A 68,270-nucleotide genomic window follows, 5' to 3' on the forward strand; every position below is an offset into this window, starting at 1 on the left:
ATGGAAGGAGCCCTGGTTGGGGTTTTTGGCAGTTTGCTCTGTGTACAAAACGTTTTCTGGCTTGCCTCAGGCAGAAGATGGCCTTTACAGTACGGTTAATATGGCTACGTCAACTCATACTGGAAGATGTTGCTTGAAACTTTTAGGCTGGGATTTATTCAAACGCAACCTAGTCATTTTTATTCAATATCTTTATTCATCCAATGCCCGTACGCTCTAATACTTACGTGATATCGTACCCGTTCAGGGTCATACCTTTGAAGGATCTTAGCTGAGAACGGGGTCGGTACTATTTCGATGGTTTTTGTATTGTATCCAAAACCAATCTGAATTTATTTGACTGTAGAAAAAAAGCCACTGCGTAAACACGGTGTGTGTATGGATGAATTGGCCTTATAGGTAGCACCTCCTGGAAAAACTCCCACAGCAATCCTTACATAACAGTCTCATCTTCTTTCATGTACAGCAACCCTCTGCTTCCACCAAACAGTCCTATAAGGTCTCAAAACCAGTAGGCCTACAGTATGTACGCATTCCCATATTACCATGTTTGCCTATGCATAATACATTGAGTGTTTGAGCAGGAAGGCATGCATAGGGGTGATGTATACTGTGTACTGTAGGGAGAAGGGGGAGATGGAGAGTAGAGGGAGCTTACAGAGGGGTGGGTGAGGCTGGCTGGCTGGATGGTGCTCCTCATTATGGTGCCTTACTAGCCAGGGGGGGACATAGTGACTGAGCGGTGTGGGGTCCCGTGGGCACTAGCTCTGCCTCCCTCAGCAACTTTAGAACAGTTCACAGACTGAGGAACATGCACAGGAAGAACACAGCCAGCCGCCCAGGGACCCAGCCGACGCAACCACTGAGCCCATTTTACTTTTAACAGTTTCCAAAAGAATTAAACAGACACCAAACTTTTCTCTTTACATAAGACAAGGAAATTAGCATATGGTTACAGTATTAGAAACACAGGAGACAAAGCGCAGTGAAGAAGGGTATTGTGTGCCAGGTTTTAAACAGCACTTAAGCTGATTTATAGAAGAAGGGACTTACGATAATTAACTGGAAGAGAGTTTATGCTTGGAGAATGTTTATTTCTCAGTTTGTTTGTTTTTTACTTTTAAGGGAATTAGCTATGGGAGTGTTTAAGGAGTTAGACAGTAGGGAATGTTCTTTTCTGATTGATCTGTCCTGCTTGGATTAACAAATGACTCTATTTAGGACTTTGAATAACGCAGTGTTTTAAGGTGATTCTTAAAATCTGATTTCTATCAGATCAAATTATGTTTGTGACTCAAAGTAATAATAATGAAGGGCATTCATAGAATTTACATTCTTACCATAAGAAATGCTTGGATAAAACAAGTCAAATCCTAGCTTCCTTTAATGAATATGCTACTCAAATCATGTAGTGCTCTGCTGTTCTTTCCTGGCTCAGCCAGAACAGAATGGTATAAATTTTATCTCAGCGTAAATTATTTTCTGCTTGGCCGAAACAATGAATGTTTGGGACCATTTCTCCAAATGAAATTTATCTATTTCTCTGCTTTTGTCCTCCAATGTTTACTCCTGAAATTGCAGTTTAATAAAATGTGCCATGTCAGCATTTGAAGAGAATGGTGTCTGTCATATAGCTAATGTCGTAAAAATGCCTGAAATGATTATGATTTGTGCCGTTTTCAGTGGTTAAAATCTAACTGTAATTATGGTGTGTTACTGTCTCACCTTGTTCAACCGTCTTTATTCTGTCCTAGTAATAATGACATACGCATTGCAATGTAATTACTATGGCCTATTTCTTGCTAAACAAGGATCAAGAATTTCTTATGCAGTGATTTATATCAATTTGACTGATGGATTATTCCATACTAATTACAATGAGGTAAGCATCAACAATAGTGCCATACAGTAGCTTGTGTTCTACCTCTTGGTTGTTTACCTGATCAAATAACTGCAGTATGTGTTATGTAAACCAAGTCTTGTTTTAGCTGTGGACTCCAGTGTAGATTTCTATGAACCGGGTAATGGGCAAAAAGGGCATACATACTAAGATAAGTACTTCATTTTCTTAAACCACCAAACCTCAGCCTATTTTAACCGTAGCTCAGCTAAACCATATCCTAGCTGCTTGTAATGGAAGTTGAAGTGGAGTAAAAATCAAGTAGAGCATGGCCGCTTCTCAAGCGGCACCCTATTACTATTTAGTGCTCTACATCTGAGCAGAATGCTGGTCAAAATAGGGCATTACTTAGGTAGTGGGGAGGGGGCATTTGAGGCACACAGTCACTACAGCATGGCTCATGGGGGTTGACCTCTGATCTTTGTTATAATGAGTCTGTACGTCTCTTCTAATTCCCTTCTGCCCTGCTTCTTGTGTAGCAAGAACTCTAGCCGGTTCTTGTACTGTTCGGGTACTGTTTTAGTATTGTCAAACTGGGTTCCCTTCCACATTGGTAGAACATCCTTGCTGTACACGAACGATCAAAATAAGCAGAATCAAACAAAACAACGTTTTTGCCTTTCAAGTGTGTGCCGCTTTTGCTTGATTTATTGTACATCTGGGGAAGCTGGAGCTCCTCAAGGTTTAACTCTTGTTAATACATCAGCCCAAATCTCACTGTTGTTGATGGGAAGATTGACCTGATTTGTGAATCAGCCTTTTGTAATCCCTCCACCATTCATGACGCAAAGCCCAAGAACTACAGTACTTTTACATAGCAGGCTCATCATTCAAACCTACACAGATTTATGTAGCTATAGTTAAACAGGTTGTATGTGTCTGTACATGATTTGATTGACTGCTCCGTTAATATGTTCATATGATGCCTGTCACATAATGGATTCTGCTGAAATCAATCTGTATTACGTGTTGGAAAGCAACTAAAAACACTGCCACAATTGTGTTCTCACCAGCAACAGCACCTGTTAGATGTAGAAAGCCATGTTAGTTACGAGGTAAACAACAGTTTATACCGTACACCTTACCAAACCGCTGTGCGTGCCCATTTTGCCTTGCGGCGCAGCAAGGGTTTTTCATTGCTAGTGTGAATCGAAAATTTTATTTATATATTATGTTAATGGTATTTCAATGAAATTAAATTCACAACAGTTGATGTAGTCTAAATAGGCTCCAGTTCACTACCACGTGAATGATGAAGTCCTCTCTGCATCTCTGTGTGTGAGTGCCTGTGTCTACTGTATGTCAGGCCTTGGATCTCATTCAAGTGTAGTTTAACCCTGCTAGTTTACACTTTCATTATATTTCATTTACAGCACGGCAATATGGCAAGGCTGGTTTCTTATCAAATGTGTAATGAAAAAGACCCTGTAATCTAGGGGATATGTTAAAGCTCCTTAAAAAAAAATAATAATAATTGCAAATCTGGATATTTTACATTTTAAATTAAGTTTGTGGAACAACACTGTCTGTTGGAATTATTTACTTGACCTGATATTGTATTTCCATATTGATCCATCACTCTAAACACATTCGGTATGAGCGATTTTACACTACAATCGTTTTATTTAGTTAATTTTTTTATAGTAGCCAATTTAATTTCGTTAACCAGTGGCGTCGTTAGGCCTGGGCGATTGGGGCTACAGCCCTGGATCTTTTATGAATTGCCCCAGACCTTAAATTGACCCAAAATATTGCGATCCAAAAATGTCAACTGGATTTTATATTCACCCTAGCAAAGAGTTAATCTCACTGTAAGGCAAAACACATGCACACGCAAGACTTCGGCCAGACCACTGACCAGGAAGGGGTGTAAACTCACTGACAATGTTGCTTACCTGGTAACTAACATGGCGCTCTCTGTTGAACAAGTGCTGATAAAGGTAGAGTTGTTTCAGTACCAACGGGAGATGTTTTTACTTGCTTCCCAACAACATTTATTTTCCAATTTTATTGACACATGGAGCAGATCCTGACTTCATATGTCACCACTCATTCCACTCATTCCACTCAAATACTGAATGAGACACCATCTTTAGATCTCAGTAGTCGTGGGGAATATCTCTCAGGAAAGTTTAACATGTAGGAGATAGCGTGGGACAATTAAGATTTTCACCTGTTTACACTATTATATTTGTTTTATCTTGGTATCTCCAATGCAAAATCTGGCCAGAAGTCTTGTTCGTTTAGATCAAAACTATCATGGTTTAATGACTCTCTTAGATGAATGAGAATGAAACTTGATGCCAGATATGTGTCTGAGATACATTTATGATAGTGTAAATGGGTAAAAATGTCAGTTGTTGTAAGTCATCTTCTGAGGTAATGTGGAATACTTTTTAGATAAATACTCCCTGTGGCTACAGAGGTCTGAAGATAATGTCTCGCTCAGTGTGCATTGGAGTGGAATGAGCGGTGATCTATGAATTCAGGTTTGTAGGTCCCCCCCAAAAAAATTTCAATAGGAAGTAATTACAAACATCTCACACTCGCACTGAAACACAACTATCATCAGCAGGGCTGGTTCTAGACATAAGCAACATAAAGAGTCGTTTAGGCTCCCCAACCTCTAGGCGATCCGGTAGGGAGCCCCTGACCACTGGCGGAGAGGGGGCCCCAAATCACATTTTGCTTTGGGCCCCCAAAAGGCAAGAGCTGGCACTGATCACCAGCAACAGCACTAGGTAAACAACATTGTCAGTAATTTTACATGCCTTCTAGATCAGTGGTCTGACCAAAGCACAACCCACACATAAGTTTCTTGTAGCAAGTGTTTACCAAAAATATGATTTACATATTACGTTAATCAAATTGTTTTCCAAACAACTGGCTTAATCTAAATAGGCTCTAAATCCTCAATAGGTTTGTCTGTGCTTGATTTGGGCTAGCTTTCTTGTTGTCTTTGTCAACACCTCTAATGTATTCTTTAATGTTTTATAAGGCCGTTTGTGCTAACTGGAAAGGCCCCATACATTGATTCTAACAGAAATGACTGGTGTCACTAAAACCAATTCCACTTCTCACAGGTGTTGGACCACAGCTAAAGGAATCACATCGGAGGTGTTCATTGGTATGACCATTGCTAGGTCAGAATGTTGCAGATTTTTCTCAGTGTTACTTAGTGAAGGTGGCACAGGAGTTGACGGCGCTGCATCGCAGCACTGAGTCTAAATTGGTACATAGTGCTCATGCCAACCTGTTACCATAGCTTTTTGGGTGGTACATCAACATGGCATTAATATTCCCGGCTGACAGGAGCTTTTTATCTAAAATATTAATAAAAATGTTCGCTTAGATATTTCTGTACCTGTTATTGCCTAACTATTTATTTTCTCGGGGTCTGTCAGAAAAAATAAAACTCCACTACAATACTTGCCCCACTGTCAATACATACGGTACTTACCTACTTCAAGCAACAATTTCTTGAGTCTATCTGAAAAATTGCCCATAATGGGGGACATATCATTATTATGCATAGTTGAAGTAGCATACAAGCCATCAGCTCTACCTTCAGTACGAATGTATTTTTATTAAATCTCTTGAGAATTTGGGATTATAAACTGGAGCTTCTTTACTGTACTTCCTAATCCTCCCAGCCCCCATCTAATCTGCCAATCATAATCCCATGTCTTGTATCCTGTTTACTCTTGCAGATCTGTTTTCCCCTCCATTAGCTAAGAGCTAATAATATACAACAGTTGTCATAAAAAATATTAATAACATAATATGTATATAAAATGTTCTATTCTTACTAGCACTGTCTAACAGTATGGCGAAACACATGAAATATCGGCCAGACCCCTAAACTGGAGTGCATAAACTCACTGACAATGTTGTTTTCCTGTTAACTAACATTGCTCGAATAATTGCTTTTGTTGATGATAATTGTTTCGTGCTAGTCTATGTCTTTAGTTGCTTCTCAACAGCAAAATTATATTTTTTCACCTTCTGTTTTTGGAGCTGGAATGACCTACAGAACTGCACATCCTATGTTAAGTTCATTCTACTCATTGAGCTAGACTTTTCTGTCTGTTGAAAAGTCATGCTAGCTCCTGATGTGCGACAATTGACATTTTCACACATTTACACTATAAAAAATGTAGGGCTATCTGCTATGCAAATCTGTCAAAAGGTGTTTGCATCTAAATAAAACAATCGTGGTGTAAATTGCCCATTGGCTACACTATAAAATGCTCTCGTCACTAGACAAATATACTTAGATTTACTTAACAACGTCCACTTCCAACAAGAAATATTAAATTCATGGTCAATATGTTTTATTCATGTACAATATCAAATGTATGTTATATGACTATGTCCTGGAGTGTTATACAAAGTACAATGGCAGTATTCATAAAAAATACTATTGTTCATAAACCTGACTTTTGGGACTAGCAGGTAACCCAAACTGGTCTGTACAATCCACAGGGGGGTACGGGCGGGGACCTGTTTTTGTGCCTATTGTCATCCCTGATCCTCAGTGATACGTAGCCTACTGCAGAAGTATGGTAGACGATGCAGCGTAAGCACCACACCACCGGTATTCCACTGGAATATCTGCTCGCCAGCGCCACGACCAAACCGATGTTCTTTTCTCTCTACGGACTTTTTCTGTAGAAACTTAGGCTATAGCCTACATATGGAGAGTTGTGCAGTTCTGCGTCAAAGAGAAGCCAAAAACGCGGAGGAGAAATTGATTTGTTTGGATGTGGATTTTATTTTGCGTATTCTTTCCTTTGTCTCATATTACCGAACCTGACTGTTGAGGGAGTGAACGGAGCAGAACGTGCGAGTTCCGCAATAAACTGACAGCATCATATCATATGTCTTGATTTTTAGATGCTTTTGTAAGAAATCTAAAGGAAAAAAAACGCCAAAGAGTAAGGTACAAGTAGCATTTTTTGGGATGTGGAATAATTTGTAACTAACCAAAACGTGTCAACAACAAAACCCGAGATAACGGAAAAGCGAAGGCTACCGTAGCTTATCTATCGTTAGTTTACGCTACTGCGGAGGGAACTGTCAGAGTACGGTATTGTATTATCACCACAGCTACTGAACAGAGGAAGATAGAGCTCTGGAAAAAACTAAGGTAAGTTTGCTGCAGTTATTACAACATTGTTAAAATAATTTCTGGTTTATCCTGTATGTTGGTAGATGTGTTTACTGTCTGACTTAAATAAATCCATTATTAGATGAGGAAAGCAAGGAAGAAAATGAGAAAAACAACAGATACAGAGCTCCAACTGTTGCCCAAGCTTTAAAAGTGGGCTACAGATTTTTTTCTTTTTACCGGGTTTTACAAATACTGGACACGGTTTTTAACTGAATGTAGGCTATTGTTATCTTTGCTGCAATTTCGTATATGTTTAACCCACTGTAAACATACATTGCGTTTGGGAAACACATTAATTTGAGTTTTTTCTGTACGTAAATCACATTTAAACCAGATTCAGACCGTGTCCATTCGACGCAATTAAAATAATCTGTTTTTCTTGTTTTCTGGATTCGTATCTTTCAAGCTGCTATAAGCGTGCCACGTTTGTTTGTAATGTCTGTTGCAATTGGTCCCATTCGATCCAAAAGATTATGTTGCTTACTAGTCATATTCGTGCTTTGGAACTGCAATGTTACAGCAATTTGTAAAATAGATAGCGGAACAGCCCCACCAATTAGATTAGTTCGAAAGAACATCACGTGTCTGATATGTTGTCATAAAGGGCTATTTTGGAAATGACTTTATTTGAACCATCATTTACCGTTATTACAATTATCCGGTTCACGGTGACTTAACGCATTAGCTCGTCCTGTTGTTTCGCCTGGCTTTCTTTTTAACAGTAATGAAGTAAGTGTTAGCTTCAGATAGCTGATTACAGTAATTAGCCTACAGCGTGACCAAACCGGTGTTAGCAGAACGGTTGAACTGCTCTGCGGAGCGATTGACTTACTGGACAATAGGGATTTGCATGGGTAGCCTTGTGTAGTGGGGGACTTCCTAACGAAGACTGGTCAATAAAAAATGTCATCAGTACATTTAAGAATTGCACTGTAGAAGGCAAATGTGACAAACCCAAAAATTAAATCCAAAAACCTAGTGAACCACAGTAAATGGTAAGGAATATAAGCATAGAGTGGACAACTGTAAGTATGCCAGCGTGTTGGTTGCATACGCCACCCCCATAGCAAATTACAATCCCACTGTTATGTTACAATGCCTACGGTGTCAGTGGGTGTACTGGCATTTCCAGAGAGTGGGGATATTTATTCACCACCATTCCCCAGGTTCTGTGGGTCTGTCCATTTGGAAAGCAGGGAAAATGGTGCTGGAAGCATGCACACTCTGCGCCCTCCATCCCTCTCCCACCCCAGATGTTAAAGCGTCCATTGAGGGTCTGATTTGGCTCCTGCTGGGTTGATCTCTTCATTGTTGCCACACAATGGGCCCCACATCCTGCTGCCTGCCCATTTGGTCCCTAGAACCCCCGCTCTTCCTCAGCCCCACTCAGGCAGCCTGGGGGTTGGCCTATAAAGAGCTTTTAATACTGTGGTACCGTCATGCTTTAGATTAAGCTAGCATATGTTTATGTGAAGATAAAGCCGGAACTAGTTTAGACCTGGGGTGATTGTATCTGGGGCACACTGTACACTCTCAGAAAAAAAAAAGGTTCTTCAGCTGACCTCATAGGAGAACCCTTTGATTAACCTTTTTTTTGTTCCAGGTAAAAATCCTGTTAGTTCCGGGTAGAACCTTCTTGTGATTCAATGAATCAAATGGCCAAAGGGTTTTTTCCTATGGGGACAATGGAATATCCCCTTTTGGAATCCATTTCCTAGGAGTGTAGTCTTCATGGAGCGCCAACAGCTGTTTTGTGACTGGCTGCGACAGTGCGTTCAGTCATCCCGGTGCCACTTGCGACGCGTCAACGCAACAGACCCCGGAGGGAATTACCATGTGTGGCAAACAGCCAGTCAAACACATGAATGCATGTGAATTAAACGGTTATGTCTGTATTCTCTTCCCTTCATGGCCACATAAATCATAAATGCACATGTATATGCACAAGTGATTTCAACCTGTGTTGTTGGTCTACGAGGCACTAGTTTGTTTGACCACGGTTTACTGCACAGCTCATTGAGTAGCTGTTAGATTTAACCCCTGTTCTGCTGAGGCAATTTGGGGATACGACTAGAAGAGAACCCCTCTCTTAACGCACTTCCACTTTTGATTCCTCTTTTATCCATCTGTCTTTCAGGTCTGCTTTCCCCTAATTTTGTCAGTATCTGTCTGTCCTTCTTCCACCCACTTTCTCTCTATCCTCCCATCCTCTCTCTATCCTCCCATCCTCTCTCTATCCTCCCATCCTCTCTCTATCCTCCCATCCTCTCTCTATCCTCCCATCCTCTCTCTATCCTCCCATCCTCTCTCTATCCTCCCATCCTCTCTCTATCCTCCCATCCTCTCTCTATCCTCCCATCCTTTCTCCATCCTCCCATCCGCTCTTTTTGATTACGTGTGTATTAATCAGTGTGACAGTCTTCTGTCAGCTCTATAGCAGGGCTAGAAGTGGGCTGTGGAGGAGTAGAGTGCCAGTGGCTGAGGCTCTGATGGTGTGATGCATTCAGGCCGGTTGAGAGGTCTGTGGAACAGCTGCGGATGGGTTATCTAGCTGTGTGTGTGTGTGTGTGTGTTCATTCCGCTTGGGGGGAAACAGTAGGGGTTTGGGCTGGGACTGGACTCAGCATGATTAGAGAAGTGAGGTAGAGGGGGGGCGTAGTGTTTAAAGAGCTTCGTTGGGAGAGTGAGGGTGGGTCTAGTTGGGGTTGATATAAGCCTGTGTTTTGATGGTGCTCCCAGAGGTCTCTGTGTGGACGCGTTCCGGAGGGGGCCTGTGTGCACAGCTGTGGACCAGAGAGAGAAACACTCATCAACGACGCAGGACTGTGAAGTGTGGAAACCTGGATTCCCTCTGCAGCACCCACACACACACTAACACGCGCGCACACACTGAAAAATGCAAAACATGCACACTCTTGCATACACTCACACACCACCCTGATGGAAAATAGACCCTATGGTAGGCCTCGGATCTGGTTCAGATGGGAGCAGCCCGTTGGACAGATCAAACCTGGGTCTCTGGCACCAGTTCTTGCTCCACAGTAACATTGTAGCTCCACTAATGATGAAAAGCTTCAGCCTGTCTTCTGAGTCAAATACCCAGAGGACACAAAATTCTAGTTTGAGGATTTAGGAGAAAGCTCTCCTTCTTTCTCCACTGTTCAGAGCCAGTTCAGGGTATTGCATTATGTATGTGAGAAAGAGCGGAGGTGGAGAGACATGCCCTGCCTGTTTGTTACCAGCTGACCACTACTGACCATCTGCTGTTTCGCTGTCATCCCTTAAGGCTCCCATACTGATTTTCCTAACTTGCGGCGTTGATTGTGTGTGGGGGTGTATCTGTGTCACCACTGCCTGGAATAATGGTGTTTGTTCAGTGTTCATTGTGTGTTTCTCCTTCTCATAACTGTGTTTTTTAACAGCCTGAAATGGGGTCATCTTTTTTCCTTCTATTTCTCCCATCTCAGCAGCGTTTGGCTGGTACGCTTCCCTGAAGCAGGTGGAAGCTGGATTGTATTAAAGAAAGCCTTGCCAAACAGCTCCAGCTGTATCAGGCTTACACGCTGTATAGGTTTCTCACAGATATACCCTCGTCCCCTCATGAAGTGAACTACTTTTGACCAATTCCAATAGCTTATAGGGTGCCATTTGGAATACAGACGGTTATTTACTGTGTGTTACAGCCGTTTCTGTTCTCCCTGAACAAATGTTTTCAGCTGAAAGTTCCTTTCTACAGTCCATTCTGTTTACTGAGCATCAATGTAATTGTTATCCTTTGTGCTTTAGTTTTATGGAAAAAGGCTGTTTGAATCCTTTATGTCTATAGTGTGTTTGAAGTTTATTTGTGTGTGTATGTATGTGTATGTGTGTGTGTGTGTGTGGTGCATACTGCATTATGTAGTGTTTGTGTGTGTAATTGCGTGCATGCTTGTGTGTAATATCCATGGTGGTCCTGGTATAGCTGTGTGTGTGTGAATTATGTGCATATAAAAAATTCCTGGTGTTGCCTAGTTTTTTACTGTCTGTGGGCCTCTGTTAGCAGTGTGTTGTCCATCCATGTCTTTCCTGACAGGGGCCTGTGTTAGCAGTGTGTTGTCCATCCATGTCTTTCCTGAACAGGGGCCTGTGTTAGCAGTGTGTGGTCCATCCATGTCTTTCCTGACCGGGGGCCTGTGTTAGCAGTGTGTGGTCCATCCATGTCTTTCCTGACTGGGGGCCTGTGTTAGCAGTGTGTGGTCCATCCATGTCTTTCCTGACTGGGGGCCTGTGTTAGCAGTGTGTGGTCCATCCATGTCTTTCCTGACTGGGGGCCTGTGTTAGCAGTGTGTTGTCCATCCATGTCTTTCCTGACCGGGGGCCTGTGTTAGCAGTGTGTTGTCCATCCATGTCTTTCCTGACCGGGGGCCTGTGTTAGCAGTGTGTTGTCCATCCATGTCTTTCCTGACTGGGGGCCTGTGTTAGCAGTGTGTTGTCCATCCATGTCTTTCCTGACCGGGGGCCTGTGTTAGCAGTGTGTTGTCCATCCATGTCTTTCCTGACCGGGGGCCTGTGTTAGCAGTGTGTTGTCCATCCATGTCTTTCCTGACCGGGGGCCTGTGTTAGCAGTGTGTTGTCCATCCATGTCTTTCCTGACCGGGGGCCTGTGTTAGCAGTGTGTTGTCCATCCATGTCTTTCCTGACCGGGGGCCTGTGTTAGCAGTGTGTTGTCCATCCATGTCTTTCCTGACCGGGGGCCTGTGTTAGCAGTGTGTTGTCGATCCATGCAGATGAAGAGCAGGAGACAGGCCCATTTCCACAGCATCACAGTGTGTTTTTATTAGAGCCTTTTTTGGCATTGTTCTGTTCCGATACAGCTCGCCTTGCCTTCCCGTGTGACTGCGCCACCGAGCCGTTAGCGGCAGGAAGTGCTGGGAGTGCACGTCTGTAACACACACACACACACACACATACACGCACACACACAAACTCTGGCTGGAGAAAAATAACAATAAAAAGAAGCCCTGCAGCGGGTTAGAGCAGGGGCTTAGCCAGCTGTGGTGTGTTGACGGCCTTTCTCCGGGTGCGGGTGGGGCAGGGGTATGAGCAGAGGGGGTGGAGGGTGGCTGGAGGTACATGGAGGTCAGAGTTGATGCCCTTTTCTCCAGAGAGGGTAAATCAGGAGGAGGATAGATAGAGGTCTCATCATTGTGTCCTGGCCTTTAGAGGTCCTGACCGTCTCTGGCAAAGTCATAGCTGAACTTCAGCTAAATACCGGACTTGTTTTAGCCAGAAATGTAGTCCCTATAATATCTGCGATGTGGAGAATTCAAAAACAGAACCATGGAGTCCGGACATTGGAAAAAGGAATTTGGCATTTATTTAATTTACTAAAACATTTCCCAGATTATTATTAGATATTTCTGGTAAGACCAATGATTTAATATTTTCCTGTCTAAAGAGGCACCGTAGCACATTTCTTTACCACTTAGTGCAGCCATTATTGATGATGCCAATTATAACAATTTTCCCAGTAGATGGAAGGCTTTCCTTAAAACACTCAATTTAATGTTAACTACAAAGTAGCTTATGCCTACTTTACAGAATGACATCATATTTCATGAGGCTACAAACACACTGTTATTCTGACCAGACTCTTGATATTACACACTTGAATTTAAGAGTAAGTAAATTTTTTATAGGACTGCCACATTTTTTATCTCAGGGTGTGGCGAGTTGATGACTGGGGTTAGCCTAGCCTAGCGCCTCCTGTTGGCAACTCAGTGCCAATCCAATCTATTGTCTATGCTTCCTTTACCAGCTGCGTAAACCCCAGAGCCAGAGCCAGACCTAGGTCCAATAATGGAGCTGTTGTTAGGGGTGTTGTGGCAGCCTGTGTTATTGGCTAGGGGGCCTGACAGGAGTGTGTGTGTGTGTGAGAGAGAGAGAGGGGTGTCTGGGTTTACCCCCTTGTCATCCCAGCTTGCAGCAGCCTGACCTGTGACCCTGAGCTGGCTGCACTCTGCAGACCCCCTGCTGATGTGTTCCAGCCTGCTGCGCCCTGTCTGGTTCTCTAAGATGGAGGGAGGGCAAAAGGGAGGATGGAGCAAGGGAGGGAGGGAGGGAAGGTAGTGTGAGGGAATATGAAAAGAGTGATAGGGTTTTGAAGATTGGGTGAACGAGAAAAGGGAGGTTGTAAACATTTGTTGAGAAGGGAGAGCAGTAGGGTTACGAGTGGTGAAAGAGATGGAGGGGAGGGAGGGAGAGAGGGAGGGGGAGAAGCGGGATGGACTCAGAGACCCCAGTGAGGCCAAGGCAGCAACACCAGGAGGTAGGGAGCGAGAGGGAAGACAATGAGTCGAGGAGGTGTGCCGGGGACCTGCGGAGGGTGAGAGGAGGTCAGACGGAAGGTAATGGAGTGAAGGAGGCAGGAGAACAGCCCTGCACACCTAGACATTGGTTCTGAGAGAAGAAGATAAAGCTGGACCAACAGTCAACAATTACACCATCAATCTTCCACCCTGAGCTTTCTTCTCTGCCCGTGTCCGCTTTTCTTTTTGTGTGTTTTGTAATAGACCCTTTCCACGTGTTGCCTTTTTCCTCTCGCTCCCCCTTCTCCTTACCTCGCTTGTTTCTGTCTTTCTCGCTAACACACACACACACACACACTGACTCGTGGCATATGGAACAGTTTATCTAGGAGCTTATTTTTTGCGCCTATTAAGCAAAGTCTCTTTTTCCAGAGAAAAGGGAAGAGAAAGCAAACTGTGATTTTATTATGAAATGTAACCAGCACTGAGCCCGGGCTGTAGTGGAAGGAGACCTAGCCATTGGTAGCTGAGAGGAGTGAGGGAGTTCTTTTGTGCACACCCCCTCCTGCTAAGCTCCTAAACCTGCTGCTTCTACACATCAGAAAATCAATAAAGAGTCTGTTTAAATGCGGCCTGAGAAATAATAGATTGAGACACATGGGAGAGAGGCAGAGATGTAGATGGAGAACTCCCATGGGTTACCTATTCACCTCGGCTTTACTACCTCTTTCTCTCCTCCTCTGCCTCCCCTTCCACTCCCTTCAATCCGCCCCTCTGTCCCCCCCCCCCCCCCTCCCCCCCGCTCTGTCTCCCCCTGGCTGAGAAGGAGTTATAGGAGTCGATCTGTATAGTAAATGAATTCAGTTGGTTCCTTCTTAAAATTCACAGTGTTCAGGCCTCTCCTGGGTTGATGCTCAGCTACTGATGTACCATGATTTGTGTGCCAGGATTAAATTCCCTACATTTGTCTTTTGCTCCCTCTGGGAGAGGGTCCCCTTTTTATTTAATTGATTTTTGAATTAAATGTGTGCTCTTTGTGTGTCTGTGTGTGGCACTCATTAATTTATGTGTCTGTGTGTGTGTGTGTGTGGCAGTCGCCAACCTAGTAGGGTGCCAAGGGTGCGGTGTGTGTGTGTGTGTCTGTGTGTGTCGTGACTGCAGAGGGAAGCCAACAGTGCCTTATTGACAGGTTTATGAGTCTGTTTGTGTCTTTTTCTTAGAAGACGAATTAAGATGCAGAGTCACTGATTGACTGAGTCATGGCCAGGGAGAGAGAGTGCTGATGGACATTTTCTCTTTTAATTGTCTCTCTCTCTTTAATTGCCTCTCTTCTATGCCTCAATGTCGTACACACGCACACACCAGACACACAGTGGGACCATGGTGGGATTCAATGTATCGGCCCGGCCCAGCAGCAACAGATGCATTCATTGGAACTGGTGTTGATTTATTGGCAAGCAGAAGAATGAGGTGTTAGTGTCCTCCCTCTCCACCCATTCTGTCAATGGACCTCACAGGTGGACCACGCTTAGCCTAGCCCGGGACGCTACCTTTAAACTGGAACCGTCTCTTTGGCTCTCTGTCGCCCTCTCCCCACCACGGCCACTACAGGTGTATATATTTATATCATTATATCTGATTATCATTCTAAAGTCGGATGGGTCCCTGCGTTTATGACCCAGGCAAGCTCATGATCCAGGCGTGCTTCGTACCTCATCTGTTGTCTGCCAGTTGATGAGATTTCTTTGTGTTGCTGTCAGTGTCATTTTTCCCTGTTTTCTTCTACAAAGCTACAAAGCCATCCTACAGTTTTTGTTTTTCCATTGCGGCAATAACAAAATGTCCTCTGTGTTTTTCACTTAAAGGGCCAGCTAATGTTTTTTTCTTCTAGTTTGATGCCTACCACAAACTCCTCCTTGTCTTCTGTCTCCTAGTGTCCAAGGCCTTTTGAAAGAGAATCATTCTCTGATCATTACTGAGGGCCTGTCATGGCGTCTATTGATCTCTTTGCAACTTAAACTACATTTAATAGCTGGCGTTAGACTTTAACAACATTTCACACAGTGTATTATCAAGGCATTGATTCTTTAAGCCCTCCCCCCTGTAAATGGATATGAAAGACAGGGAAAGAGAGAGAAGTGAGAGAAGAATAATAATAAGAGGAGTAGAAGGCTGGGTTGAAGGCCATTAGAAGTAGTTACAGATTAGGGTTGCACAATATTGGAAATAACTGACATTGCGATGTATTTTATTCTGCGATATACAGTATCTCACAAAAGTGAGTACATCCCTCACATTTTTGCAAATATTTGAGTAAAACACTGAAGAAATGACATTTTGCTACAATGTAAAGTAGTGAGTGTACAGCTTGTATAACAGTGTACATTTGCTGTCCCCTCAAGATAACTCAACACACAGCCATTAATGTCTAAACCGCTGGCAACAAAAGTGAGTACACCACTAAGTGAAAATGTCCAAATTGCGCCCAATTAGTTATTTTCCCTCCCCGGTGTCATGTGACTCGTTAGTGTTACAAGGTCTCAGGTGTGAATGGGGAGCAGGTGTGTTAAATTTGGTGTCATCGCTCTCACACTCCCTCATACTGGTCACTGGAAGTTCAACATGGCACCTCATGGCAAAGAACTCTCTGAGGATCTGAAAAAAGAATTGTTGCTCTACATTAAGATGGACTAGGCTATAAGAAGATTGCCAAGACCCTGAAGCTGAGCTGCAGCATGGGGTCCAAGACCATACAGCGTTTTAACAGGACAAGTATTTGATACACTGACATTTTTATCATAGGTACACTTCAACAGTGAGAGACGGAATCTAAAACAAAAATCCTTAAATAATTAATTTGCATTTTATTGCATGACATAAGTATTTGATCACCTACCAATCAGTAAGAATTCCGGCTCTCTCAGACCTGTTAGTTTTTTCTTTAAGAAGCCCTCCTGTTCTCCACTCATTACCTGTATTAACTGCACCTGTTTGAACTCGTTACCTGTATAAAAGACACCTTTCCACACACTCAATCAAACAGACTCCAACCTCTCCACAATGGCCAAGACCAGAGAGCTGTGTAAGGACATCAGGGATAAAATTGTAGACCTGCACAAGGCTGGGATGGGCTACAGGACAATAGGCAAGCAACTTGGTGAGAATGCAACAATAGTTGGCGCAATTATTAGAAAATGGAAGAAGTTCTAGATGACGGTCAATCTCCCTCGGTCTGGGGCTCCATGCAAGATCTCACCTCATGGGGCATCAATGATCTTGAGGAAGGTGAGGGATCAGCCCAGAATTACATGGCAGGACCTGGTCAATGACCTGAAGAGAGCTGGGACCACATTCTCAAAGAAAACCATTAGTAACACACTATGCCGTCATGGATTAAAATCCTGCAGCGCACGCAAGGTCCCCCTGCTGAAGCCAGCGCATGTCCAGGCCCGTCTGAAGTTTGCCAATGACCATCTGGATGATCCAGAGGAGGAATGGGAGAAGGTCATGTGGTCTGATGAGACAAAAATAGATCTTTTTGTTCTAAACTCCACTCGCTGTGTTTGGAGGAAGAAGAAGGATGAGTACAACCCCAAGAACACCATTCCAACCGTGAAACATGTAGGTGGAAACCTCATTCTTTAGGGATGCTTTTCTGCAAAGGGGACAGGACGACTACACCGTATTGAGGGGGGGATGGATGGGGCCATGTATCGCGAGATCTTGGCCAACAACCTCCTTCCCTCAGTAAGAGCATTGAAGATGAGTCGTGTCTGGGTCTTCCAGCATGACAACGACCCGAAACACACAACCAGGGCAACTAAGGAGTGGCTCCGTAAGAAGCATTTCAAGGTCCTGGCCTAGCCAGTCTCCAGACCTGAAACCAATAGAAAATCTTTGGAGGCAGCTGAAAGTCTGTATTGCCCAGCGACAGCCCTGAAACCTGAAGGATCTGGAGAAGGTCTGTATGGAGGAGTGGGCCAAAATCCCTGCTGCAGTGTGTGCAAACCTGGTCAAGAACTACAGGAAACGTATGATCTCTGTAATTGCAAACAAAGGTTTCTGTATCTATCAAATACTTATGTCATGCAATAGAATGCAAATGAATTACTTAAATATCATACAATGTGATTTCCTGGATTTTTGTTTTAGATTCCGTCTCTCACAGTTGAAGAGTACCTATGTTAAAAATTACAGACTTCTACATGCTTTGTATGTGGGAAAACCTGCAAAATCGGCAGTGTATCAAATACTTGTTCTCCCCACTGTATTAGTTTATTTCTACATAAAGAATATTTAATTAGATTGTTTTGTATGTTTAGAATGCTGTCCTTTGCATGTATGATTAGGCTGTCAGCATTGGGATGTAGCTCTCTCTTTTTTGTTAAAAATGCAATCATGGCTACACCTGATAGGGATCATTTTCCTTGCTAGTTTACCTGGTAATTATGACAAGAACCGTTTGTTTACCTGGTAGATATGACAAGAACACATTCTAATGTACAGCAACACTCCTTTAGAGAACATAAAATAAAATCTTGGGTTGATTTATCAATTATAATCTGACAGTTTAGTGTCTACCTTGTGCTTTGCCATTTTAGATTACTTTGTTTCTGATTCTTCATACAAGCCTCTCATTCAGAATAGGGGGTTATTACTGACATGTTTTAGACTTGTAAAGGTGTGGTTTAAATGAGGTACATTTACAACTACTAGGCGTAATAACAGTAGTATTCCTCATTCATTTAGAACATGGATTAGATGCAGCTTCAACAAAATTAGATTTTAGTTTTTTGCTTGACAGCTGCGAGGGTGATGAGCTTTTGCGAGGGTGATGAGCAGTTTGCAAACTGCTGACAGTTTCTAAATCTAAAGAATAATAAGACCAACACTTATAATAAGGCCACTGAGATTACCTTATGGTCTGGCTGTCTCTGATATATCTGTTTCCGTATGTAGGGGGACAAGGCAACTCCATCTTATTTGTTATATTTTCTGCTATGATGCCAATAAACCGAGCGCATCTCGTTGGATTGCGAGGATGCTGTTTTATTATGGAGAATGATCACTGATTTAAAATGTCTATTTGTCATATTATATGCAGTCTTGTGTTGTGTTTCGCTAGGATCTTGTCATCCTTACCCACTCAGTTTGCTCTCTCGTTGTGCCCCTTTTGCTGCATTTAGAATATGTTCATTGTGTGTGCAAGTAGCTGCCTACCTGTTTCACATGCCAACAGAATTGTCACAGTTACTCCCTCACCTGGAAGAGGGGTGAGTGTGAGGGGGGGAGTTGCTCATGCACGCAGCCAGACATTCAACTAGAAAAACAGAGACAAGTAGAGAGCCGGACTTGGAGGTTAAACCCACCAGGACTAGCAGGTTTAACCACCAGGATTAGGAGATTAGATCATCAGGACTAGGAGATTAGATCATCAGGACTAGGAGATTAGATCATCAGGACTAGGAGATTAGATCACCAGGACTAGGAGATTAGATTATTAGGAATAGGAGGATTCACCACCAGGATTAGGAGATTAGATAATCGGGACTAGGAGTTGAAGATTAGATCATCAGGAATAGGAGATTAGATCATCAGGAATAGGAGGTTTAACCACCAAGGTCTAGGAGATTAGATCATCAGGAATAGGTTTCACCACCAGGACTAGGAGATTACATCATCAGGAATAGGAGGTTTTACCACCAGGACTAGGAGATTTAGAGCCCCAGGTATAATTAAAAGCCTTGTGGTATGCAATGCTACTGATGTTCTCTTGTCCCTGGTTAATTAATGTAATTAATCTAAACTAATTGATTGTTGAAAATCATTGATTGGTCGAGGGACCTCTCTGTTGCTGCCCCCAGTCAGAATCTGTCCTAATTAGAGGGGATGAAACACAGGCCCTGGTTGTACACTGGACCAGACATTTTCCTAACCTAAATGACACCATTCTCTGTAGTGCACTTCGCTCAACAGAGTCCCTGTTAGAAGTAGTGAACGAATAAAAGGAATGGGCTGCTATTCAGGCCTCATACATTGTTATACATGGGGGCTTCATATTGAACTGAAGCCTGTGAGTGAGGGAGAAACAGACAGAAAAACAGACAGACAGTGACTGAGACGTAGAGAGACAGAGGCCTGGTGGACCTGGTCATGCTGTGTTATGGCTGTTGGTCAGACTCTTAACTCTTCATCATCAGACAGGAGACATGACCTAGCCATGCGTGGTGGAGAGCAACATTCTCTGTGCTCTTTACCACTGTCATACGCACACACACACACACACACTGCTGCCTGTTTGCTGCCACCCAGCAGCGAACCTAGAAGGGAACTATCCTTCTCCTCTCCTGTCAGAAGGAACAAATCTGTCCGTGTCTGTGGCCCACGCCTTGTCGGTCCTCTCTTCCACCAGCGCTCGGCCCCGCTCCGCTACCTTCTGACAGATCACCTCACACAGCTTGTGCCTGGGCTGGCCGCTCGCTCTGCGGCACTCTCTCTGCCTGTGTGTGTGTGTGTGCACGTTTGCCCACAGCCCTGTGCTCACACTGGCTTCCCATTGGGCCGGGGGAAGAAGAAGGCCGTCTCTGAAGGATTTCCAGGAGCTTCCAGAGTACGGAGGGTGTTGTTGTTAGTGATATTAATAAAGATGACCTCATCTAGGGGCCTTCGGAGTGTGTGAAGCCCTGCCTCTCCATCTCCTCACTCTGCTCCCTGGCTCATTCCTTGTCAGACTCTCTCCTTTGTTCCCTTTCCCTCTCTCTGGCTCTTCATTTTTTTTCATGTGCCCTCTTCTCAGCCGTTCTCCTTGGCACACACTCTCAGCTTCTGTCATTTTCTCCCTTTTAAGCCGTGGATGTGTACTCAAGGAGGTGTGTGTGTGTGCGTGCGTACATGTGGATGAACGATGTCTCTCAGTGTGTTGTCTTCATGGGTCTGATAATGTGTTTATTACAGCCGATCTGATGGACAGAGAGACATGGAGCTGTGTGACTAGTGTTATCTCATTAGCCTGCTGTGTTACTGCGGCCTGCTATCCTCTAGGCTCCACACTGCTGGGTCCTCGCTGGAGCCCCGGCCCAGGAGGACACTGTCTGAGAGGCAGCTAACACAACACGCAACCCTGGAGTCAGACGACCCCGCTGAGATCTGTTCACACACACACACATGGAACCAGAGTCTCACAAAACGATTCGTCTGTCTGGAGTGTGCAGTGAAGCTGAAGGATGTGGATAGGTTCACACTGGCTTGTTTGCTTTCTGAATATTTTGTGTTTGTGGCCTCATGCTAGAGATAAGAGAGAGGGACTTAAATAAAACAAGATCAGGGACTCCTGAAACAGTGTCTATCTGTGTCTTGGTGCCCGTGTCTTGGTGTCCTCCCCGTGTCTTGGTGCCCATGTCTTGGTGTCCGTGTCTTGGTGTCCGTGTCTTGTTGCCTGCCCGTGTCTTGGTGTCCGCCCATGTCTTGGTGCCCGTGTCTTGGTGCCCGTGTCTTGGTGCCCGTGTCTTGGTGCCCGTGTCTTGGTGTCCGTGTCTTGGTGTCCGTGTCTTGGTGTCCGTGTCTTGGTGCCCGTGTCTTGGTGCCCGTGTCTTGGTGCCCGTGTCTTGGTGCCTGAGTCTTGGTGCCTGACTGTGTGAGGCAGGAAGGAACCTGAGCAACCTTAAATGAGTCCGGAACTGTACACACTAGACACTAACCTCACCATGGATACATCCTTGTCCGAAGTGCACTATTTAGGGAATAGGGTGCCAGGCCTATAGAGAAGCTTTACTCTGTCTTCAGTGCTCAGGCTGTACAGGGACCTGTTTTGTTGTTCGGAGCCTTTCAGCGTGCAGCATTATAACCTCTCATTTTTATTACACCGTTGTCCTTTCAGCGTGCAGCATTATAACCTCTCATTTGTACTACACCGTTGTCCTTTCAGCGTGCAGCAGTATAACCTCTCATTTGTATACACCGTTGTCCTTTCAGCGTGCAGCATTATAACCTCTCATTTGTATTACACCGTTGTCCTTTCAGCGTGCAGCATTATAACCTCTCATTTGTATTACACCGTTGTCCTTTCAGCGTGCAGCATTATAACCTCTCATTTGTATTACACCGTTGTCCTTTCAGCGTGCAGCATTATAACCTCTCATTTGTACTACACCGTTGTCCTTTCAGCATGCAGCAGTATAACCTCTCATTTGTATACACCGTTGTCCTTTCAGCGTGCAGCATTATAACCTCTCATTTGTATTACACCGTTGTCCTTTCAGCGTGCAGCATTATAACCTCTCATTTGTATTACACCGTTGTCCTTTCAGCGTGCAGCATTATAACCTCTCATTTGTACTACACCGTTGTCCTTTCAGCGTGCAGCAGTATAACCTCTCATTTGTATACACCGTTGTCCTTTCAGCGTGCAGCATTATAACCTCTCATTTGTATTACACCGTTGTCCTTTCAGCGTGCAGCATTATAACCTCTCATTTGTATTACACCGTTGTCCTTTCAGCATGCAGCATTATAACCTCTCATTTGTATTACACCGTTGTCCTTTCAGCGTGCAGCATTATAACCTCTCATTTGTATTACACCGTTGTCCTTTCAGCGTGCAGCATTATAACCTCTCATTTGTATGACACCGTTGTCCTTTCAGCGTGCAGCATTATAACCTCTCATTTGTATTACACCGTTGTCCTTTCAGCGTGCAGCATTATAACCTCTCATTTGTATTACACCGTTGTCCTTTCAGCATGCAGCATTATAACCTCTCATTTGTATTACACCGTTGTCTTCCTCTCTTCCTCCCCCCCTTCATCACTCCCTCCCTCCAGACGACACACAGAATGGGAAGCTACCGTGGATTATTTAGTCATTATAATTTGTCTTTGTCCATTATGATTTCACTGTGTGTGCCAACGTACTGTAATGGAAATAGAAAACCGGGGACACAAATGGAGAGTGGAAGAAGGCCTGAGAGAGATGGAAGGAAGAAAGAAAGAGGCTTATAGAGATGGAAAGAAGGAGAGAGAATGCAAGGCTTATAGATATGGCAAGGAGAGAAATACGAAGCAATTCAGAGGGAGACAGAGAGGTGTACGTCCAGAGGCGACTGGGTCCATGGCATTATTAACCAAGCCCTGGGAAGGGAGCTGGTTATCGGTGGGTGTCTCTCCACCAGGATTTGTTTGGCTTTACTTTTTTTATGCAGGAAATATTCTGAAATAACTCCAGTAACCTTGGGCTTTGTTGTGAAAAGAGTAACGTTGAAGCCAAGGCATTAACATGAGATCCTCTCACTTATGTAAACACTCTCACGCAAATCTCTCTGGTACATACACTCTCACACACACCTACACACTTGAGTGCATGTACTTGTACACATAGATATGGCACAAAAAGGCAGATTAACATTCACACATGCAGATTAGCACATACAGACAAGGCTCTAGATTTATGATGTTTAATTGCTACACATTTATGCTGTCGTCCTGTTCTTCAATTCATCACACACACTCTGTCACTCTCTTTCGCTCTCTCACAGACCACCTCACTACGGAAAATGTGTGTGCGTGTGTGTGTTCCAGACTAGCCCATTTGCTGCTTTCTGAGCTTGTGCCAACCGTGACACCAGGTGCTGGTTATTTCATGCCCATGTCTTCTAACGCACGTTGGCAGCATTAGAAGAAAAATAAGCAGTGCCGCAAGCGAGCCGAGCAACGACGAACATCTCGCTTCACCAGCCAAGCCAACATCAATTCATGAAATAATGTAACTAAGCCGGCACCGTGCAGGCCACTTCCCAAATGAATAGATGCTAGCTGGAAATAAAGGACCCACTTGTCTATAATCACTAAGGCTCTGTCCCTTCATCTGAGCCAGAGGGACAACGGACTCATGTTCCCCTAATGGTAGCACATCCTGTGGCTCTGGTCAAAAGTCTATGTAGAATATATATATGATGGACAGATTGCAGTCTGGGACTTAGCTACAGAGTGCTTATATTAGCACCTTAACCATGTCTTTGTGAATAACAGAGGCACTTGGGAGCTAGAGGTGAGAGGTCTTAATACAGTTCTTTAGCACATAGGAGATCCACATCTTTGTCCTCCTGGATCGTTTAGCCGCTACGTCCCTTCTTTTTAAAGTCTTGGGATTTTGACCTTGTCCAGATGGGCCCGATATGGACCTCTCTGTGGTCAGAGACCCTTTTAGGAGGAGATGAAGAAAAGGCTAAAGGACTGGCTGGAAGACATCTTGGATGGTTTATTGCCATGTCTCTTTCAATAAAGTCCCTCACAACACCTCACGGCTGTCATTATTGGTACATTACACACTCATACTGAGAGACACACACACACACACACACATTCTAAGAAGCACACACACAAAAGCTGAGACACACATATACTGAGATAAACACACACTCTGACATGTATTTATTTGACCTCACAAATCACATTTACAATTCAAAAAGGAACAAAAGCAACATCAGAGTACTCGTTATCGTCCTCTTAGACATTATCATCCTTCTACGCGTTATCATCCACCTCGAATGTTAGAGGACGACGGCCACGGGTGAGACTTCCCACCTCAGTGGGTCTCATCACCAAGTCATGTCTAGAAATGTACCTGCCATGTAGAAACGCCAACCACTCCGAACATTTAAGACACACAAACACACAGGCTTCCGGAGTGATCCGACATCTTCAGACCAGGTACCTCCTCCAGTGACAGAAACGTGCCTCAGAGCAGTATGCTGTTGTCTACGTTTATTCGCGGATGTGACAGATGTCGTCATTGTCCATACTCACTCGGCCTGTCAGTAGATCCACACGGCGGGCGACTGACGATGCACATTGGGGCATTCATCACAGTTCTGTGGGCAATGTCCCATTAAACGAAATACTTTAACAGCATTGTGTGTGTGTGTTACTCATAGATACTTCATGCGAACCTGGCTCAGTTTCATGTTTCTGCTCAGTGCTCAGTCAGCCTGTCAAATAAGCTGGCCAGCAGCTGCAGGGCATGGTTTTGTGTGCAGGTGTTTTATGAATTCTGCTTTTTAACACCCCCCCCCCTCCTTCGCTCTCTCCTCTTTAACTCCCCCCTGCCTCCCTCCCTCTCTACTACTTAACCTTTCCCCTGCCTGTGTGTGTCATTGTGAAGTACAGCATGGTGGGGGTTAGCTGTCCTGACTTCTGAAGAGAGAGGGAATGGAGTCTGGGTTTGGATGACTTGCTCTTTGAGGAAAATGTACTAACTGTTGCCAGTGTGGTGCCGCTGTCCGTGTGTGTGCGTGTTTGTGTGTGCATGTGGACGTGTGTGTGTATGTCTGCATGCATGTGTGTGTGTGTGTGTGTGTGTATGTTCTGTGCTTCAGTCTCTGTTTATGTAAATGTACCACTAGGTAGGACAGTCATTGCTGTGTTCCACGTTTCCAGCCTGAAGTCAATGTCTATTTATTCACGTGCGGCAGAGATTTTCCAAACAGATCGTAAAGCCATTGCCCTGGTTCCAGTTAGGAGCGGCAGAGCGAAGGGTTCACTCCCAGGTGGGGCCGGGAGCTGAAGGCTTTTAATGCTTTAGCAGAAAGCGCCCTGCACGGGTTCCCAGAAAGGGAACGCTGTTGATTCACTCCTGAAATTGGGTTTAAAGGTCATTTGATTGAAGTTACTTGATCAGTAACAGTCTGCTTTTTCATAATGAGGAGATGTATCGAATGTGTTGCCTGTTTTTGTGAGGTTGTTGAATCAAGATAGATGCTTTATTTTGTGGCTCCCTAGGCTTTCGTTGTCTAGATCGCTCCAGATCTATATATGTTTATATTAGATGTATGGGGGGAATGTTTAGATATGACATGAAAACCTGCCACTAGGGGCAAATGTGAGTGCTACAGTATGTAACAGGTACAGTGTCAGTTTGCTATGTTGTTATGGACCATGTTGGTGGATGTGCAGGTAAGCAGCTGACTTTATAAAGAGAAACTGAGTGTAGGTTTATCAGTTAGGTATTATACTTAATATCTATCTGTAAACATACCTATCCCATTACCTTAACCATCCTTTTGAAAGGGCCAAGTCTATCTTCTCTTTCTTGACTTTACCTGTAGGTATATGCATTCAAAACGCCCGCAGGCGGTTATCTTTCCCGGACAAACGTTGGAAACCGACCTGAAATGGTGCGATGTTGTTGGTCTATTTACTTTCGCCCTTTTTCTGCAGATGGATTAGGATTGTGGTGTTTAAAGGTTTAGTACTCTTTTGTAGCATACTTCACAATAATTGTAAAGAGCCTGTGTGATGTTGAACCATCACCCAGTCGTATAGAGTTCTCATTATGATTATGAAGCCATTGATGTTGACATGAATCCTGCCTGTAGCACTAGACTGTCTCTGTAGCGGTTGGCAGTTATATGATATGCAGTGTAAGTCTGAGCTAAGCTCTTGAAGCTGGAGCCATGAAAGAGCATCTCACATGAATTTGGACCTAGCAGCGCTCTTCTTTTATCTGGACTACCTTTGTGTGTGTGTGTGGTGTTGATGGGGGGGTTTTAGGGTGGGTGAGCGTGTCTGTTTGGCTGCGTGTGTTTGCTTTTCATGGAGTAAGTACTGTGCGTGTGTGCGTGTGAGAGAGGGAGAGAGGGAGAGAGGGAGTGTGTTCTCTGCTCAGGCTCCACTGAAAGGGACATTAACCTGATTGAAAGCAGAACCCCCCACACACACACACACACACACTGCCCTTCCCCCGTCAATCCAAAGTGACCTTCAGTGAACAGACCTGCCACTCCCACAGGAAGTCTTAAACCTCAGAGAAGAAAAGCACTGCGTCTTTTATGGCCATGGCCACTACTTTCCGTCTGTCCCGAAACAGACCTTAACCAAGTTTCAGAGAGAGGACAGAGATGGGAGCCGAAAGAGAGGCCAAGAAAGCAGTAAGAAAACTGAGGACTGAGAAGAAGAGGGGGAAAGATGAACAGAAGGTAGCAGGCGTGGAAAAATAAGGGATAAATTGGGGAGTGAAGATGGAGGAGGGGGGGGAGCGAGGAAAAAGCAAAGAAAACAGTTAGGCAGAGGGGTTGTCAAAATGGGACATGGAAATTACAGACATGCTGGAAAGAAATTATATTTTCAGTTAGGTGGCCTTCAGTAGCCTGAAAGAGGGAGGGGCAGAGAAGGAGAGAGGGTGGTGGGAGGGAGCGAAAACGAAAGAGAGAGACGGAGGTAGAGGGAGAGTCTGGGGACAACCTCCATTGTTCAGAGTGTGTGCTTGATTATGAGATCCGGCCGTGTTTGGAGCTACGTGTTTGGGGTTCAGGGGTCGTAGTGGGAGACAGGAGCCCACTCAATTACTTCCTTGTGCCATGTCTCATTGTTGCTTTGAAAGAACACACAAGTGCTCAGATACATTCTAGAGCGCAGACTTTTGCAAATTGCTCCGGATAAGAGTGTCAGGCAAACAAGCCCAGTCATTATTCAGCACCACCTACAGAATACAGACACAAAAGAAGAGCCACAAGCTGAGGAAAAATAGCCTCGGGCTAAGTCTCTTTATCACTCCTCTCTCTCTCGTTCTTTCTCTCTTTTTCTCTGAGCCTCTTTTTTGAGTGGAGGGATATTGGTTGCTGATCATAAATAGCTGTTCAGTGACAGCATGCCTTGTGCACGCTGACAGGACTGGGGAGGAAGCATGGAAAGCAGGCTGAGGGAAGGAAGAAGGAGAGATGACAGCAGAGAGGTAAAGCAGAGAGACAAGCGGAGAGGAGGAGGCGGGCTTGAGAGAGGAATACAGTAGGGAAAGAGCCAGCTACTTTGATGAGTGACTGAGACACACACATGCACACACACAAACACGCACACACACACACACACACACACACACACACACATGCACACACACACGTTCATGCCGGAACCGTATCACCCCTCCTCCCAGTAGGAGTGAGCCAGCAGCTGATAGCCTTATCGATCTCTCTTATCTTCCCGTAAGGCCACTTGGCTACGCCTCACCACCCCCGTCTTCCTTCCCACCCCCCATCCCTTTCAGCCCATTGATCAGCTGGAGCATGTTAGACAGAGCATGCCGGCTCCTTTAATGTAAAGCAAGGTAACGCCTGAGTGAAATGGAGCGCTGAGGCAGCCTCCCAGTCCTGGTCCCTCAGCCTCCCTGTTCTGGCCTCCCAGTCCTGGCCCCCAGCCTCCCAGCCCTGGCCTCCCAGCCTCCCAGTCCTGGCCTCCCAGCCTCCCAGCCCTGACTTCCCAGCCTCCCAGCCCTGGCCTCCCAGCCTCCCAGTCCTGGCCTCCCAGCCCTGACCTCCCAGCCTCCCAGCCCTGGCCTCCCAGCCCTGGTACCATTCCTCCTAAATGGATAATTATGAGTAAAACTGTCTACATGCCGGTAAAATATTTTGTTTGCGGATCTCCACATTCCATTTTTGTAAAATTCCATTCTCTTTTTCATTCCATTCTCTTCTCACTGTCATGTCTTCCTGTCATCCTCTGTCCTTCCCCTGCTCTTCTCTCTCAATGTTACGCGTTCTGTATGAATATCTCAGTGTAGATTGAAAAAGGTCCAGCTAGGTTTAAACCTTTTAACCTAAGTCCCCTGTGTGCTGGCTGGGAGAGAACTGCTGTGCTGCGGCCTGGGCTGGGCTGTGGTGATGGGGGAGAGAGTGGGAGGAAGGGATGCAACGTGCAAAGGAGGAGTACAGGGCTAAAGGACAATTAACCCCCCTAGGAGAAAGGTGGGCGGTCTCTCCTATAGGGGCCAATACGATAAAGAGATGTAACCACAGCTATCCTGTCCTCTACTCACTCCATTAAATGAAACAATGTTCAAATGGCTGCAGGTGTGGTCGACTCATTAGTTTATGTACAGAGAGTGCACATTCTGTTTTGATTCAGCCCTGTAATGGAAAATGTGAAAAATACTTTTAATGAGCTGAAAAGACTGTCTGGAAAGAATTGTGTAGCTTTGATTGGAATTTGGTTTAAAGCAGTCCATGGTGGGGGGGAGTACTAGTTGTAGCTGTTTGATAAGGGTTAGGCAATATGTTGGTGTGTGATGAACACTGTGTTTCAGCTCTGTCATAAGGAGTTACACTGAGGTGTGCATTCATCTGTTCCTCGTAATAAGGGGCTGAAGAGCATGACGGATTTTAACACGTCAGAGATGGAGGCAGTATTGTCTAGTTGTGTGTGTGTGTGTGTGTAGCTCAGTCGCACAAGCAGCTGGTGATAATGAGCAAGTTTGATGCCGACAGCACGAGATCGAGTTGTGAAATCCCACACACAAACAAAACACACATAGAACGCATCAATTACAGGTCAGAGCTATCCCAGCAGCCCTTGGGCTAGGGCAGGGCATGGTGCAGAGTGCACGTGAGCCTGCGCAGGTCTCTGTGCTCATCACCAACACCATGTGTCAGTAAACAGCTGACCACAGCAGAGACAAAGCATGTTCAACTGTGGTTATTGTCCATAATATGCCCCTTGGGTAGCAACCATAGCAGTAGAGAAAAAGAGGCAGATAGAGTTTGATAGAGGTGTGTGTGTGTGCGCGTGTGTGTGTGTGAGAGAGAGAGAGAGAGAGAGAGAGAACCAAATCCAGAGATATAAATATTATATGAAGGATAGAAAGGATGTCCTGACAAAGACCCAGACAGGACACTGTTATTCTGTTCACTGTGAAACAAAGACAGACAGACCAACCCATAGACAGACATTAGAGTGCAGCACAGACAGACAGACAGATTATAGTGCAACATGGACAGACAGATAGTACAGTGATGCAAACACAGACAGACATTAGAGTGCAGCAGAGACGAACAAATGGAGGGACTGACAGAAAAGACAGATAGTATAGTACAGCAAAGTCAGACACAGTATAGTACAGCAAAGTCAGACAGACAGTATAGTACAGCAAAGTCAGACACAGTATAGTACAGCAGAGTCAGACAGACAGTATAGTACAGCAGAGACAGACAGACAGTATTGTGCAGTAGAGACAGACAGACAGTATAGTACAGCAAAGTCAGACTGACAGTATAGTACAGCAGAGACAGACAGACAGTATTGTGCAGTAGAGACAGACAGACAGTATTGTGCAGTAGAGACAGACAGAGAGTTGTTAAGAATTTTACGTGTACCAGAATTTCTGAAGAAGGACGAGGATCCGGTCCAAATGGAAATTTAGCATAAAGATTTATTAATAAGAATTGATAAGTCAAAATACATGAAATACACTGCAGCGGTCAAATATTTGTTCAACCCTCGAGCTTCCACAAAATATTCGCCCAGAAACAAGATCGAACATTGGTTTTAATACTCCCGCCACAGGGGCGGTTACTTTTCACTCTCGTGAGTAAAACCCATCCTTGTTGGCTCTTCGTTGGCATGGTGACATGTTGGACGAATTTCTTGGTTTTCGCTATCCAATGAGGAAGGACATGCACTAACTCTCGAGCATAGATCAACAGGTTCTTTGCATACAGGTGTGAAATCTTAACCAGGTTACAGTAATTTACATTCTATTGTCCTAACCTAGACTATAACATCAGGGGGCTGGAGACAGAAGGTCTCTTTGTGCTGTATAGGGGGCAGTTTCATTTGTATGTTAATTGTGGGGTTTTAATCCTGTCTCTCTATCAGAGCCAGGTGTAAAGTCTGAGTGTGGCTGAGTGTAATTTAAGGAGTTCTAAACTTTATGGTTATTGTATTCAATCATATTTCCCTAACCTGGCTGCAGCATACAATTTAATAAAACAAAAACATAAGAATACATGGTTATTAAATCAGCATTATTTAAACTACATTTATCTCAACAATCCCCCGTTTCACACCATTTATGGTGTGAAAATAACTATAAATGTCACTGAGAATAAGATCATTACCTAAACAGAAATATGACAAATGTAAACATCAATTATTGTAGACCAGTTGTAAAAATACTTCATGGTAGATTGCTGGAATGTAAACAAGTTGTAAAGAATAGAGTACACCATGATTTATACAAGAGATTCAGTTTCTTCTCCTCATCTCCTCATCTTGCATCCAAGGTGACCAGAAAGAGAGACCAAGGTTTTCTGGTTCTGCTGTGTCTAATCCAAATTCACCATTATCTCAATCAAAACCTACTTGTTCACCGCATGGTCAACTAAGTACTCAGTCTCTCTCTGGACTCCAATTAGATCATCCCAAATGTACTGCTCCTCCAAATGTCAGATAGTCAGTTGTGAACCATTTCTTTGTAGACCGGTGTAACAGGACATAAAAATCTGATGTATATTCCAAGGTGTTGTCCTTCATAGCTCCAATGCAGCTGTTGTTGTCTTCATTCCAGCTGCTTTATCAGCCAGGCCAGGAGAATCTGTGTGTCCTCCCTTGTGAATGTCAAGATGACCAGTTTTAGCCCAAAAGCTCCATAGCTGCAGGCTTTGAACTCCGAAGCCCTCCTGTAGAGTGTGTCGTCAATCTGCAGGTTCCTCTCTCAGCTACCTGGACAGCCGATGAGATGTTACCTGGTATGGACCCAACCAGCGTAGCATGATGTTGTGCAGTAGATCTTTTCCGCGCCCCTGTAGATGTTGTTCAGAACCGGCGCTTTCCTTCAGCCCCCATCTGCTCGGTTGGATGCTGCCTTCTCCATCTCACGGCAGAATCGTCAGGACTAGGATTAGTCCAGCTCACAGGAACCCGGGACCTCTCTGTAGATGTGCGGCGCCTCAGTGTAGACTCTGCTTGCAGCTGTAGACCAGTCTGTGTGGATGTGAGTGTGTGTTTGTGTGTCCATCTTATCTCTGCCCACCTGCCTCTTGTCCTTTAAGCCAAGCTCAGTCTCTGTGGGCTCCAACCAGTCGAATTGTTTTCAAATGTCCGGTACCTGAAGTGTGAATCATCCTTGAGAAGATTAGTTGTAACTGCACAGTACACCATCACAAATAGGTCCAGTACATTAGCTTGTAACCCAGTTCCATCAAACACTCAAAACCGTATTCCCAATGTCTTTCTTCTTCCTTTGACTAAATAGATTAGTAACAGTATCGTTAAAACATTAACATTTCTGGTGCTTCTGTTCTGCTAGTGTAGCAAAACAACAATTCCACTCTTTTCTATAGTTAGTTTACCAACCAACAAATAACAACAGTACATAATTTCTCATTTCCTGTCACTGTTTCAATTACTCATCAGCTAAGATAGTTTGTTTACATTGAAGTATCACTCTCAAAGAGTAGTTCATGGACAACTCTCAGTTCACCTATATAATTTACATCTGATTGTGTTCGAATTCACCATTGTTTCACTTAAATGATAAAAATAAAAATAATGAAGAGGTATTGAATATGTAAATAAACCTGGAATTAGAATACCCAATTTGATGTCCCCATTTAGTCTGTTTCTCTGCTTAATAGCTCAAACAAGACAAAGACCTATTTCGAACAGCCCCCCACCCATTTCACTTGTTTTGTGTCAGTGAGTTGGGCACGCCATGGGGTCTGTACCTCTCTTTAAGCAGAATTACTTTCTCAGTATAAACCTGTAACGAATAACCAAATGTGCTCCCTGCACCTTTTTACCCACTTATTCCCTAGTGGATGAGATTAAAAGGATTACTTCTAATCAAATATCAAATACCTGAACAATCCCATCAAATTAGTTGTTTTTGCTAAACCATTTCAAAATGGTAAGATGTATTCTACTTAGATTTTGTATAAAACAAACTTTTCAGAAAACCAAATTAGATAAACTGTGAACGGACATTTTTTCAGCAACCAATTATCTGCTATAACTATGAAACAAAAACAAAATTCTTCATGTAACTCTCTAAATACCTATTTAAATCCCTTTGAACTTTAAGTTCAACTCTTTTTCATTATAGACAATTATTTCATATATTCCCCCCTTTGCTTTTACAATCCAAGTGAAAGCAACAATCATACAGTAAAAACTTTTTAATCGCAAATGTAACAAAAACAAATGAAAATGACAAAAACTTTATGTAAATCAGAAAATAAAACAAATATGCCCCACGTTCGCTCGTGTGAAGGAACCCAGAAAACCTATAGGCCAAATTAGCATATACACATTTTGCATTTCCACAGGCAACGGCCAAACGAATTTGAGACTAAACAAACATCATGACTCAATTTACCTCCTAACGTCTAGGGCATTTTCTCAACTCCAGATGTATGTCTATGTTATTCAAATTAATGGCGGACAGCCAAAATCGCTACTTTCATGTATATGTCATGCAAAGACATCAAATTTGTACTAGCAATTAACAATGTTGGATGACTTAAGGTCTCCACCCTTATTACAATTTGATTCGAAATCATAAATGTCAACATTAAAGCTACTGAGAGGAAAATGTATTTAGCTTCCACTTATTGTTTGATTATCCCAAAACTGAATGTACTTGTGTTGGTGAAATGACCATAGATGAGACCAGACTGTACACTTGAATGTAACCCTTAGTAATAGGCGATTTTGATTTAACCCCCCTTCCTGAAGCTCTGGGCTCCACACATTTTTGGAAATTAGGAAATTAAGAAAACTCGTAAGAATGGTAATGTAGACAGAAACCAGATGCATGACATCACTAAAATCAAGGTACAATAAGTAATCCAAAGGAAACTCAATGTAGGCCTTAATACCCCACATCTATACCCCATATGTGCATTTGTCAATTTACCATTTTAGAATTTACTCCATTAACGAGTATCAGGCATTGGTTTGAAAACACCAGTATTATCCCAGATATAATTGTAAATAAAAACAAAGTGAAACTATATTAATTAACCAAACTCAATTCAGCATTTAAAATACATCTACTTTTGATTGTGGGGAGTAAACTCGCTTTAGGTTTATTACCCTTTTAAGATTTATGACTATATTGGATTCAAATTCAGTCCTCTTGGGACACAGCGTGTCTCCTTAATGTTCAAGTTTATCCCCATGTGGATAAACTTCATTCTACCACCTATTCAATATATGAGGAGAGTGAAAATAATACGTTAACCATGAGACTATTTTACCAGATTAGAAAATCATTGTACCAAATTCTAATTCATCACTAGGTTTCAGACGTACCCACTTGTGCTAGCGAATAGCTCCGCACGCAACAGTCAGGTACCACGTGGTAGGCCTTGATTAAGGCAGACCTACTTTTCCGTGAGACCCCCCTTGGGGCCTTACGGTTTTACACATTATCATCAACGCCTATATAACATTCAAATGTTTCTTGAACTACATGTAATATTTAATTAAATAAGCTTGGCTATTACCGAGGAAGGTGATCAGGTTTCCTTGATAAGTTCCAGCTTCATGTTGAGGTAGATAAAGTTTAACTATATACAGGAGCACTCAACTTCTCCATCTCGCAGTCCAACTGCCTAAAATCCTGTACTAATCGCAACGCAATAGGCTAGCTGCAAGGGAATGGTTGTCAGGACATGGAACAAAACGACATCATTCTAATTACAGGTGCTTATGACTAAAATACTCCAAAAATAACCTATAGTTTCCACACTTTCTCAAATCCCTCTATCAACTTCCACAAAACCCTCAAATCTGACATACACAACCCAACCACATAGTTTACTAAAGCATATGAAAATTGTACTTTCCCAAAGCTTCCATCAGTCACCACTTTCTACATTCCGTAGCCTACACCTTCCAAACAACTTAATATTGCGCCTTCTGCAACTTTCATACGTTACCACGTCCATCTGCCTCCAAACAGCCTGCCAGGCCGCGCATCCGTCACCGAAAGGAAACGCCAGTCACCGGAAACCCTGATAAAACTCAAAGGAACATTCGTTCACATGTTCAAACAACTAAACACTTACTTTGTCGCCAAAGACGTACCACAACGCTTTCCCAACATCAAACGCATCAAAGATATTTATACAATTTACACTCCAAGTACACCCCAACACTAGTATTGAAACTGGTTATGGCTGAAGTTACTATTTTCCTATATTCCTCAAAACTCTAGGAGCCTCAATTTGTTCCCTCTTTTGTGCCGGTGCCTATTGGTTGAAGGTGTGGTGGGGTGGGAACACCCGAAGTTGGATTCTCTGGGTCCCATCATTGCTCCTCCCTCTCCATCCTTCTGAGTGTGATGGTCCCCTACTGTACGATGATTCTCTTCCTCTTTGTGAGCCATAAGGCATGGGTGCTGGTGGACCCGCGGAAGGACAATCTCTGACCCAGTGTGTGAGCTCTCCACAGTTGTGGCAACCTCTGTGTCCTCTTGGTCTCCTCCTATTCCGTCCTCTCTTTGGAGGATTAAGTGGAAGCAGTGGTGGTCTTTGGTCCTGCATGGGGTATTGGTGTGGCGTACCTGGTTCTGGTCCCATCAGCGATGTTGGCCCTATGAGTGGAGGCGTGGCTCCCACTGGGGGATTCTTCAATGCTGCAGCGACAGCCTTTTGAACTGCATCGCTCAGCATTTGCTGTGCATTTTGAGTCGCCACCATGACATCTGACAGCATCTCACTCAGTTTTTGGGTTGCCACAGTAATTTCATCAAATTCAAGGATCCCTCCTTTTACCTGCATGACCGGGGCCTGTACTTGCGGACAGAGGGAGTTAGGTGCCCTGTAAGGAGGGGGTGCCATGGGCTTTGAATGTAACTTGAGGATTCTTAATTCTTCGTTGGAGATGTCTGAGTCTGAATCTCTCTCTTTGCTAACCCCAATGAGTCTACCTGGTTTTGGTTCTGTGGTGGGCTCAATTCTTTTGAAAATCGTATTCTTCCAGTCTTCTGTTATTTTGTTTAGGAACAACTCTAGGGGCTGTTTGTCTACCCTTGTGCTAACCTAGACTGTGATCAGTAGGTGTTTTTGAAACTAAAGATAATAAAAATCTATGAGACCCGAAAGTTCTTAGAATAACAAATACAATTTGAAACAAAAATGTAAAATGAATCTATTGTGAGTTTTATTATGATTTCTCTTTTCTTATTAGAAGTTTGCTAAATAAAATGTAATAAATGAAACTAGGGAGTTCTAAAAAATTACAAATAAATTCTAAACAGAAGCAGAAGAAATTAACCTATTGTGGAAATCTAGAAAAGAAATTTAAAACAAAACGTAAAATTGATCTAACTTGGATATTTAAACGAGCATGAATCTATGTTGAAAAATAAAAATTTGCTTAAAGAAATGAATGAAACTAGAACATTTATGTAAATAAGGAAAGGAAGCTAAAGGCCATGTACTAATTCAAGGAGGATTCTAATTTTATGCAAATCTTAGTTTGGTGCCTGATTTCACTTCTCTCTGTTACTTTTCCTGGTCTGATGTTCTAATGTTCAAACTGATGGGGATCAGGGGATTCTGTCTACAAATCCCAAGGGAGATTTATTTAATTTTCGCTTCTTTAACTACTAGTCATTTTAACATTAGAGTATTTCCTATTTGGATTGTAATATTTATTTTAGTTGGTTTGGATCGAGTAAATTAAGACAATTCCACTCTGTTTCCAGTGTTACTTTTTGTTCATAAGAGGAAACAACTTCCTCACACAGGTCTAGACGCAGTCTGCTGCTCCAGTCCAATCACGATACACAATTAGTTTACACACAGTTCCCCACCCCCTTTGCCACAGAGTAAAACTCAAAGATCTGTTTGTTTTCTTACACTTAATTCACTTAATATAGAGCCAGGCTTCTACCATTTTCAGGCGGACACTTATACTTTGAATGTGTTACTTCAAACAGTCCTTTCTGATAAGTTTTTCCAGTTTAAAAATCCTCCCCACATTCCCCAGTCACTACAGAATTGGCGCTAATGGACGCTTTCTCCTGTTTAAAACCACACTGCTTGAGCTCGCTCGCTCCCAATTCAACAACCCAATCTTATGCAATTCGTTATTTACAGTTTATCACAAAACACACACTGCGCGAGTCGCTGCCACGGACTCAAATTATCAACACCATTCTATTTCAAAATATTTACAGTAGGCCTCTGTACATTTCCTAAGTGTATCTTCACACAATTCGACTATACCTATGTTCCAATTGATTCCTATTTTTGGCTATTAAGTACGAGAGAAAAAACTGAAAGCACTTCCAATGGCGCATCTACGTCCGTCGTCACGCCAACGTCAGCGTTACCAAGTCCTTACTTCCACAGCTGTAACAAGTAGATTACCTACAACTATTTTCAGCTGGCTTTTAAAAAAGTCTTAATGTTTATCTTCGTGCCTAACAGAGACTATTACTCTGTTGCCGCCCCGCGGTCTTTTTTATTTAAAATTTTACTGAGTCTAAACTCGGCCGACCCAATCCGGACCTTTAACGTTTACTGAAATTTTTCCAGGCGTCCCAATACCTCCTTTTCTAGATCAGGTTTCCAAATGTATACATGTTCAACAGAGTAGCCCACCCAAAATCAAGAATCCACACAGGTTTACCCTGGTCGCATCACATGAAATTAGGGTCTATGTATGTTGGACACGGCCTATCCTTCCAAGGTCTCATACATCCAAAACCTAAGCATGTACCCCGGCCGTTCTCTCGGATTTCTAATGCGCACTTACCAGGCACCCTTCCTCTGGCTTTTAAGGCAATCACAAACAATCACACACAATTCACAGACATTGCTTTTGACTTATCATTTTCAACAAAGTTTTCAATTGGATATTACTTTTATCAATAACTTTTACAGATTTGAATAGACTTACGAGTTGATGGCCGTTGACTCTTACATCTAATATTTCTACATAATCCTACGCCAAATTCGATTAAACAGGAATGGCTTACCTTTTTTAGATGGGCCCATGCAAGAGTCAAGCGGCAGAATCAACCTTTCAGTCCTCTGAATCTACTCGTTCCTCCGTCCTCCTATCAGAAATCACGTGTACGGGGTCACCAATTGTTAAGAATTTTACGTGTACCAGAATTTCTGAAGAAGGACGAGGATCCGGTCCAAATGGAAATTTAGCATAAAGATTTATTAATAAGAATTGATAAGTCAAAATACATGAAATACACTGCAGCGGTCAAATATTTGTTCAACCCTCGAGCTTCCACAAAATATTCGCCCAGAAACAAGATCGAACATTGGTTTTAATACTCCCGCCACAGGGGCGGTTACTTTTCACTCTCGTGAGTAAAACCCATCCTTGTTGGCTCTTCGTTGGCATGGTGACATGTTGGACGAATTTCTTGGTTTTCGCTATCCAATGAGGAAGGACATGCACTAACTCTCGAGCATAGATCAACAGGTTCTTTGCATACAGGTGTGAAATCTTAACCAGGTTACAGTAATTTACATTCTATTGTCCTAACCTAGACTATAACATCAGGGGGCTGGAGACAGAAGGTCTCTTTGTGCTGTATAGGGGGCAGTTTCATTTGTATGTTAATTGTGGGGTTTTAATCCTGTCTCTCTATCAGAGCCAGGTGTAAAGTCTGAGTGTGGCTGAGTGTAATTTAAGGAGTTCTAAACTTTATGGTTATTGTATTCAATCATATTTCCCTAACCTGGCTGCAGCATACAATTTAATAAAACAAAAACATAAGAATACATGGTTATTAAATCAGCATTATTTAAACTACATTTATCTCAACAGAGTATAGTACATCAATGTCAGACAGACAGTATAGTACAGCAGAGTCAGACAGACAGTATAGTACAGCAGAGACAGACAGACAGTATTGTACAGTAGAGACAGACAGAATAGTACAGCAGAGTCAGACAGACAGTATTGACAGTATTGTACAGTAGAGACAGACGTTATAGTACAGGAAAGTCAGACAGACAGTATAGTACAGTAGAGACAGACAGACAGTATAGTACATCAATGTCAGACAGACAGTATAGTACAGTAGAGACAGACAGACAGTATGGTACAGCAGAGTCAGACAGACAGTATTGTACAGTAGAGACAGACAGTATAGTATAGCAGAGACAGACAGTATAGGACAGTAGAGACAGAAAATATAGTACATTAGAGACGGACAGTATACTACAGTACAGTAGAGACAGGCAGACAGTATACTACAGTAGAAACAGACAGTATAGTGCAGTACAGACAGACAGTATAGTGCAGTACAGACAGACAGTATAGTCCAGTACAGACAGACAGTATAGTGCAGTACAGACAGACAGTATAGTGCAGTACAGACAGACAGTATAGTGCAGTACAGACAGTGCACAGAAACAGATGGATAATGTGTGTAAGACAGATGACAGACTGACAAAGAGATGGCGTATCTGTGTCAAATAGTTGGTGACTTGGAGCCACATAGATTCACAGTAGTCTGGTTATTAACTCCAGTGTGATTGAAATGAGCTGAGCTGTGTAGTGGTCCCAGGCAGTTCTGATCCATTTCAGCACTGACGGCGGTCAGCAGCAGCCCTGATGGAATTGATAAGGCCTTGATCAAGGTAGTATTATAACCACAGGATGGCTGAAGCACTGGGGCGTGCAGAGGCCTGGGGGCTGGGTCTCCGTGGGGACCGTCTGCTGCAGTGGAGAACCGGATCCCCAGGGTGGAGATGAGGGGGGAGGACTCCCAGACAAGTGCCTGGGGACACTGATCTGAAATACAGAGGCAAAGCTTTTTATCTCTGGTCATGTACTTAATGCGGGTGGGGACAGGGCTGGGGTTTTCTCCGACTGTTTGATGGTCAGTTGGATGTGGGTCAGTTAAGTCAGTCTGTAAGAAAAAGTAATTGATGTTTATTTCATGAATAAAATATTGTGCCTTGACAATAGCTGGGCAAATATAATTGCTAATGTGTGGGTCATGGGGTTGAATTTTATTTTCATTTTTAGCATATTAAAGATGTAGTCTGGGACTATTGGGAATTACAAACCTCTCATTTGGGATGGATGTGTAATATTTTGCTCTTGATAACAGCATCTGCTAAATTACTTAAATATCAATGCCTAAAAACCGTTTGTGTGTCTTTAAGCAAGGCACTTAATCTTAGTTGGTCTGTATATGATTTTTTTTAAACATTTGAACCCTGGTGAGTAAACTGAAGACTTTCTTTGATGTAGCAGATATGCTGGGTTCGTACACATAATGTACTGCTACTAAAGGCTTGGGAAAGCATGGGAACAGGAGAAATACAATGACATTAGTTATTTTTGGCTGTGTGTATCTTTCTGTCACTGGTTGGGGATGGGAGGATGCTGTTTGTCTGTCTGTGACTCTATCTGTCAGTCTGTATGTCTGTCTGTCTGCCTGTCAGTGGTTGGGGATGGGAAGATGCTGTAAAGCTCTCTCACTGCCTCCCATGAGACAAAGACAGAGCCTGCAGCTGATCAAACCCCCTTTGATTATCACTCTTTCATCTGGGCCTGCTCTTACACAAACACCCCGCAATTTGCCAGTACATCACAAACACACACACCAACGGACACTAACACATACGTGTGTGTGTGCACCCACACGGACACATACATCCGCACGCAAACCCGCTCACAGGCAGACACAAATGCACACATAAAGGAAGCCAGTATTTGATGCTATCTGGTAGATTCAGCTCTTGAACACCCACGCTCACTATGTCTGTAACACTATCACTCACACACAAGGACACTCACCCGCCAGCTGCTGCTCTGTGCAGGACTACAGGACAAACGTTGTCAGAGCCAGGTCAACGGGGCCTGTCCTTGTGCCAGCTTGACAGGTCAAAATGGAGCAGAGCATCATGGGAGGGCATGGCCTCTCACTTCCTGGTGCCCTTCTGAAGCGGCACTTATAGCTCCTCTCAAACACAACCCTCTGGAGTGTCTGTGTGTCTGTTTAGGTGTGTGTGCGTGTGTGTGTTTCTGCTGGTAGTATATATATATATATATATATATATATATATATATATATGTATGTGCTTAGATGGATACACCACTTCTACCTAGATCCTCTTTTAACTTCTGTGGGGAGTGTGGACCTTTTCAGTAGAAGGTTACTCTGGAGGGTTAGTCCTTGATCCTGCCCAGAAGGGGGTTGTCTGTCTGTTCAGTACAGCTTTGTCTTAACGACCTGTAGTGTAGTTTTACCTCACTGACTTCTTTCTGCCTGGCCACCTATGGCCTCTGGAAATGGGTTCAAAGGTTATGAGGCCTGGTCATCAGCTGATGAGAAGGGGAAGGAGGAAATGATGGACAGGAAGCAGGGGAAGCAGAAATAAGGGCAAAAGGAGGACAGAGGTTGAACAGAGAGATGGAAAGCACTTGAGAATGGAGAGTCCACTCGGCTCACTTCCTGTCCTTGGCCCCCCTCATTCCTGATCCTAACCTCCTTTCCCGACATCATCCATCTCCATCGGAAAGAAACATCCGTGTTTTCCCCCTTGGGGGACTTAGCTGAATCCAAACACACAAAAGAAGCAGCATAATCGGAACATGTGCCTTATTTGTCTCTCAACGTCAGGCTAATTAGCTAGCGTTTGTCAGAACACCGAGTGATATTATTAGCCTGCCGTGTCCTTCTTAATTTGTTGAACGTCATTAGCCAGCCCAGTCCCCACCACCAATCATTAAAATGTGATTTGATACAGCCAAGAGGGATACGTGACACGGCTGCCTGCTTGTTTGCCTGCATGCCTGCCTGTGTTTGTCTGTCTGTCTGTCCGCGAAATAACTACAGTCATGGCAGACATTGGGTTGCTTAACTTGGCAGTTTTTTAAGTTAGAGATGAAATCTTCTATAAGCTGTTGATAAGATACCCTCCACCCCCCATCTCTGCCTCCCTTTCCAGTATTACACATGGCTAGCACTCTTTAGGCTCTTTAGTGAACAGACAGTCAGGACACCCTTTTAACGCCCCATTCATTCTCTCTTTTATCTGTATTTCTCTCTTTAAATCTTTGTCTCCACCCCATATCTGTCTTTCTCCCCGCTTTAGCCAAAGGCCTCTCCACATCGATTCAATATTACCTACAGTCATAGATGTGAGCCGTGAGTCTAATCCCGGTCCTCAAAATATAAGCCTACTCATTTAGAGCACATTTCGATCATCTTGAATTTTTTTGTCAGTGCTCAAATTTACCCCCCCAAAAAATCAATAGGAGTCAGATTGGGTAAAGAACATGCAGCACGGTCATCGCATCTCAATTCACACCCTCGTCTCCTAAATGGCAAACTGGACAGAAAGCCTGTCCATTGAGGCGGACATTAGAATTCACATTACATTTAGGGCCAAGTTGAATCGAGTAATAAAATGAGACAGCCCAGACGGATATCTCCAATAGTTAACTCAATTTGACATTTCATGCACGATTAGAAGTAAACAACTTAAAAAAAAAGAAGAAAAGAAACAACATCAAAGTGTTGATTTGGTTCTCTGATAAAGCACCAGCAGGTGCTGAATGGCAATTCCACGGAAGAGGCCAAGCAGGACAAGTTTGATAGTGTACTCCTGGAGCATTTTGTGTGTGTTTTTAAGTCTTCAGTAATGTTTGTGTGGCTTACCTTGATTAGAAAGGCTGTCGGAAGCTTTACCTGTCAAAAACAAAACAAGTTTGAGATTTGACATCCGTTGAAGATAATTAGCATAAACTAGATTGGGTCTTGAATGGTCCTTGATTCAACATTTATTTTCTGTGTCTCTTTGATGTGCTGCCGACAGACATTAACATTGATATGTCTGCATTTCAATTTAATAACTGTCATTGAATTGGCTTGACAGTGCTCTGGTAAGTTGTTTGTGAATGTTGTCTGGCTGCACTGCTTGTGAGATATGGTGGTAGTTATTTGTGATGACTTAACTGATTGTGTGTTTGATATTTCTTTGACAGGCGGCCAAAGGCTTTGCATACACCGTCTATTTCTTCTGTCACTCAACATCAACCAGCAACTCAGCGGCCTTGCTGACACTGGCAGGCCCAATCAGAGCCATGGGTGGGGCTAAGGTCCTGCTGTTGGTTCTTCTGATTGGTTGGGAGAAGTCGTTATGTCTCAACTGGAACCCAGTGCCACGGAAGACTGTTCGATACCATGGTGAGTAGATACAGACCGTAGTGAGTAGATACAGGCCATAGTGAGTAGACACAGGCCAAAGTGAGTAGATACAGGCCATAGTGAGTAGATACAGGCCATAGTGAGTAGATACAGGCCGTAGTGACTAGATACAAGCCATAGTGAGTAGATTCAGACCAGATCATAGTGAGCATATACAGACCATAGTGAATAGATACAGACCGTAGTGAATAGATACAGACTGTAGTGAATAGATACAGACTGTAGTGAATAGATACAGACTGTAGTGAATAGATACAGACTGTAGTGAATAGATACAGACTGAAGTGAATAGATACAGACCATAGTGAATAGATACAGAACGTAATGAGTAGATATAGACTGTAGTGAATAGATACAGACTGAAGTGAATAGATACAGACCATAGTGAATAGATACAGAACGTAATGAGTAGATATAGACTGTAGTGAATAGATACAGACCGTAGTGAGTAGATACAGACCGTAGTGAGTAGATACAGACCAGACCTACAGCCCAAATGTCACCCTAACCCTTTTCACACACAGTCCATATAAACTCTTCAGTCACTCATTATACTGTTTTTTTTTTTTTAGCTGTCAGTGAAAAACAATGACAATACTCCTGAATGATTGTTTTCATTTTACTTCCCTGTGTTCTCTTTGTTCTCCTCTCTTCTATATCTACTCCTCCCTCCGTTCTGTGCTTTCAGCCCTGATAAGAACCAAACAGCCTGTACTCTTTTCACAGAGAGATCCCATTTCAGCTGCACTTAGCAAGACTGCTATTATATAAAGGCAGCCCTTTTCTGTCCATCACCATCCTTCCACTTGTTCCATCTCTTTATTCCCCCTTTCCCCACAGTCCTTCTGTCCCCTACTCACACTCAGCCATCCTTCTTGGTTGCGTCGAGGGTGTGGATGGGGACACAGTGGGGAAAAAACTATTGACAAGCGGTTAATAGCGGCTTGAGGACATGGCTAGCGGTGACACACAAACTGCTGTTCACTCAACTAGTCAATCCAAAAGCTCATCCCACACCAATACACAGATTCTGTAAACATTCAACAGGCAGTGCAAACAGTCGTGCTGCACAACACGCAAAAAAACGAGAGAGGGAGTTTAAGAGAGAACGAGTTAGGGAGAGAGCAGAAAGATAGAGCTGAAGAGAGAACGATAGAGCAGAGAGAATGAGAGAAGCAGGGAAGCAGACTTCCATAAAAGGACAGGAAATCGCTTCACAGGGGCAAGAGGAGCAACGGAGTGAGAAAGACACAGGAAAGACAAATACACAGTCTAGAATGTGTACAAAGTGTTTTATGTGGCGTGGAGCTGCTTCTCTGCACACACAGATCACACAAACATGAGCGCTGGACGTGTGTGTACTGTTGGGTGGTGTAACCAAGGGAGGGTGCAGTAAAGAGTGAAGGGGAGGGAGGGAGAGAGAGAGAGAGAGAGAGAAAGGGGGAGAGAGCAGGGGAGAGAGAGGGAGAGTCCAGAGGGTGTGTGTGTTTTATGCTTAGCCTGGCAGTCTGAGGGATTTAGTGCTCCCTGACAGTTTGGGTTGGGAGGTGATGAGGGGATGGCAGGGGGAGGGAGAGATGGGAGCAGAGATAATATTTACTCGCCCCCCTCCCCCACCCCACCCTGGTACAGGCCCCGCCTCTGTAATTGTGTGGCTTAAAGTCATTTAAGTTTCACAAGGGGAAAAAACACAAATACTTTTAACTACTTCCCTCTCTCTCTCCTCTCTTTTCTTCTCTTTCTTTTCCACTCTCTTCTCATTCTCTCTTTCTCTCTCGCGCTCCAGCACACCCCCTGCTACTGCCTGAATTGGGCACACTGATTGGAGTCATTCTTGGCTGGATATTTTCCAACACTTAACGGACACAGACACAGCTCCACTAGCTGGTACTCCCCAGGCCCTGTCCGTGGCCCAGTCAGAAGCAGTTGTCCCTGGCTCACCCCTCTCCCAGCACAGCCCCAACGACAGAGGCCTGTAAACCGCTACACAAAGCACAGCAGCTGCAGTCGGGGGGTAGGGTGGTAGGGTTTGAAATGCCAGCGGGATGCTTTGATGCAGAGAACGAGACGAGAAGTTTAAAGGAAAACCAAAGCAAATTATTGGCACTGATTGAACAAGAGAGATGCAACAAGGATGTGAAATGAGATCCATCCAGAGGAGCTGTCTCTCTCTCTTTCGGTCTGTCTCTCATTTCAAGGGGTTTTATTGGCATGGGAGATGTGTTTACGTTGCCAAAGCAAGTCTCTGCCCACCAATTACAGTAATGAGTAGTTGGGAGGGCTGGAGGTATAGATAGGTAGAGATAGGGTGTGTGTGTGTGTGTGTGTGTGTGATTAGGGGAGAGCTCTGACAGAGAGGAAATCATCATCTGTCCACACATCTGAAATGACTATCCCTCCATCTCTCCATCCCTCCATCTCTCCATCCCTCCATCTCTCCATCCCTCCATCTCTCCATCCCTCCATCTCTCCATCTCTCCATCCCTCCATCTCTCCATCTCTCCATCCCTCCATCTCTCCATCTCTCCATCCCTCCATCTCTCCATCTCTCCATGATGATACTGATGAAATGGGATTAACAGAATGGAGCAGATGTCGTGACCCTGTGTAGAGGAACTCTGTCATATTGTTCTGGAAACAGCTGGGTGTCCATCACAAAACCTTTAGGATGTTCATAAATCCATTTACAAGCCATTCGGTGTGTCTCATTCTATCCCTCTCTCTATTTCTGCTTTATCTGTCTTCTTATCTCTTTCTCCCCTCTCTCTCTCTCTCTCTCTCTCTCTCTCGCTCTCTCTCTCTGTCTTCCCCCTTTCTCTCTATGAGCTGGGCTGCCAGACAACAGAGAGGCCACTCAACCATTCTCTTCTTCCAAAAGGTCATTTGTGGAATAAATCAACTTGATTTAATCTTCTGTGTGTCGAAGTAAACCACAGTCTCCCACTGCTTGAATCACTGTTTCTCGTTTTCAGCCCCCTCTCTAACTTATCTTGTTGTTGTGCTAATCCACTTTTACCATTTCCTCCCAGTGTTGCCCCCCCCTCTCTCAGTCCCCTGCATCCTTTTCTCGCCCCTCCTAATCCACAGCAGTTACACAGCAGTTCAAGTCATGCCTTGACTTCCAGCACAACTCTCTGTAGTTTCCAGAGTCTTCTGATGCAACAACTAGCTTTGTGTGTTTGCGTTAGTGTTTGTGTCTGTGTGTGTGTGTGTGTTAGTGTTTGTGTTTATTCCCATGCAGGTACCTGACTTGAGGTTTGGTCCCAGGGTTAAAGGCGTGTGTGTGTGTGTTTTCATTTGTAGTGGGCTAGATGCTGTTCAGTGTATATGTCTTCTTCTTTCTTGGTCTGAATCATTTTAGTTTGTGTTACTGCTTCAAAGAGCCTAAAATAGCCCTTTAATTATAGTGCAGTGTGTGAGCTACTCCGTGGTTAGCAGCTATAAGTAGAGCCAGCCAGTATTTATAGTAAAGCTCTCAAACCAAGGAAGGAGCTCTAGCTAGCTGGAGACAGAGGAGAGACTGGAACAGCAGCATAAATGGGAGGCATTATAAAAGACCTAAACCAGACCATCCCTGAACCCGACCATCCCTGAACCCGATCATCCCTAAACCAGACTATCCCTGAACCAACTATCCCTGAACCAGACGTAGCCCAGCCCTGCCCATTGGCCTGGCCCTTTGCTGCTCTGGCCTCCCTCAACCAGGCTGACCCTGAATTCTCCAAAGTGCAGTACACGCGCACACACACATACACACACACACACACACACATGTTTGTTTTTGTGAAATGTGGGGACCAGAAAAATGTCCCCACAAGTCACCTTGTTCAGGTTTTAGTATAGTTGTGGGGACAAAATGTCCTGACAAGTCACAAAAACAAACACACATACACACACACACACACACACAGCTAGAGCGGTTCATCAGAGAGACTGGCAGAGTGGCTAGCGGTTACCATAGAACACAAAGAACTGACCTCTACATCTCAAGAGTTCAGCTGTTTTCACCACAACCAACATTTTGTGGGTTTGCAGTTTTCCCTTTTGTCTAGTGTGTGTGTGTGTGTGTGTGTTTGTGAGATTCAGGTCTGTGAAGGTTTTTTGGCAGGTCCCCATTAGGATATTATATTTTATTTCTGGCTTAGTGGTTAGGTTTAGGATGAAACTTACAATTGGGCATAGTGTAAACATTTTGATTATTTTTAGGTTTAGGTATAAGGGTTAGGGTTAGGCCTTAAGGATAGGTTAGGGTTAGGAATAACGTTTGTTGTTATGGTTAGGTTCAGGCTAGGGGATAAGAAAATTGGATTTCTGGGTAAGGGACCAACAATGATACCAAAACATAGGCCCTGCCTGTGTGTGTGTGTGTGTGTGTATGTGTTTCTTTCATCTGTTGGAATCATTAGACCAGACCATTAGACCAGTTGTCTTGGTTCTCTTGTCAGTGCCATGTTCCTCCTTCTCTGTCTTTCATCATCTTTTCCCTAACTGGACTAGTCTCTCCTCTTATGTACTAGCTTTTATGTCCACTATCTGTTCATAGTACCTGTTAAATCAGACAAAGGCCTATCATTAAGGCCCACGACCATGTATTCAGTCAGACAAACAGACAGACAGACAGACAGGTGGGCCTCAGGGTTGCCCCCGTGTGGTGACAGACTGGAAGTGCAGACTCCTCTAGCACCTGGTAAAGATCATTTCAAACAACCCCCTTCAAGCTTGGTAGAACTTTCCATGATTGTGGAGTAACGTTCACTAAGCAGGTACTCATGAGGGTTGTGCACGTGTAGTTGCGTGTATTCGTGTGTGTTTGTGTGTGTGTGTGTTTGTGTGTGTGTGTGTGTGTGTGTTTGTGTACATGTGTGTGTCAAAGGCAGAATTTCTTTGGCTGTGTAGAACCGAGCAGATGTGCTTTGGGATCCCCTGAGGATGTCTCGTCTCCTCTCCTCTCATCTCCTCCCGCTTCTCCTCATCCAGCACACGCGTCCATACTCTCCACTGTTTCTACGCTGGTGCTCTCTAGATAATAACCCTAGTTCCACGCTTATTGCCTTCTCTTCACCGTCTGTTCCCTCCAGTATCCCCTCCTCTTCTGGACTCTCCATCTCCATGCTCTGTCTCCTTCGTTCTCTTTATCTTTATCTCTCTTCCTCTCCATCCCTGTTTCTATGTCTTTTTCCCTCCGTCTATGTCTGTCTCTCTCTCTCTCTCTCTGATGGGTTGAGTTAAAGCAGAAGTCACATTTTGATTGGACTTGGTGTTCAAATGACAGCTTGCTGAATTTAATCTTTAATCTCTGCACATCTCAATCTCCCTGCCTCCCTCTCTCCTACCTTCTGTATCCCTGTTTCACCCTCCTTCACTTTATCTCTCTTTCCCTCCCCCTCTCTCGCTCTCTTACTCCCTCTCTCTCTCCTCCCTCCCTCTCCCTCTCCTTTCCTCCTTTTCTACTCCTCTGCCCCGCCACCTCTATATTCTGCTACATTACTACCCTCCAACTAGGCCAGGAAGGACAGGAAGTGAAGTACCCCCTCAGTATTATTTATTTAGAAGACATGGAGACATGGAATATAACTATTCTGTTCACTTGCCCTACGGAATTTCGTCTCTGCTTTTGCACATGAAAGTGCTTGCTTTGGGACATAAACATGGACAACACTTTGACCTGCATTGTCATCTTCAGGTAAAGTGAGATGCTGTGTTTCTAACTGTTACCTGTGTTTCTCTGCAGAGGTGCTGGACAGCATGGCTAAGTTCCGAGCTCTTGGCGTGTCCAACTATACCATGGTAACCCTAGCGGAACATGAGAGGGTTCTATATGTGGGAGCTAGAGAAGCCCTGTTCGCCCTGGACCCTAATGACATCAGCAGACAGCTACGACCTCAGGTAACTAACCACACCCAAAAACACACCCAGAAGACTCCCAACAGCAGCTACCCAACCTAAACACACCGTAGATATGCTTCATCATTGCAGCCAGCCTCCCTTAGCTACACAGTTTTCTGGCAGTAACGTTTGTGATTTCCGATTCTGAATCTGTCGTTTGTGTGAGGACAGGGAAACAAAGCGATTACACGATTATGTTAATCAATGTAATTAGCTTAGCATAATAAAGGCTTGGTTAAACTTCTATGCCTCTGTCCCTATGATCGCATATTCCACTCAGACATATGCGTCTTTGAACAGCAGCGTGATGATAGTTATCGGATTGAACTGATGAGCATTAATTGGGACTCTTGTGTGACTGATGATGAACATCCCACTAATAATCAGCCCACCTGTTTCTGGCGTCTCCGGGAGCTTTAGAGGGATGACAGGACGGCTGGAAGTCACCTGCTCCACTCTGTCCCAGCGTTGCAACTTCTCTCCATCTGCCCAGCCATTCTCTTAACCATTTCCTCCCTCTCCCCTCCCTCTCCCCTCCCATTGTTAACGAAACCACCTTCCTCTCATCTCCATCCCTCTCATCCAATGCACTGCCTGTTACTTTCCCCGTCTCTCTCCCTCCCTCAGATCGAATGGCCAGCGCCGCAGGATAAGAAGAGGGAGTGTTCCGCCAAGGGCAAGAACAACCAGGTAAAGATTCGGAATGTTCCCGTTGACATTCCACTGTGCCTGGACTGCGTGAGTGGATGGTTATGAAAGGTGGAAAATGATGCTTCAAAGCCTTAGTCTTTTTTCCACTACAGACGGAGTGCTTCAACTACATCCGCTTCCTGCAGAGCTACAACCACACCCACCTCTACACCTGTGGAACCTACGCCTTCCAGCCCAAGTGCACCTACATCGTGAGTAGCTCTTAGCAATGGAATCTAATGGCACCCTATTCTCCTTTAAGTGCACTTCCCGTGGTGGTGGTTTTGCAGAGGGAACAGGGGCAGTTTGGGAGAAACAAGGGCCAGCTTCCTGTCGCTCCCCTTGGCTCCTGGCTCCTTGGGGTTGTATCAGAGTGTGTCTGTCTTTGTGGTGGCTTTGCAGCAACACCTGTGAATTGCTGTCACGTTGGGTATCTTCTGACTGACTCCACATTGTTTATACGGCTGGACCATGTGTGTCAAAGGAAGGAACATCCAATAGAAACGAGGCAGTCGTATCTGGCTGTGGGGGTGGCTTTGTGGGGTTCTTGTTTATGTGCCTGATGGTGATATGATAAGACAGCGTTTGCGGAGGGGGGCAGGGAGCGACGATTGTGGCTTCTGTTAGAATTGTTGTCACGGACAGACAGAGCCCGAAGCTGTGCTAGTCACCCTGACCACTGACCACCTGTGTCTCTGTGTGTGTGTGCGTGCGTGTGCGCATGTGTGTGTGTGCGTGAATGTGTTCCTGTCTACAGAATGCAGACCACTTCAGTCTCAACCCTGGCTCCTTGGAGGATGGGAAGGGCAAGTGTCCATACGACCCCGCCAAAGGTCACACCGGCCTCATAGTGGGTAGGTGATTTCCTCCGTTGGGGTCGATTCTATTAAGTTGTTGTCTAAAGTTTGGGCAACAGGTCAGTAATGTTGCCTATCCTGCCCGTCTCCCAGACAAGGAGCTTTACTCAGCTACACTGAACAACTTCCTGGGCACTGAGCCAGTGATCCTGAGGAACCTGGGACAGCAACACTACAGCATGAAGAGTGAATACCTGCCATCCTGGCTCAATGGTGAGAGAGATGGGAAGAAGTGGGGGGGGGGGGGGGGGGGTGTGGAGAGCGAGAGGGGAGGGGAGGGAGAGATAGAGCGCGGGAGAGAGGGGACAACAGGGAGCATGAAGAAGTAGGGCAGAGATGGAGAGTATTACTTGCTTCTAGAGCCACAATGTGTTAAACCCTGATTACTTCTATAATTGATCTTCTTAAAATGTGATTTCAAACCTTACTTTAATCACACTTCTTACCACACGCCTAACCTTGGATTTGTGATGTCATGGATTTTGGATGACATTGTTGACTTTGTGGCCCTGGAATCTGGTGGAAACACATGACGGAGAGAGGAGAGGATGAAGGAAGTCATTGAGAGAAAAATAAGTGGAGACGGATTAAGAGAGGAATGGCGGAGAGGGTATACTGTATATATAGATATGGGGAAAGTTGGAGTGGAACAGAGGAAATGGGAGATAAGGACAAGAGAGGATGAAATGGATAGCTGAGAGATGAAAACGCAGGTGAAAGAGTCTGGTAGAGGGGTGAGAGGTGGACAGACCAGGACAGAGTGAGGGAACAGGGGTTACAGGGAGAGATGGGAAGCGGGAGAAATGCGATCAGAACAGGTTAGGGGCTAAAAGATTAACACATGTGAGGGGAATGAGATTAGGGGGAGTGGATGTGGCTGTCAGGGCCTGGTTGCACGCGTGACCGTGCGGGGATACGTGCATGTGGGTGTTCTCTTATTCTCCGTGTGTGCGTGTGCGTGCGTGCGTGTGTGTGCGTGCGCGTGCGTGTGGTCTCCTCAGAGCCTGACTTTGTGGGCTCGGCCTGGGTAAGGGAGAGCATTGGCAACAACGAAGGAGACGATGATAAGATCTACTTCTTCTTCAGTGAGAGGGCTGAGGAGCTGGACTGCGATGCGGAGCTCACCGTGGCCAGGGTGGCCCGCGTCTGCAAGGTAGTTTAAACACACACACACTCAGCCAATAGAGACACGCATTAACACACGCAAACATTACTTGATGCTACTCTCTGTATTGGTAAGTTCTCTCTCCCCCATCTTTCCACTGCTTTTTTCAGTCCTTACCCAGTCCTGTCCTTATTAGGCGCTAAAAGCTTTCAGGCAAAGTTACCAGTAATGAGCTCATAGTTTGCCATCCACTATCATTACAGCACACCACCCATTGTTTTTCCTGGTGAGGTCATGTTGTCTGGATAAAATCGGTCTCCTCTGCATATCACTCTTTCTCCTTTAAAATCACTCCCTTGATTCTATCCTGAAATGGGATCAAAAACCCATTTCAGGGTAGTTTGGATGGAGTAGTACCCCCCCCCCCCCCCCCCCCCCCTCCCAGCCACACTAGCTTCATGCCTCCTCTTGGGATTCCTGTCTGCAGACTAACCATGGGTCCTTCCACTCAGGGTGATCTGGGGGGCACCAGGACCCTGCAGAAGAAGTGGACCACCTTCCAGAAGGCCAGGCTGGTGTGTTCTCTACCGGAGCGCCACGTCACCTTCAACAACCTGCGGGCAGTCTTTACCCTGCCTGGACCTGACTGGCGCACCACCACCTTCTATGGCATCTTCCATGCCCAGTGGTGAGTCACAATAGCAGCCAACAACGCCGTGTGGTTCAATGCGCCATAGAGAATAGCATTCGTCTGCGTCCACACGGTCTGTTTCCCTGGTTCGTCCACCGGTCTCTGGAACCAGTAGTGTACTAACGGCAACACACATCTATAAAATAGGGGGCCGTTTAGGAAGCAGTGAAAATCACATTGCCAGGGGGTTCTGTGCCAGAGAAAATGGGCTCTCTCTCTCTCCAACTCAGCACTTTACTAGTACTGGCCTGGCATGGCTTCTGTATACCTTTCAGTTCTTTTGAAGATATAATATTATGCCCAAACTAAAGTTTTACTAGCCTGCAGCAGCTAATGTGTCAACTCTGTGCACCACCGGTATTTTTGTCATGCAGTTCCTCTACAACTGAGGCAGAAACATCTTCCCTTCCCTTTATAATTCTGTCAATCAAACAGATAAATGTAAAGTGATGGCCAAAACCCATCCATCTAACTTCAGACCGTGTTGTTGTTTTCCTCCTCTGTCCCAGGGGGGATGTGGACGTGTCCGCTGTGTGCCAGTACAAGATAGTCGAGGTGAAGAAGGTGTTTGATGGCCTTTATAAGGAGTACAGGGATTCCTCTCAGAGATGGGGACGATACACTGGCCCTGTCCCCAGTCCACGGCCGGGAGCGGTGAGTGAAGGAGGACAGGTGGAGGAGGGGGATAAGAGGGAGGCGATGAGGGTGGCGATGAGGGATGTGTAGGAGCGGAGTGACTTTGACAGGGAGTGTCTAGAGAGCGATCAGAGCCAGCGAGCGGTGCCACTTTTCCCCACAACTAACAACTTTCCTTGTTTCTTCTCATCTTCTCCCTTCACCTCCCTCTGTTCCCTTCTCTATTCTCTTCCCGTCTCTCCGCTTCTCTCTTCTTCACATTTCAGTGCATTACAAGCTGGCACAGGGAGAACGGCTTCAATAGTTCTCTTCAGCTGCCAGACGCCACCCTCAACTTTGCCAAGAAGCACCCTCTGATGGATGAGAAGGCGGAGGCCCGCCCCCTACTGCTCACTAAGGGCATTAATTTCACCCGCCTGGCGGTGGACCGGGTCAGCGCTCTAGACCAGCGGGCATACAACATGCTCTTCATAGGAACAGGTATCTATAGAACTAAATACACTTCATGGACACAGGTATCTATAGAACTAAATACACTTCATGGACACAGGTATCTATAGAACTAAATACACTTCATGGACACAGGTATCTATAGAACTAAATACACTTCATGGACACAGGTATCTATAGAACTAAATACACTTCATGGACACAGGTATCTATAGAACTAAATACACTTCATGGACACAGGTATCTATAGAACTAAATACACTTCATGGACACAGGTATCTATAGAACTAAATACACTTCATGGACACAGGTATCTATAGAACTAAATACACTTCATGGACACAGGTATCTATAGAACTAAATACACTTCATGGACACAGGTATCTATAGAACTAAATACACTTCATGGACACAGGTATCTATAGAACTAAATACACTTCATGGACACAGGTATCTATAGAACTAAATACACTTCATGGACACAGGTATCTATAGACCTAAATACACTTCATGGACACAGGTATCTATAGAACTAAATACACTTCATAGACACAGGTATCTATAGAACTAAATACACTTCATGGACACAGGTATCTATAGAACTAAATACACTTCATGGACACAGGTATCTATAGACCTAAATACACTTCATGGACACAGGTATCTATAGAACTAAATACACTTCATAGACACTGCAAACAGGATATACAGCATAGCATAAGACTCTCTTACCCGCATTATGGGGTTACTGACTGATCTATTAACACACAGTCCTAACCCTCTAGACGACCCACAGTTGACCAGAAATCAAAGATCAGGCGGCTTCCTACTACTACAAGATGCTCTTTCGTCAGATAGCATGCGGGCTCTGTGGTTGGTTTAGGGCTGGGAGTAATGGAATGACACCACCTGGCAGGGAATAACTGACAGCACATACGATTTAGCTCCATTAAATAGCCCACTTCTTAGAATTCCAGTCAGTGTGGTTTAGAGTGTCCCCAACTGTGCCTGGGGTGGGTTGGAGGCCCGTGACTGTCAGAGAGACTCTACCTTGGCAAGGCCTCTTGCTGCCCTGCTTCACAGCACAGACTCAAAGAGGCCCTTGGCAGACGTATACTCTGAAAATTGGGCTGCGGGCTTGATTAGCTATTAACTGCAGCAGGGTGACAGCTGATGCGTAGAGAACGAGTCTGGCGAGGGCGGTTAGAAACGGAGGATGGGATTGGGGGATTAGCTCAAATGCCCGACACAGCGAGAGAGTGGCATGATACGTCATGCATGATACAGCATTCTGTGTGCAAGTGTTTGGTTGTGTTTCCCCACTGTGTGCATATGTGTCTGGCCGGCTCTGCTCTGTGCCAGGCTCCTGTAGAGTTCAGGGTCAGTCCCTCACATTATCCGTGACAGTCCCACTGTGGTGAGGGCGGGAGGCAGAGCAGAAACAGCACATCACTGCTCATAAAGCTCAGACTGACACACAAGGTCACACCGCCGCCAGCAGCAGCTCAATGGCCTTTCAAAGCACAGGATTTAACCTTCATCACTATCATGCCCAAAGACAAAACTGCAATACAGTATGAATACAGTATTCATATATACGTATATTTCTCCTCAAATTAACTACTACTGGGGTTATTACTTCCATTGGGGTTATGACTTCCATTGGGGTTACTACTTCCATTGGGGTTATTACTTCCATTGGGGTTATTACTTCCATTGGGGTTATTACTTCCATTGGGGTTACTACTTCCATTGGGGTTATTACTTCCATTGGGGTTATTACTTCCATTGGGGTTATTACTTCCATTGGGGTTACTACTTCCATTGGGGTTACTACTTCCATTGGGGTTATTACTTCCATTGGGGTTACTACTTCCATTGGGGTTATTACTTCCATTGGGGTTATTACTTCCATTGAGGTTACTACTTTCATTGGGGTTATTACTTCCATTGGGGTTATTACTTCCATTGGGGTTACTACTTCCATTGGGGTTATTACTTCCATTGGGGCTGCAGGTAGTCTAACAATTAGAGGCTGTGACCAGTAACTGAATGGATGCTACATCTAATCTCTGTGAAAAATCAAAATCTGCCATTTTGTCTCTGAGTAATACACTTTTCCCTGATTGTTTCCCATCCAATGTGATAGCCCTTCGTACTTCTCCAGTTTGGCTGGGGTCAAAGCAAAATTTACAGTTTGGTTGGACATTGTGTGCAATTGACGACAAAAATTAAGTACTTTTTGTTCTGTTCTCCTTTCCCTTTATCTTTCTTTCTCTCCTGTCTTTCTGTAGCGGATGGCTGGTTACAGAGAGTAGTGATCCTGGGCGTGGAGGCCCATGTGATTGAAGAGATACAGTTGTTTGATTCTGCCCAGCCTGTGGACAGCCTGACCATCTCTCACACCAAGGTAACACTCTACCCTGCCCTACATTTACCGAATGTCTATATTAAAAAGGATCTCAAATTTAAAAAAAACAATTGTACTAACATATCATGTAGCTAGCTACTGTACCAGTAGGTCTGGACTTCTGTACAAATATGTTCAGCCAGAGTTTAAAGTTTAGATTATTTGAAGTCTCAAACCGAAGATGGGTTGGCCAACGGGGAGATGAGCAGGTCGTTCGGAGGCAGCCCACTCTCTCTTTAAGGCGTCTCACCAGAGCCTTGCTGTTCCCACCGTCTGACTGAAACCTCACTGTCGCCGTTGCCTCAATCTTAGGAATGAGAGAAATACATGTTTTACCCTCCCAATCAAATGATGCCAGTCCACAAAGCTTTGGAAGAATACTCAGAATGAATGATGACTTAACTGGGCTACAGCCACCAGGTCATCCTCTGTACCTCTAACCTCATGGACCATAGCTTCAGGAGCTTCCCCTGGACCTGTACCTTCATGGACCATATCTTCAGGAGCTTCCCTTAGCCCTGTACCTTCATGGACCAGAGCTTCAGGAGCTTCCCCTGGCCCTGTACCTTCATGGTACAGGATCTTCAAGAGCTTCAGAAACAGGACAGAAACTGCTCTGGTTCGGACTAGCTTACTTAGGCCGTCACTGGTGTCAGGAGTTTTCCCTGTCCATGTGACCCAACTAGGGAAATCTCCTAGCCTTACTCGTCACTGTTATCCCCTTACATGTTAGAATGTCTCCACAGTTTCACTGTCATTAAACTCACATGCTGATCCTCATCTAATTAAAGCAGCCTGTTCCTGGCCAGCTATTTCATAACAAGCTTTGCTCTCTAGCAGAACAGAAAGAGGAGGGGAGGGAAAACAAAATGTTATTGTAATTGAGAGTGATTATCCAATTATCTCCACTCTTTTCTCACTGACTGGTTTTCTCTCTCTCTCAATCTCACTCCCTCAATCTGTCTCTCTCTACTCTCTGTCTCTCTCTCCCTCTCTCTCTCTCTCTCCTCTTAATCTCTCTGTCTCTCTCTCCCTCTCTCTCCTCTTAATCTCTCTGTCTCTCTCTCTCTCGTCCTCGGTCCCTGCAGAAGTACTTGTACATTGGCTCTCGTTCAGAGGTGCTTCAGCTGCCCTTGGCTAACTGCAGCCGCTATCAGTCGCAGCCAGACTGCCTGCTGTCCCGGGACCCCTACTGCGCCTGGGACAGCGAGGGACGCGCCTGTGTCCGCATCGACCTCCACCGCGGGTGAGCATGTCCGCCTCCGCCTCCCCACTCTACCCCTCTGCTCTCGCTCGGTGGGATTCTGCCTCACCCTCCACCGTGTGCCCCTGCCCCCTGGGGTGGGTGTACCTAGGCCAGCAGGGGTAGCAGCTCACCGCTGACAGAGGCAGAAGGACGTGTCGTTAACGTGTTGCCTGTTTCCGATAGGTCCACCTCCTCGCTATCCCAGGATCTGAATCTGGAGAGATTCAACAGGGGCAAAGCCAAGTTTGACAAGCCTGTGGCCATCCCCAGCCCTGGTGAGTGGGAGACAAACTGGACCAGTGGCACCCTGTGGCCACAGCTGGTTACTACAGCTGCAGTTGGAATGCGGGGTTGTGGGGGGGTTGTATTTGAATTGAGCTAAGCATATTGAACTGAATTGAGTTTCGGGAGTTAAACATCTTGGCTAACACACAGTGTCTCCCCCAGACCACTCTCGCCTGAGGAACGTGACTGTGGTGGTGGATTCAGACATGGTTCTGCCTTGCCACCTCGTGTCCAACCTGGCCCAACCCTCATGGGTCTTGAACGACCGGGAGCTGTTGCTGGGAGACGAGGAGGCCGGCCGGCCACGCTTTGACCGGGCCCTGAAGGCTTTGGTGGTTCACAACGTGATGGCGGCGCATGCAGGACGCTACATATGCTACTCGGAGGAGCAGGGGGTCAAGTTCCAGACGGAGCGCTACCACGTGTCTGTGGTGGCTAGCTCTCCCGTGGTGATGGCGGCCCGGGCCCCTGACGGCAGCATGGGTCTGTTCTGGGTCCTGGTGATCACCCTGGGAGCCGCCTGTTTACTGCTATTGGTGGCAGCTCTTTATCTCCGGAGGCGTCTGAAGCTGGCCCTCGGTAAAGGGGCGGACATGAAGCCCCTGGAGAGCACCCTGGTCTACCCCATCACCCTGCCCAAGGAGCCACCCACCTTTGTGCCCAGCAAAATGCCCAGTGACGAAGACCGCTTCTGGGAGACGGGCGCCAACTACTACTACTCAGACGGCTCGCTGAAGATCGTTCCCGGCCACGCCCTGTGCCCCAGCAGCCAGCCTCACCACCACGCACCAACGGCGTCTCCCAGCGCCATCCCTGGCCAGCCCATCCACTCCCCCAGCCGGCTCAGCCTTACCAACATCAGAGGCTCTGGGAGCAACGGCTACATCCGCCTCAACCTGAGCTCGGCTGGGGAAGAGAGGGTTAGCGGGGGTGGTTCTGGTGGAGGAGGCCTGGGGCTAGGGCTGGGCGGGGGCGGGAACGACTACTCCAGCCCCTTCAAGGAGGAGCTGCGTCGGACCCTGCAGCAAAGGAGTGTGCTGCCTGACGCCAACCCTGAAGAGTCGTCTGTGTAGCAGCAGTCGTCTTTTTCCGCTCCCATAGTGATGAAAAACATACAGACAAACGAACGGCAACTAACCTACCTCGCTCCTTTAGAGGACACCTCTCTTTCTCGAATCCACTCTCAGCCCGTGCTCTCGCTCTCTCTTTCTGCCAATGTTTGTTTGGCTTACCGCGTGACTGGCGGGAGACGTTTTTAGCACAGAGCATGTGATGTGACACAAACGCCGCTCGTTCTTCAGCATCCGCTCGTGTTGTTACTGCCACACTGACTGGCATACTGCAGTTTCTTCAGCAGTTTAACTTGCTTTCAATCTGCTAATCTGAATCTGTGTACATTCTGTATTTAAAGACCATTGAACACAGAGGGCCCACACCTGAAGCATAGCAATCAAAACAAATGGACAACACTCCTTCATGATAAGAGAGGACAAAGAACACATGATGTGGTTTCGGCTTCAGTGCTAAACCTAGAATACAAGCAGACTGAAAGATGGAGAAGCTGGCTTGCCTTTTTTCTGTTATGTCGAAAATGTTTTCGCTTGCTGCACTTAATGTGGGAGTATGGAAGTCGATTTTGTATTTCTGAGCAAAGAGAGTCAGTGACAAAATACAAATATTAGTCTCAAAAGCAAGATGACAATCATGTTCCTCTCTCAGGGTGTAAAACCTAGAGACAGGAGGAAGAGAGAGAAGATAAAGCGAGCTCTGCATGAACCACAGGGCTTTTTCATGAAGGACAAACTCTCAATTAGACTGTCTCTGCTCGATTTGTACTTTTTTCACGTTGTCTGTCTTTTCCCTGAGAAAGACTTTACTCTGCCACATTGAAATATTGTGACAATTTAAATTAAGACATTTCTGTGTTTTTTTCTATGTCTTACGGACTACAGAAGTGACAAAATGGAGACCAATGGCTTTAAAGCACCCTTCTGTGAAAGAGAATGTGTGGGAAGCTCTCACAAACCTCTCCTATCCCTGCACAAACTTAATATCGCCCCAAATAAATTCCACATGAGTAAATTCATTTTAGGATAAGTACACTACACATTTAAGTGGTTAATGGGAATTTTAGCTCAACTCATTCTGATTCTTATACACCTCCGTGTAATGTGTTTACGGACATTATCCAGCAAAATAACAATGCCACACCTACTTATTATTCCAAATGTGAGATGAGACGAAGGCATTGTAATCTGTCATGTATTAGAGATGGCTTGGGGGAATGTAGGCAAACTCACTAAACTGTTGCGACTACAGTAGATGTTTCAACAAGTGCTTTATATAGTAGGTTTGTGTAGGGTTGGGGAAACCTGCTATGTACTGGGGTGTCCTGGTGCAGACGGGCCTCAACACTGTACCTGGAAATGTTTTTTAGGGTCTGTTTGACCTAAGCCCCCCCCCCCCCCCCCCCACACACACACACACACACCTACTGACCCATATTTACAGAATGACCTGGTGCCACTGTGTAAAGCCTGAATACGGAGGATGGACACGCTACTGTAAACACGCACTGCCTGTGCCGTTGGGGGGATGAGCAGATAGCAGATGGAAGACGGACCTGTGACAAAACAACCCAGAGAGCCATCAGAGGCGCGTCATCGGGAGGTGTGGCTGTCTCTCTAAAAGCCTCTGTAATACAACCTTCTCTACCCTATCCCCAATGTGTGCCCACTCTAGCCTCTTCCTCTCCCTGGGCTCTGACATCCAGGGGAGGGGGTGGCTTTGTGACACAGAGAACAACAGGAGGGAACAATAGGATGACCAGATTTCTTTATCACATTTTAGATATTGCTGAGAGGGAAGCTGAGAGGGATGTAGAATATTGCAATGATCTCTGGGTTGATGAGGTACTTACTTACTTGGCCATCAGTGGTTATTTCATCCTAGTGTTGCATGATCCTCGAGCGAATGTACTGTACACAACTCTGATAAAAAATGATCCTAATTGTAAAAGAAGTCAGTGTATCATGTTTGCAAACGCTAATGTTCTCTAGGAAAAAAAAAGGTTTAATTTATGGTTAGAGTTATTATGCTTCATGAATCTTTTCATTATGTTTTGCCATGCCTTTTCACCTTCGGATAAGCCAAAGTAGACTGCAGTTGCATTTTCTAACTTCATTATTTAATATTATTTTATTATTTCATTTCAATATTAAAATTTTCAGTGGACCGTCCAAATTAACATCAAAGAGCTCTCATGTCTGGATCTTTCCTGCATATTTTCTTTAGAGCTTATTTTCTTCAGAAGGCAAAAGGCTTTTGGCTGGTCAACATCCTGTTTACATGTTAGTAGTGATCTACAAAAACCTATCCCCTTATTCACTACCAAAATAGTCAACAAATTCCAGAACTTTAAATGTCATAGAAACAACTAAGCAAAACAACCTCCATAACCAAATGAAAACATATGTAATTATCTAAGGTTGCGTTGTTATTCATAAATATGTATACCTGCATTTAATTTGAGTACATGTAAGGTTACTGGTTCAGACATTTTCCCATCAATTACTCTATCAAGCTAAACAAGCTGTTAGATTGGTATAAATAATTAACTAATTTGTCTTACAACCCCCAAACCAAAATAGTTGGGACACTGCATAAAATGTAAATAAAAACAGAATGCAATGATGTGCAAATCATTTAACACCTATAATTGAATAGAAAATAATGCACAATAGATTAAATGTTGAAATTGAGACAATTTGTTGTTTCTTGAAAAATTTATGCTAGCAACACGTTTTAAAACAGTTCTGACAGAGACAGAGGTTGAGTAATGCTAAAAAACTAAACCTGGTGGAATAGCACACAATTAATTAGGTCAGGAACACTTCTGAAAACCATTTGTCCTTGAACACAGTACAAATGCAATTTAAAACTCTACCATGCAAAAAAGAAACCATATATAAACAAGATCTAGAACGTCGCAGCTTTCTCTTGGCCCAAGCTCATTTAAGATGGACTGAGGCTGGAAAAATGTCCTGTGGTCTGACTAATCAAAATTAGAAATAATTTTTGGGAATTACAGATGCTGCATCCTCTGGACTAAAGAGGAGAGGGACCATCCAACTTGTTATCAGCACGCAGTTTAAAAGCTAGCATCCGTGATGGTATGGGTGTGCATCTGTGATGTCACCATTAATGCTAAACAATATATTCAGGTTTTGGAGCAACATATACTGGCATCCAGACATCTTTTTCAACTACAGCAATTGGTCTCCTCAGTTCCCAAATGCTTACAGAGTATTGTTAAAAGAAGAGGTGATGCAACACAGTGGTAAACATTTTTTTTTGTGAAACATGACATCAAATTGAAAATGGGCATATATTTTTCAAGAAACAGTAACATTTCTCAGTTTCAACATTTGATATGTTGTCTTTGCACTATTTCCAATTAAATGTAGGGATAAATTATTTGCACGTCACTGCATTGTGTTTTTATTTGCATTTTACGCAGCGTCCCATCTTTTTTGGGGTAGTAGAACTAAGAACTTAATTCCTCCCTTGGACAGTATGCCATAAAAATGAGCAAAAAGTGATCCATCAAACTCAGTAAAGGGGTGTAAGGCTCAAGCTAAAAACAATCTGCATGTGTGACCTGTGTGTAACAACCCTGGATATAATTATTACACTCTGTCCACAAAACCTTTCACCCTTTTCTAGCTTAAGGCTTTTGATCCTGCTGTTTCAATAGTGTTACATTACAATTTAATATTACTCTTCCTTTTCAGCTTTAAGTTCCTTTGCCTATTTGTTGTCAATCTTTTGTTTTTAAAATATGTTAAGTAACTTATTTTGCTTGTACAAACATGTCGATATTTATTATCATTGTACATATGTCCTTATTTTTTATATGTGTATACTGTATATATATACATTAATAAAAGTAGAACTCAACTCAAATATGTCTTGGTGGTTTATGCAAATTAATATTGTTTAAGCATGAATACAGTATAAGCGTGTTAACACCCCTGTTATCCAATGTTGAAGGGTACAAATGAAACATGCTATGAATGTAAATCTGAGTGTGCTTCAACTCCCTAGTGAGATAGCAGCCTGAGCATTCAGTGCATTAGAGGCAGAATGTGCTAACGGTGAAGTCATATACTCTCACTAATTGAAACAAGTAGCTATGGGAGGAAAAGAGCTTTACCAGCTGTAAAATGTAATTAACATGAAACACAAACATCACACTCATGTTATGTAAGAACTAATTTAAGATACCTAATTAAAGATTCTCCTTTATTGCACAAGGAATTACAGTGACGATATAAGGGCTTAAATGAAGAAGCAGAGACAATTTGTAACATCTCAAAGTAGGCTTATTGGTCCTGTCTGTTTGTGATAATTTTTCATAAATTTCATTATATTCAGTGAGGCCAAATATTATGCCATGTCTTTTATTGAAGTATTTTATTATTGCCTTGGTGCTATTTTCACACGTATCTGGTAAATATTCTAATTGGTATACATCTCAAAACAGATCATCAACAAGAAAGTGTCTTCTAAACTCAAAAACGCATTTTCAGATGAAGTACAAAAGTCACTTCATCACCAAACATAGTCAGTATTTAAGCTACAAATAAATACACATATATTTTCTTTTGATACTGCAATTCTGGCATTTATATTATTCTGATTTACTATTGCTTAAATTGACTGCACCTTTGAGAGAATCAAGAAGATTAGTACATAATAAAAATGTCAATGTGATAATTAGTTTATCTATTTATTATCTTACACTCAAAATATCAAACAAATATAACCTTTATTTGAGGAAAATGGTTAAAGAAAATATAATTATTTCAAGAAATATATATATTAATAAAAAATATGTCAAGATTATTGGTGTACCTAGGAATTCCCACAATTAGATATGCTATTTCTTGCCTGAAGAAGGTCTCTACTGTCATCCAGCCAAAACATCTGAGAGTAGAACCTAGTTCCAGGTTATATTTGTAGTTTTGGAGACTTGGGTAGCCCACCAACAACTGCAATACCCCAATTGTGATCCATGGAGAATTTCTTCTCGAACCACCATCCTCACTTTTGTATGGGGCAAATATACACTTCAATCCTCTTCCAAGCAGGTTTATCACAGCTTTAGTTAAAACTTAAGTATTGCTCTAATAATCGAAATCAGGATATTCAGAATGTAATTATTAATGTTTTTTATGTTTTTGTCTTATAAAAACCTAGCATTTCATTTTTACCATTTCATTTTTAATGAGGGACAGACTACACTCATTTTATTGGTATTACATTGAATAGTTCAGTCTCCATTCAGACTTAAATCTAAGACATTTATTACAATACAAATTATCCACATCTGTAAAGGCAGCCAAAGGACAATCTACCAACTAAAACTTTGGGAAGACATATAATCAATACATTCTCATTTCATATTCCTAAGTCATTTGGGACATTTTATGCAATTTATCTTTCATATAAAAACAATGCAGTATCAATCAAATTTAATCAAATGTATTTATAAAGCCCTTTTTACAACAGCAGTTGTCACAAAGTGCTTTACAGAGACACCCGGCCTTAAACACCAAGGAGCAAACAACAGTAGTGTTGAATTTCAGTATGTATTGTAGATCTGTAAGTAAATATATAAGTACAGTAGGTCATTTGTTTTTAGATGTACTTTAAGATGTACTAGAAAATTCACCAGAAAATTGTGAAAATAGTCCCAAAGCAATATAAATGTTTTTATGAATCATAGTTAAATTCTCTCTCTAGTTTCAAGGCCTGAATTACCATATCTAGCATTCATCCAGTTCCCTCATCTTGTTGTGCCTGCTGTTTGCCTGTAAGCTAGCGAGGCCACATGCCTTCAGCGCCAGCCAGACCCAGTTGTGGAGAGGGAGAAGAGAGTGGGAGAGTGGCGTCACAGTGCACAGCTGGGACACAAAGAAATTATTTAATCTCCTCTTTATAGGTCACCAACCCTGGCCATGTCTGCTTGTAGTCATCTCAACACATATATTATAAAGTCATCCGAGAAACTGACAACAACATCAGCTAACTGGATAGGGCGAGAAGGTTAGGTACAGGAAGTGTAGCGGACTGATCTACAAATGTGAATTAGGAGGTGCATGTACAGTTTAAAATGATAGTCGGAATAGCGAGAGAATGGAAGGACATTTATAAAGAGAGCCTTTATTTCCGACAACTCAGAATCAACATCCTTGGTTTTGTATTTAGACAAAAAAAAGAGCAAGACAGATAAAAAATATCCTTGTTTGGAAGAAATTAAATAGAGATGGTTTTAGAAGTGACTACAACCTGTCTGTGCAGAAAAATTGTGCAACTGTGTTTGCACGAGTAACAGATTATTTGAAAGTGCCAGTGTCCAATTCATCTAGATTTGTTATTGTTAAAGTGTTATAAATGAAAGACAATAGAACAATGACAAAATAACTGAACAACAGTGGATGAACACTAAAAGAAGACAAATACACATAACAGTTGTAGACAAACACAGATAGTAGAGCTCAAAAGTATTAAACCCCTGGGCTTTTCCTAGTGTTTAATGTTTTACAACATGAAATTAACATGGATATAATTAGGGGTTTTAGCCACTGATCAACACAAAAAACTCTATAATTTCACTGTGAAAAATAAAATCTACAAATAGTTCTAAATTCATGACAATTAAAATAAAATGAATAAATATTCACCCCCTTTCAATATTTGGCAGAGGCACCATTGGAAGCGATTACAGCTGCAAGTCTATTTTTGTAAGTCTATTAGCTTTGCACACCTTTAAACAGCAATTTTGAGTTGAGGCCAAAAAGCTTTATTTTGGTTTAAAGGATCCATAGAATCTTCTTCTAGTTGGTGTCAGTCTCCACCATGGCTTCTGGCAAACTCTAGTTGAGATTTGAGGTGAGTTGTTTTCTTTATCCTACCCTCCCATAAAGGCCACTTTTGTGAAGCAACCAGGTTATTCTTGTACAGTATGCACAATGTCTCCCGGCTCAGCTTTGGAAAACTGTAACACCTTCAGAGACAGGTGTATTTAACCTGAAATTATGGGATTTCACACAGGTTCAGGGCTCCAGCCAACCAATAATGTGACTTCTAAACGCTGTTGGTTGCACCACAACTCATTCAGGTGTGTTATAGCCGAGGGGTGAATAGTTATGCAATCGATTATTTTCTCTTGTGTATTTGTAATTTGCAGATTTTATTTTAATTTTGAAATTATTAACTTTATGTGCTAGTCGGTGGCAAGAAAATGTGGGGAAATTCCAAGGTGAATACTTTCGAGAGCCACTCTATATTTCGATCAATCAAAGCTTGAAGATCAGGCAATCATTGTTACTGTGTAGTGATAAGGCAAGAACTAGTAAAGTATTAGGTCCCCAGGGAGCCACATTTTCTTAATGTAAGACACCACCATTATAGTAGAGGTATTCAACAATGATGGATCAGCCTACCAGGAAAAAGTAATCGAACTGGCATTGTGGTGCCAGGGCACAAAAATCAGCAACACAAGTAAGATTTTGTTGACTTTAGGCAGCAGAGGAAGGAACAAGCCCAAATCCACATCAATGTGGCTACAGTAGAGAGTCACCACTTGAAGGTCATCAGTATTCACATAGCCAGGAAAGGTCATGGACAATCAATGGAGAATCAATGCCACCAATGTTTTCAAGAGGGTGACACTACACCCTATAGTTGACTAAAGAATTTGGGTATGCTCTCCTGGGGTCATTTCCAATTACAATCGCTGCATTATTGAGTGCATCGTGACCAGTTTCATAACCCTGGTTAGGGACTGCTCAACGCAGAACTGCAAGGCCCTCTAGTGGGTGGTGAAGACAGCCCAACACATCACAGTGGCCATACCCCGACTCATCCAGGACATATATCCAATGCCTGTGTGTGCAATATTATCAAGGATTTTTCTCTGCACAGCCTTACCGTCAACAATTGTCATCTGACAGGGACTACATCAAAACATAAGGTCTCGGACTAAGAGGCTCAGAGAAAACCTGCAAGCCTTCCAACTTCTGAAAATATTACTTGTCTAACCAACTCTTTATATTTGCAACCTGATCTTTATTATAATTTCTATATTTTTCTGTACTGTGTCCTTATCAATATTATTTCATAAGGTTTTATTTACTCAGTAAGTCTAATTTTGTTGCACTATCATTAGAGGCATGGGAAAGACAGCATTTAAGTCCATGCCTTGTAAATCCTGTTCATTTAGCAATTTAAATTTGAAACTTTAAACATACAGTGACTGCTCAAATGGGTATACAAACACCGACAGCCTCACCCAGTCAGTGACTTAACTACATATTCATGTGCCCCTGTGCAAGATGTTTCATTATGGCATGGGCCACCCACTCAAAAGGTTCATTATTCTTATGAATATCTTTGTTGAATTTTTTATTACTTTTACATAATGTATATGCGTTTATAGAATGTCGAGTAGTAACCTGAATTTCGTTGTGTTATTGACCTCCCCATACATCAGCTTACTGACTAAAATAAAATAAAAAAAATAAAAAACATGCACTTAAATAACGACTGAACATGGTCAGTCTCAATTTACCCATGACACATTGCGGTTTTGATTCTCTCAAACTTGCCCATTGATTGGATACTCTATGAGACACGTGACATCTGCTCACACACTCATTGGTCAGTTTGTACGAAACGAGATCCTTCAGCAAGTTTCAAGACATACGAAATAGTACCAAAATGTCCATAATAATAGCTTTATTGTTGTCTTTTTGTATTTTTTATTGAATTATTTTCAGAATTTGTAATTTTTACACTTTTAATTTTCTTTCAAAAACAATTTATGATCACCAAGGTTTTGCGTGGCGGAAGGATCTTCATTCTACGGCTACTATGAATCAGTGGTGCGAAATTTGAAAATTTTACTACGGTATGCGTTACCTGTCAGTTAGCATATAAGTAATTATTGATGTAGGCAGTTCTAATTATGGTCGCTTGTAACTGTAACTAAGTATACTGGATTCCTACGTGAGTATATTATAGCGTTAATAAAAAGCGTCGTATTGAAAGGTAAGGAGTGAAATGAGTGAGCAGCAACGCGTTAGCCAGCTAGCTACTACTCAACCGGTGTGTAACGTACAACGTATGGTATAACTAGGTCGTGAGATACAATAAAGTTTAATGTGGAAGTCTATACTACCTTGGTAGTGCAACGTCAGAGTTTACATTTCCATTAATATTTGTTTACTTGTAAGCCACCAACGCCTGACACTCTAATTTCAGTGTGTACATTAATCATCATAGTCTTGGTTGTTTGTGAGTCTTTGCCTTTCTTGAATGTGTTATCGATCAATATGTATCCGACTATTATTGACAACAGTTGAGTGATTTCTTTAGGTGGTTCACAGTTTAACAGTTCAAATCTCGTTCTTGAAAACGTCTCATGTCTTTTATTAGATTCTTGTCCTCCTCTGCCGTGACACTGATTTGTTTTACCGCTTTTTCTGAAGAATGTCCATAACGGTTTGCTGACAACAAATACAGTTATGTTATCCACAGATCAATTGGCTGACTACATTAAAGGTTCTTCACGTGCTTTTTTGCTCTGTGCGTAGATCATGGCCAGTTCTGAGCGGAAAATGGACACCGTTGAGGGAACTGAAAGCTCTAATCAATTGGAGGCTTCCTGTCCTCCAGTGAGCAACATGACAACAACACTCCTGGATTTCTCCCAGCTTACACCTTCCCAACTGGGTATATCCACCCAGAGCTTCACCCCATCCTCTAACATCAAAGGTTATTTAGACAGTGAAGATGCTTGACTTTCTTTACATTGTTCCCTGTCACTGACCTCTATCTGACTTCACACTTAAACTAAGGCATGCCTGGTATTATAGAAACCTAAGTGCATAACCTTTCTTGAGCACGTTATATATAGGTCTGCTGATTTTTAAATCACAAATGGCCCAATGAATGGTTAATATCTGTCATTATTTATTGTATTTGTAGTGGTTTTGCTGTTGTTTTTGTGTATTATATATTTTAATATTTAGCCCTCAATGTGTATTTGTTGCTTCGGCGAGCCTGATAATAAATACAGACTATTGTCTTCCCCCAGAAAAATCTCGACTAGCGCAGCTAAAGCTTAAGCGGAGGTCCAGTGTTGGGGTACGGGGTTCACCAGAGACCAACTCTCTTATCCGCTACATAGCCCAACAGAGGATGAAAACTCCCCCCACAACCGCACAGGTGAGAGGTTTGCATGTGGATGTTTGTGGCCATACTCAAAGGTTGTCCAATGAGTATTGCAGCTAGTGGCCTAGGGAGGTTCAGCAGTCTAAGCAACTGCCTCTGGTTCAAATGCACCACTACAGCATTGGTTTGAATCCAGTGCAGTGCTCCTTAGGCAATAGAAAACTTCTAAAACTCCTCCCACTGTTTTCAAATAAAGCAATGCATATATAAACTACTACAATAGCTAGTGCACTGCATGTACAAGTTGCTTTAGAACTGCATTTCTTCATCAAACAGAAACGCAATACCATAGTGTGGAAAAACTAGTTATACTCCTATCGTCAATGCCTGGTGTTGCCGGAAATGACTAGCTTGTTTACATGACTAATTATTATTAAACCTTTATTTA

At 43.7% G+C, this 68,270-nt stretch overlaps 2 protein-coding genes across 9 annotated transcripts in view; both read left to right on the forward strand.

The window, feature by feature from the left end:
• The first annotated feature begins 6,439 nt into the window (after positions 1-6,439).
• Positions 6,440-59,057, forward strand: sema4c (sema domain, immunoglobulin domain (Ig), transmembrane domain (TM) and short cytoplasmic domain, (semaphorin) 4C). Its single transcript, XM_020052353.3, has 15 exons — positions 6,440-7,049; positions 42,103-42,304; positions 48,057-48,211; positions 48,839-48,901; positions 49,015-49,113; positions 49,659-49,755; positions 49,852-49,971; positions 50,760-50,911; positions 51,376-51,551; positions 52,064-52,208; positions 52,457-52,670; positions 54,935-55,050; positions 56,139-56,296; positions 56,480-56,571; positions 56,744-59,057. Exons 2-15 carry the CDS (start codon positions 42,202-42,204, stop codon positions 57,652-57,654), a joined length of 2,601 nt encoding a protein of 866 aa, XP_019907912.2. The 5' UTR covers positions 6,440-7,049; positions 42,103-42,201; the 3' UTR covers positions 57,655-59,057.
• Positions 59,058-66,408: 7,351 nt separating this feature from the next.
• Positions 66,409-68,270, forward strand: part of cdca2 (cell division cycle associated 2) — an 8,252-nt gene continuing 6,390 nt past the window's right edge. For 3 of the 8 annotated variants that reach the window (XM_029124461.2, XM_029124467.2, XM_034296283.1), the window contains exons 1-3: positions 66,411-66,557; positions 67,243-67,423; positions 67,746-67,876. In XM_029124461.2, coding sequence (XP_028980294.2) covers positions 67,246-67,423; positions 67,746-67,876 — 309 coding nt within the window. In that variant the 5' untranslated portion in view covers positions 66,411-66,557; positions 67,243-67,245. The other 5 variants (XM_029124468.2, XM_029124465.2, XM_029124464.2 and 2 more) reach the window with 5 other exon arrangements.

This window comes from Esox lucius, chromosome 13 (genome assembly GCF_011004845.1).
Source record: "Esox lucius isolate fEsoLuc1 chromosome 13, fEsoLuc1.pri, whole genome shotgun sequence".
Classification (NCBI taxonomy): domain Eukaryota; kingdom Metazoa; phylum Chordata; class Actinopteri; order Esociformes; family Esocidae; genus Esox; species Esox lucius.

Bases quoted from the DNA above. Each gene is read 5' to 3' on its own strand.
- sema4c (XM_020052353.3), top strand. From the start codon at position 42,202: ATGGGTGGGGCTAAGGTCCTGCTGTTGGTTCTTCTGATTGGTTGGGAG. The intron at 42,305-48,056 runs GTGAGTAGATAC...GTTTCTCTGCAG, and splicing joins GAAGACTGTTCGATACCATG to AGGTGCTGGACAGCATGGCT. The intron at 49,114-49,658 runs GTGAGTAGCTCT...TCCTGTCTACAG, and splicing joins AGCCCAAGTGCACCTACATC to AATGCAGACCACTTCAGTCT.